The following is a 72089-nucleotide window of genomic DNA, read 5'->3' on the forward strand; positions in this document are numbered from 1 at the left end:
CAATAGATGAGTGATTAAAGAAGATGTGGTAAGTATACACAATGAATATTATTCAGACAAAAAAGAAAACAATCCTGCCATTTTCAACAAGGTGGATGGACTTAAAGAGAATTATGCTAAGTAAAATAAGGCAGATGGAGAAAGACAAATAACATATCATTTCACTTACATGTGTAATCTAAAAACAAAACAAAACAAAATGATCAAAATAGCAGTAGACTCATAGACACTGAGAAGTGACTGGTGGTTACCATGGAGGAGGAGTTGGGATGGGACTGTGAAATAGGTGAAGGGGATAAATGGGCACAAAATCTCAATCATAGTATAAATTAGTCATGGGAATGAAAGTATAGCACAGAGAATATAGTCAGTAGTTCTGTACCATCTTTGTATATTGACAGAGAGTAACTACACCAGTTGGAGTGAGCATTTGATAATGTAGAAAACTGTCAAATCACTGGTTTGTATACTTGAAACCAATATGATATTGTATATCAACTGTACTTCAATTAAAAATATATACAAACTACAACATAAATAAATAAATAAGTAGATAGATAAATGAATGAATATTTTTTTGGTCACAGACCTTGGACCCACAAAATCAAGGCAACCTTTATCCTTACTGGGAAGAGGATGAGAGTTGAGAAATAAGGACTGCTTTCCAGTCAGCATCATTGTGGCCCATAGCAGGGAATAAGGAAGAGTTTGCATTTATTGAAAGTGTGCTGGTGGTGGCCAGAAAAGAAGTTCCTATTAACCACTTCTGTTTGTCTATAAAATGAAAATACTTTCTTAATAGAAATATTTCAAATTATGCCATCTGGCAAGTCATATTGCCTAATTACAAGTCTAAATCATTCCATTCATTTTCTCACAGAAGAACTTGGAGATACTTTTCTACTCCTTCAATCTTATTTGAAAACTAACAAAAAGTGTGAATCACCATGGACTTTTCAGTCTAGTTCTGGATATTTCTTTAGACAGTTCTACTTTTTAAAGCCTTCTGTTCACTAATGTTTTTGTTTATACACTTACAGTACATTTCATGTACAAAAAAAAAACGCTCCCATTTAGCCATTTTGCCAAAAGAAAGGTCATTCTCTGGGTAACATCACTTTTCTTACTGCACAGAGAATACACCAAACTATCATTAATTACATGACTTAGTTATTCTCCTCTGCAGAGCTAGTTGTTTCTTTTTCCATTGTCGCTGGAAACATTGCAAAATAGGTTGCAATTCTCATTATACAGACTACATCAGTTGGGACCCACTTGGTTTTTGAATTGTGAAATTGGATGATTGTGAGGAAGGGGTACACACTACAGACAGGGCTGTCAGCCTGAGCACTTTGAAACATTTATGGATGGCTCTTGCAAAGACTACAGTGAATGGAATTCTGCAGTTCTGTGGAGGTCTTCACCATCTCTATTCTTTGGCCAAATACAGCAAGAGTAAATGCCTAGTAAACTTATATAGATAGCATCCCACTGCTACATTAAATAGGAAGTTGAATTCAAATATTCAGGCTATCCATATTAGTAACATTGATATGCCTATAGGAAAAAATAGAAAAGAATGTTTAAAATTAAAACTTCAGTCCCCTCCCTCACATTCATTGAGCTCAAACATGAACAATTCATTAATCATACAATAGGCACATATTATTTGAAAGTTTTGCTAACATTATGAAAAATGCAATCATGCATAAGACAGTGCCTTAAAAGGAACCCAGGATTCAGCAGAAGAGAGATAAGTACACATTTGATGGAGTGATGAAAGAGAAGAGAACTGTGAATTGACCATAGAGATATCTAGCCTTAGTATTACAAAACAGTCACAGGTTTAATGATGTAGACAACGTATGATTTAGGTCAGCAGCATAATTGATAACAAATATTCTTGTACTCACAGAGCATTCAGATGTCTTTGCATAGATAAGCCTTTATGTCTTTAGATAGGTTATTATGTGGCTTTAGGAAGATAATAGACACCAAAATATATTTAAAAATATGAAAACATATTTAAAAATAAATATGAATGGTAGACACAGTGTGCTATAAGAAATGTGGACAGATTATGATGAAAAATAAATGATAGATACATACATAGATAAGAGGGAGAGAGAGAGAGATGATAGAGAGACAGAAAGATAGTTGGGCTAGATGATAAAGGACCAATTTTAATTTTAGGGTTATATTTACAAATATGAAACAAAATTGACTGATTGACTAAATATAATTGTATTTCAACTTTTACCATCAAGTATAACAATGTTTGTTTAGACCAAAACTCATGTCAATACCTGATCTTATCAGTGATGTGTTTAAATTTCACACGAGTAAATTTGAACTTCCTTGTGCCCAATAAATGTCATGGTGACAATTTTATCAAAGTTGCCATTAAGTGAACTTTTTTCCCAAAATTAAAGAAAAAATGAGAAAATAATATCCTGATTAATTTATGTGTTCATTGTTCTTCCAGTAAATAGAAATTTGCCCTTGTTCTACTTCATAATATATAAAAAACAGAGACTATGTTTTCTTAAATATATTTGTAAAGACATTTGTATATCAGGCAAAGGTAAACATTGGTGTAAATAAATGTACAGGTAACTCTTTAATTGTCATACAACCTTGTTTTCCCCCCATCCTTCAGCCCTTTCTTCAGGAGAGCTCCAGAATTTGATTCAATCTGGAATCATGTTCCGCTACACTAGCTCCCCAAGCTAGCCAATTATCTATGAAGGTTTCTTCTTGGATGCCCTCAGTTAGCTCTGTTCATTCAATGGAAAACTTGTGATACTGAATTCATTCTAAATGACAGGCAGAAAAATCTGTACTATTTGAATGGCAACTTAAATATACAGAGCAAGATATTTGATTTAACTTTAATTAAATAGATTTAATTTAGCTGTCAAAGCCCCAACAAAGATGCTTAGCATTTCATGTGGTTCCTAGTTGATATATAGAGGTGCATGTGTGTGCGTGTGTCCAAATGTGTGTGTATATGAGAGAGACTGTATAATCATCTTATGTCTTTGCAATGAAAATTATTTTTGTTGTTTTCTTCTGTAAAAGTCATAAAAAACAATTTATATTAAATTATATGAGGTTGTAAAATATAATAGGAGCTATTCTCCATATAAATTATATCACATAACTTACAATACTATTTCTTAGTATTCTTTCCCTTTATTCAGAATTCTATAGTAACTGTGCTTAGACCATCTATCTACAAGCAGAGAGCCACAAGTTGAAAAAAAACAATTGTCTCTTGTGTCCTGTCTACCATAGAGATTCTGCCAATCAATAAATCTGTCAATCAAATGTAAAATCAAATCTGATTATCTGTAATATACTCAGTTCAGGGCCAGTTATGGTAGAAGATACAAAAGCATAGGACATAGTTTCTGTCTTCAAGACAGTTTTCCAAGATTGGTATTCTCCTTGGAAAATCCAACAAGTATTTACTTAGACATCTAACTTTGAAATGATAAAGTGAGAATGACCAAGAGTGCTTTAGGGATTTGAAAAAGAGGACATGACTGAGGAGACTACCTAAGGGATGTGAGAAGTGAAATATCTAGCAGTTTAATATGGTTGATTTCTCTCTGGAAGGAAGTGTCCTCACAGCAAAACTGGAAAATGGATGGCAGGCAATGGGTGAGAGATCTGATCGGTAGAAGACAGATGTGGTGATAACTGAGGAAGGGGAGTGCAAATGTGGAGCAGAGGTAGTGACTATGAATGTAGTCAGAAGGTTTACTTCAGACTAGAACACTATTTTCCTCAAAAATAAAAATCCAGAGAATCCCAAGTGCTTTATTTCAATAATATCTCTGTAGTAGTTGAAATGTAATTTTATCTTTCACAGATAATTTATCTGATGATATTTTGGGGAAATTTTCTCCATCCTCATCTTTACCTGCACCTTTTTACCCCACAGGTGCCTACTCAGGGTGGCTGGAGTATGGTGTCAGCCCCTGCTGAGTGTGGGTGACCACTGTGTGTAGCTTGTGGCTGCGTGGAGGAAGAGGGTGTCTGAAAAGCCTTCACAGGGAGAAACCAAACCAATAATTACAATTTTAGAGCAAGTCACTTCTTAATCAGCAGGGTTGAATAAATGAGAAATCAAAAAAAAGCAAAAGGAAGCTTGAAGTAGAAGTGGCAGACAGTGAGGAGATTCTCAGCATTTCCTAAAGAATATTTAGAGGATGTATCTCCTGTGAGTGGGAAGGTTGCCATCGAAACCACCCAGTGATATGGGAAGTTACACTGAACATTACTACAAGATAGGTAAAGACAGGAAAATGAGTTTATAACATTGTTTTCATCATGTACAGTTTGAGTTGGCTTCAGGACTTAACTTGGTTTAGATAAATTAATTTCATTCCAGAATTCTATAGTAACTGTTGGGGTATTCAGATCCTTCAAAATAGCAACATTGGAAACTCTCTTCCTGGTTTTTCATGCATCTGTAGCACCAATGATAGGGACTGGATTATATTGTTTTCTGTCTACTTTGTATTAGTCAGTCAACCATAGTCCATTCTGAGTGTGTATCTGGTGATGTGTGCAAATAGTTAGCAAGAACTGGCTCTTGTCTTTCAGGAACTATTTATCTGGTAGATGAAATGAAAGTTAAAACTATGAGAGAAAAATAAATGTTTATCTCATCACAGTTGTATTCCTAACATGTAAATTTGCAATTGCCTGTCACATAGAATAAATGAATGTCTTAGACCACAAAATACCACTGGCCACAAAGAAGGTATACTTAGCTCTTGGCAAACTGTCTAATTTGCCTACATGGAAGTGACTGTGCAGGTTTCTTGCTTCCTCCAGAATCAGTCTGCTATCAAGAGACATGTACTCTATATATACATGAGCAGGTTTAAAATTTTCAGCTACTTATTTTCCCCAAATCTATGAAAGCTTTCATATAGATAGATGATAGATAAAGGTATATAGATATTTCTATCTATCTATCTATCTATCTATCATCTATCTATATTTTTTTCTGGAATAATTAACTATGTGGTGAAGAACTGAGCAAAGCTACATGGATGTGGACAAGCCAGGCAAGTGGTTGAGTTGTCAGTCATTGCTGAGTGTTTTAGCCTAAATACTAGTTATGTAAGTTCTTCAAAAACAGTCAAAATTTCAAATCTTCAAAGTGCCACTTAAATATATCTGCCACAAAACCTAGTTTAGACCTTTGAGTGCCAGGTGTTTAAAATATATATATTTTTTAGTCAATTCATGGGCCAGTGTACTCAGCCTTCCATATCAGAAAGGATCTGATATGCCACATTCAAACCGATGTTTCTCTGCTGGTTCATATGTTTCCCTTCCCACTCTTCCCCTTCTTTATTCATCTGAACCTCAGTTTTGAAGATCACAGCTGAAATTTTAGGTGAATGCTATTGACTTTCCATTGTTCTTCTGCCAGCTCCCTTCTTGTTCATATGTTTAGTCAATTAAAGACATGTGCTGTTCCTTAGGAGTTGTGATTTTTGACTAATAACAAACACTAGTCCAGATGGGTGTTTCTCACGCCAGATTTCTGACTCTCTCTGCTTTATAGCTAGTAAGAGACTGCGAGATAGAAACTGAGCTATGGACTCCAGGCTGTGCCAGAAGTTCATGCATCTGTGTCCCCTGTGGACAATGCAAAATAGCTAACTCCAAACGAAAAAGCCAGGAAGCCCTCTTGAGGTTTGATCTCAGTGATACCAGCTATTCCGGTATTTTTAATATTTTAATTATTTGTTGAGATTTTCTTTAAATTCCTCTTTCCACTGGCATACCTTCAAACATAATGGGAAGTAACATAATCTACACATGGACTACTGAAAAAATGCATATGGCAGTGAAGATTGCAAACTAGCATTCAAGAAATAAAAAAAAATAGCATATTTTTTGAGTTCCAATTAATATATGAAATATATTTCAAATGATACAGAAAGGTATGTGTGAGACTAAGGGCAACATTGATACTTTGCATAAAAGAAATTGTGTTAATTTGTGTTTTATTCATTTATTCATTCAAAATCTTGTTACTTAGATCCTACTCTATGATGGATACTGTGCATAGGTGTTAACTATTAAGTGTAACTTCTGTTTATATGAAGACTGAATTTTCACTGTAATACACGGCTTCACTGCAAAGTGCAGCAATTCTTTCCAATCATGGATGTAGAACTGGTGATATTTTTAAATAATAAAATACTAAACAGAAGCATAAAGTCTAGAATTCCCACATGGCAATCTGGAATAAATTTCCACATGGTGGCTGGAGAAGGCAATTAAGAGGGTGAAATTGTGGTAGTAGTCAGCACTTGATCACAAAAGTAGTCAACTTCAAGATGGCAGCATAAGTTCCTCTGATTATTAATAAATAAATATTGACATTAATTTACCACTTACCATCTTCAAAGTACTCTACAATTATTAATGAGTCCTCTTAGGACTATTTGAAATATAATTTCTGAAGTTTGCACTTAAAGAGGGTATATATGACGGTGTTTTTTGGCTTCAAGTAGAACAGCTTTTTTTTTTTTCTTCTCAATTCTCATCATTTTTTCTGGGATTAAACAGAGTAGGATGAACATAGTTAAATAGACATTCCAGAAAAGGTTATCTCAGGACCTTGAGTATGGAGTCATGAGGAACTGCATTTGCATATTCCTATTGCAATGGACCAAGGTTCAGTTTCCCTAGAAGCCTCCCACCAAGGAGAGGTTCTTACAGGTCAACAAGTGAACCTGCTTTTGCACTCGAACCTTTGTACAGGGTGTCATCTCTGCCTGAAACTGCCACTCAGAATACTGCCATTTTCCTTTTGCTTTTTTATTTGTATGCATCTCCATTTTATATTTTATGACAGAGAAGCATTTCCTTAACCCTTATTTTTTATTTTTTAGATTATTTTTATCATTCAACAAATGTTTAGCTTATTTTTTATACTTCAACAAATATTGAAATTGTCAGATAGAAAACTAAAAAAATGAAATCATAGATCCTCATCTCTTAGCTCATAGACTTACAAAAGAACCAAGATGATATGAATAACCACTGTGCGGTCTAACAAGTATTTTATTTAAATACCCTTTTTTGGAGCATTTTTATGTTTACAAAAAAATTGAGGTAAAAGTATAGAGAGTTCACAAATAAATACTCCCTTGACACAATCCTCCCCACCCAGCTTTAGTCTCCCTGATTATTAACATCTTGCATTGGTGTGGTGCATTTTTTAGAATTAATGAGCTGATATTGACAAACTATTTGAACTGAAGTCCATAGTTTCCACTGATTAAAGTCTTTACACTGTACATTCTATGTGTAATTCCTGACAGTATCATACAAAATAGTTTCTCTTGTTATACATTCTTTTTTGTCACTTTGTAAGTTTGAAATCCCTGGGACCTCTCTCTCACCTTTGTCCCAGACACACCTGCATTCCAAGGAGGTTGCTGTCCCTTTGCTGACTCCTTGTGCAAACACTGACACATCTGTCTTTTCAGTTCCACTAAGCAGAGAGTCTCTCTGTCCCCAGAAAAAATGCATTTCATTCAACCTGACTTGACAGTAAGACCAAGGTCTAAGGGTTGGTGATCAAAGGAGGACATTTGAAATTTAATTCTGCCTGATTTATAAGAGGCCTTCCCAAATATATGTGGTATCATGCAGCTCATCTGTTTAAGGAGCAGTCTGGAACCTTCTTTTTGTTTGCCACACCTATACCTCCCTCATTTTGGCACTGTGCAGGATCATCACAGGATGTACAGTCATCTACTCTATCTGAGAAGCCACAAATGGTTCTACTAATTCTCAGTGGAGAATCACCTAAACATTTTAGAAAGACAACTTACATCTCTTTTAACCAAAACAGACATAGTGCCTTATGTGTGTGTATGTGTATGTGTTTAAAGATCCAAGAATGTTTGCTGAACCACAATCTCCCACTTAGTATACAGGGAAGATCTTCCCATATCAACATAGGCATCGCATCACTTTGTGACTATTTGTCTGTGTCTGTCTCCCCTTCCAGACTGCAAGTTACATAGTGGAAAGAAACTGTTCTTATTTACTCCTTTATCTTTCAATAATTTGAACTTTGCCTGCCACATGATAGATTCTGAATTTCTCAATGAATTTAAAACACAAAAAATAAAAACAAACTTAAAAAATAGATACGGGGAGAATAGATAAACTAGAAAAATCAACTCTGTAACACTTCAAGGAGATGGCTTGAAAATTTTCCAGCTTTACTATCCAATCCTCACTCCTAATGAATTGGTAATGGCACAGAGAAGATGAAAGGAGACAGAAGGTGCACATATGACTTGCAATATGCACAAAAAAACCTTGATCAGAATATTGTATGTCCCTCAAATTCAGCCCCCTTTTGTTCTTGAAGATCTCTTCTAAATGCCTTATTATATCACCGAGGATAAAGATACTGATGACAATAAGGGTAATTTTCCATTCCCCCATGGAGGAGACCTTTCTGGTGACTAATAGAGGAAATTTCAGACCCCCGTCAAAGAACCTCAGATCTACTCAGAGATTCGTGGTTCCCTGGAGGATAGATGGTAAAGACTTTCTGAGTACCTTTGGGAGTCCTCTGGAAGCTCTCCCTGTTACCCTCCTGCGCTTGGACCATGTTGGGGCTCCATTAGCATGTTGCAGCCTCTTCCGGTTTTCTCTCCCTGTGGGTTGTAATTGTCAGGATACTTCCTATTTTTCCCACCAGGCTTTATGCCATACTGGACAAGAAGCTCGTTGCTGTGCTTGCTATATCATCCCTTATGCCCAGCTCAACATCTAGAACATAATATGGGGGAAGGAAGGAGGGCCAGCAAGAAAGAAGGAAAGACTGCAAGTCTCATCTCTAGAAATAGCACAAACTTTCTCTGAGAAGCACTGGTACTATTAAGATTTAAATGTTTCTCATAGAATCTTGACTCCTGAGACAGCTCTGAGTTTTTTGGGAAAATTAAAACAGCTACTTAGCAAGGGAAAGTACCTGGGCCACAGCTCCTTTGGAACCATCCTTGACCCCATGCTTGCCCTTGGTTTTGCTTTCCCACCTCTCTGACTTAGATGACAGTACATTACTGACCTCATCTATAATTTCCTGCTGCGTTCCATGGGGTATGTAATCAATGGTCCTATGGCATGTACTGTGTTTCTCTTTTCCTTAGTTGACTCTGGACCATATTTGGTTTTGTGTCTTTTCTGTCATCTGAGGTGAATTTAATTGTGCTCTGCAGGCTTTGTTATTCATGCTCGGTGTTACCCTATTTTATATCTATCATGCATGTGTCTCATCGCTCACACTAACTAAAGGCAGGAATCATGCTATACAGTGCTTTCTTATGTCTCTCAATGATTAGCATATTATGTTGAACCCAATAAATGCTTGATATTTTTTAAAATGATGAAATGCATTAACTGTAAAGGGAATTTCCTAATCATGAATAGAAATATTTCTAATTCAATTCATGTATTCCTTCCAAACCTCCAAGATTCTGGGACTTATATTATGATTTTAAGATATTTAATAAATAATTTTCAAAAACCAGTGGCTATATTTGTATGTGTATCATCTGTGTTTTCATTGGGTCAAAAAAGAAACATAAAGTGCTTGTCCAGTTTCTTTTTATTGGATGCCAAACTCTGGACTTAAAAGATATCACTGCAGACCATGTAATCTCCTCTGTCACCACCCACGCAGACCTACTAGGCTCCATCTTCACTGATGTCCCACATGGCATTGTAGCTGTAGAAAGGTCAGAAACAGAAGTTTCATGTTCATAAGATTTAAAGGCAAGTTATCAGGAGTTGGACTGAAGCCCCAAACCATGCAGGCTATAAGGTCAGAGCGTAACTGTTTTTCCATTTTATTGCTCAAGGACAAGAGAACTAGATGCATGAGACTCCAGCCCCATAAACCGTCTACTGAGGGGGCCATTTCATCATGTATGGTTGCAAGTTGAGTACTGAACACACAATTCAAATCGACAGCAGCAGAGCCCTGGTGGAGATGTGAGAAACAATGTCACACACAGCATCCTTTTCCTAATTATTGGGACCTGGACAGGTGGCAGGAAGGGAATGAAGGGTGAGGTGGGGGGAGAGGGAAGGGCGGAGAGGCACAGTGACATTTCCCATCTCAGGAGTACAAGATTCATTACCTCTGATGAAAAGTCACCAGGCTGCGGTGAGGCCTGACATACTCTGTGACAGGAGAAAGTGACACAGCCGTTTGACATTCAGGGCTAGAAGGTTGCCAGTCTGTAATCACTAGTTAAAATTGAATCTTGTACATTGCACCCTGCCAGCACAGCTCAACTCTTGATAATTATTTGGATGCTACTGTATTTGGATTTTATTTCTCCAGCAGAGAGGGGAAGTTGGATTTATAGTTTACTGTTGGGTTAAGATAGGAACAGGCTAGATCTTTTTTATGGTTAATATGGCAGAGCCAAATAAATCTAGATATATTTTTTGTTCCCATTTTAATTATAAACTACCTGGGGGTTGGGGGGGTGCCATAAAGGAATCAGAGGGTTCATCCTCTAATTTTCCATGAACAAGTTACACTTCTCTTTGTGTTATGTTTTCCTCTGTTTTCATTTCACTTCATGATGCTTTAGACCAGCCATCTGGACATGTACAGAGCTGGGAAATACCATTTTGCAACAACTACAGCCTGAGCTATCACATGGATGAGGACATAGGTAGTCAATGCCACTTACCAACCAGTTCTTTTTTACCTGGAGTCAGGATAAAAAACAACCCACTGCTTTATAGTGGGTCACTTTAGTGTAATTACAGAGTGGCCTGGAACTGTGGATTTTCATACAGGCCTGCTGTGATCCCAACACAGATATTCTCTTCTACATTCCTACCCCAAGGCACAGAAGCTTCCAGTCACTGCAGAAATACAACTTGTGTGTTCAGTCCATTACACCCAGAAGGATACCCAATGTCTAACTTGACAGCCTTAATCTAACAGTTTGAGGAGTCACAAGCCACATGTGTATAAAAGTGTGAAGTGATCACCAGACGTAACTTTATGTACAGACAGATATACCTGCACATCAGGGTTTATCTATGTCTTGGGAAGCAGGCAGACTGGCCTGATTAAGATATCTTTACCACTAATCTCCCTCAATGTCTCTAAGTCCATTATTAGAAAAGCATTAACTTAAATAAAAGTTGTGTTTTCAAGGGCTCCAAAATAAGTCACCATTATTTCTCGGAGAAAAAAAAAACTATCTCAGACACAGCCAAAGACAGATAAAATCCAGTGCAAATTTTGTTGGGGATGGACAATAGGCTCTGGTTCAAGAGCCATCAAGGGTTAATGTTCATTGCTATGGGAGATTCACCCGGACCTGGTGCTGACTCTCCCTCAGCCTTGCTGGTGCTGAAACCTGATTTCTACCAGTTCATAATTGTGGTTCCATCACTTACAGAGATGTCCCATCACTTGCACATCCACTAAGTTTGTGGGTTGATGTATGGAACCAATCCAGATTTATGCAAATCATAAATAATAATGAGAAATAATAATGTAACAGGATTTGAAACTTCAAAGATCACATGAAGAGTGTAAACATTACAGTTAAACCAGCCAAATCCTAAACAGAAGGTGTCCTGGTGATCAAGGAATCATCAGGGAAGTAATGATGAAACCTGATACAGTAGGTGTAGCCAAGGCTCTTGTCACCAAGTCACCAAATCCAGGATTGTCATGAAGACTTAAGATAGTCAGAGTCATTAGTGTAAAGCTCCCTTTCTCCTGAATAGTGCTGGGATGGGCACTGCCAACCACTGTATCCTCTCTTCCCCATTTTTCAACCTTCAATAGCACCACCCCCTTTGTCCACCCTCCACCTCATACCATATCAATTGTGTTGATATCAGAGTTCAACGTTCAGAAGGTGGTCTTATTTTCCTGTTTTTCTACTTACTTGCAGACATAAATGACTTAAAGTGAATAAATTCATTATGTTTTCATCCCACTAGAAGATATACTGATAGAACAGGGCACCTTAGAGAGAGAGTTTCTTGTCCAAAGGAAGAATTTCTGAACAGGGAAAAGTCTAGAAAAGTAACTAAGTTTTGAGAAACTTGGCAATAAACTAGAAGAATAAAAATACCTGTGGGAAGGACATAAACAACTAAAGCAGGAGAACCCAGAACACAGAAAAGGGACAAAAACAAAAGCAGATTATCAAAAAAGCTGAAATTGTGCTCATTGTCTACAAGTGGAAATAAGAGTAAGAAGTGGTTTCTGCTGTGATGGATGAAATGATGATCCTATCAATAATGAAGCAGGTATCTGAATTGGTCAGATGGGGTGTGGTTAAAGGAATGAAATAGCATTTTAGTTGTATCACACTTCAACTGTTCCTAATTGTAGAGACTGGATTAAGGGTAGTTTCTCTTCCAATTGGTATCAATTACTTTACTTGGGGCAGTGTAACTAATTATTCATTGTGTAGGGCACAAAACAAAAAGGAAAAGCTGCAACTAAGACAAGATTTTACCAATAGTATTGCTCTTGGCAAACTGAAAGGCAGTGCTCACGGTCCTATGGCTGGGAGAGGACCGCCTCCTTTCTCCCCCCCAAATGAGATCTCATGTATCATGTAAGGTTCATTTCAAGGCACCCTCTTCCATGAAGTCTCCTCTGACTAACCAGCAGAGTTGATCTGATCTTCTGGGAATTTCTGTGGAATTTAACCCTGTATAAATGTATCACCTGTGTTTAATTGTAAAGTCATTTCCATATTTCTTATTTATGTATCTTGCTTGAGTGAGCAACTATAGCCTGGAAGAAAGAAGTTTCTGAGACCTAATGTTAATCTGTTAACCTCCTGGAAACTCAATTTTTTTATCTCTTTAGATGAGGAAATGTGAATATGGACCTCTAAGCTCACTTCCAGTTCTGATATTGTATGAAACTATACTGTGCTTCCCTTGTTGTTCTTCTTGAAGGGAAATCTAGTTTTTCTTTGTTAAATTTTCACAACCCTGTGTGGAATCCAATTTGAACAGAACACCGTCAGAGCAATGCTCAGTACTAGACTCCAGGGACATGATAGGCATGTCCAAGGTCAGTCCTCCAAATACAGTGACACCAGAAAGAGCTCCAGCCAGTGCAGTCACCTCATGGAGTGGCTCTGCTGGTTCTGGAACTAGAACACAGGAACTTGGGGTTTTGTAGAATCAAATTGTATTTTTTTTTAAACATTTTCATTCTAAAATGTAAAGCCAGACTCTTTCCAGCCTCATCTTGAATGTATATGTCTGAGATCAAGCTGTCTGGAGCCTTCTACTCATACAGCTCCCAGTTGTGAGCTTTTCCCACAGCTCTTGATGCAATTAGCATCCTGGAATATTGAAGAGAGGTAATTTTATCATGCAATCAAGAATACTTCAGCTAATGTTAGATGTTAGTTATTGCTGAACACTGAAAGAAAGGAAAAATATAAGAAGTAACACTGCTCACAGGTGAAAAGAACATAAGCTTGCAAACACAGAGGAGAGGGTGGCTTGCATTTTGATATTATTATTATTCCAACATGCATGCTAGTGTTCTTTTTGAAGAATATTGATTGCATTCATCAGCATTGCACAATTGGGGATAAAATCATCAATATCCCATTGAAAAGGGGAGATAGGGAGAGAATTTGTGGCAGCCTCAGGTGAAGCCCAAATATTGAAACACTGCATTTGGACAGATTTTCTTTATTTTCCTCAGAATCTGTATGTCACCCAAGAAGGAAGATTTTTATTGCTGACCTGGGTTGGAGCTTATTACTCATTTTAGGAATGCAAGGAACAGGAGTCTCTTCTTCTCCTAGCATCCCCTGGTAATGCTGTCTTGATAATTTAGCAGCACGCGCTTTCCCTCTGTCTTTCAAATGCGCAGGCTGCTCATTCAAATGCGGAGGCCAACTGTGGGTTTGCCTTTTGTGCCACTCTCTTAATCAAAGTGATTTTCTGAAATGCAACTGTAGAAAATAGACTATTTTATTTTGGGATCAACAACAGTTTTTACAATGTTAGGCAAACCTGAGCCCCTCCTTCAAATGTCAGGAAAACAAAAACCATCCCCACCTGAAAGGCTTCTTCACTTGTCTTGAAAGGATTTTTTTCGGCTGTTTCCCTTAAGCTGCTTTCTCCTTCTGTGCAACTTCCCAAACCCATTCATAAACTGTTGCCATGGTAAATAATTATATCACAGATGAATTGTGTACACTTCCTTTTCATAGCTGGAAGAGAAATTGTAGAGGAAAGGGGAAGAAATCAAAATCCTTTAAAATTACAGGGGAGATAGCTGAGGAAAGATTGCCTCCTCGTTAACATAATTAGCTCCATGAATTATAAATTGATATTAGAACTTGCTCTTCATGACAAAAGGAGTAATTATATTTACTCATGTAAAATTAAACAATACCAAAAAAATTAATGGGACTCACCAGAAGCTCTCTTGACATTATCATAAAATTCAGAGATCTGAATATCCCACAATCCAAAGTGGTTCAAGCACTATAAACCTAGATGCTGCTCAGATTTGCTATGTAGAAATATGTCTCCTGGCCAGTTTAAAATTGAACACTCCACTCAAACACACACACACACACCAGCAAACAACCCTTAAATGTTTTGTTTTGTTTTGTTTCATAGACTAATGCACAGAAGAGGCCAGGTTTTCTGCACCCAAGTGAGATGTGAAAACAATTTCCATAGAAGAATATTTTTCTTATTGGTGGTATTAAAGTCAGAACCTCAGAATGTAGGGTGACCTGTTTATTTAAACAACTCTCAGATGTATCTAAAAGTGGGGCTCACATAAGAAAAGGTTCATTTGACTGTTAGGGTTGAGTTTGTTTTCCTCTCTACTTGTCTTGGCCACAATAAAGAACTGAAAGGCAGAGACACAACTGCGAGAGAAAGTTGTATTTGAGTTCATTCCAAGTGGGGGAGAGAGCCAGAGCCCAGGCAGGGGAAGGCTGCAGTCTGTTGGATGGGAGGCTTATGTATTGCATTATGGTTAGAAGGCACCTCTTTGACTGACAAAGTGGGGCTTATCTGATTTACAGGTCTTTCTACAGAGTCGTCCCTCTCAATGAGCATGTTCTTTACCCACGCCAAGGTGTGATTTGAGCAGTTCTTAGTCCCCTCCACTGGGATCTGGTTGAGGAGGAAGATATTGTCCTGCAAAGCTTTTGTTGTCTTCATATGGTCAGAGTTGCATTACCTGGTTAGAGTTTAGGCAGCTTTTTCTTTGAGCCTTATCTTCCCCTTTTCTGGCTGCTCATGTCTTGTCTTTTTACCTAATATTCCTAATGCAACTAGCTTTGTAAACCCAGAAGATTTCCCATGTGGGGAGTGGTACTGGGTCAGAATGGCAACATGCTGAAGTCTCTGCATGTCTGACCCAGGGACCCAAAAACCAATGGTCACCAGCATTTCAAGCCAGTGGATGCCTAGCCCAGGACTAGGAAGGGAGGAGCCACACTTTGTGCCCAATTCTGTGTGAACCATTACAGATATTCATAGGCAATTTCAATCCCTTACAAAATTGTGGAGAACTGTTTTCTTTTCTTTACATCCTTTAAAAAATATTTTGAAGGAGTAGGAGAGTTCTAGATCTGCTAACCAAAAGCTTAATTATCCTCTAGACATTCTTACTCTCTTTATTGCTCTTATTTTTCTCCACAATTAAATGTAAAAGTTGTATTATCTGTGTTTCCTCTCTCTGGCCAGACTCTGATGAAATAGACTAGAGTTCTATTACATGCTAGGCACAGCTTTAGTGAAGTCAGTCAATTTTTACCTAGAAATAACTTTTCATAGGATCTAACTACCTTTCAAAATGCTGTGAAAGCTTCCAAAATATCTAATCACTTCTGCCTGCAGTTATGTTTGGAACTCTTTACACTGCTCACTTCTGTCAGTGTAGGAGCCTCCTTTAAAATGTTTGACTTAACTAGGAGATTGGCTTTCTCAGGAAGCTATTGGCTGCATTGTATGAAATCAAGCAAAGAGAATATTTACTTGCGTTCTAGGTAAGAGGGCCTAAGGTGAATACAAGTGTTTTGGAGAAAACCTTAATGTATGCATTCAGTCAGCACTTGAGCTCTTTGGGGGGGAACCTAAAACATGTACAATTGCACACTGAATGCAAGGAATGGGAAAGGGAGACCCATAAATAAAATTGAAAGGTGTTTCCTGTACTTCCAGAATTTATGAGTCCTAGAAACCTAGCCTTTCATTTGGAATGAGATGTAGCCAAATGATGTCTACAGTGAAGTCTTGAGAATATGACAAAATGATGAAATCCCATGTTAAGTGAAAAAGCAAGTTATATAACTGTTATTCTGCTGATGCCTGGTATATGCATATGGAATGACCATCTGTTACTTTTCTTCCTCCTGGCCTTCCTTCCTATCCTCGGACTTCCTAGAGCCCAGATTAATTCCCTTTGCTACTGGAGTACCTTCTACTCACTTTACATCTGAGAATTTTAATTTAGGCCAGTCAATAGGACAATTGGCAGGGAGGCTCTACCTCAGGGAAGAACCAAGTTCTCCCACTTCAGGGTCCCATCAGGAAGCAGATGTTGCTCTACTCAAATGGAGTAATTGAGGAAAGATTTAATAAGGGGACTATTTAGAAAAATATTGGTAGCATTAAGAGAAACCACTAGGTTTCCAGGACTGATGCAGTATTCCAGGACTAGTGACAGTGAGAAGCCATCACCACCTGTAAAGGGGCAAGGGGAGTAAGTGGTTACCAGAACTTAGGGAAAGAAGCTATAGTGGGGGAATACCAAGTAGGGGTTGTGGTCTTTGGCAAAGGGACATAGCCAACCTGTGGCCACCTGACTGTACAGGAGTGAGAAGAATGAATACCTCGGTTCAACACTCCTGTCCTTTAGTCTTCTGTAGGTACCTTTTTTTGGTCAAGACCAGTGGGAAGCCAGGAGCAGTTGCTCTTTAGTCATGAAGATCTGTGTCTTGGGGCACAAAACATGATGGCAAGAGGTGAGGAGTAGATTTGCAGAAACAAGACATAGCTAATACAAATGAGTGAATAACAAAGAACAGGAGACAAACTTTTGAAAGATTAGCAAACTTTTAATCTAGAAAATTACATATTTTGACATTAAATTAAATGATTATGGTGTTTAAAATCTGCTGTGAATCTTTACTATGGACTGTCTCTGTGATTTTACTTTGAAGTTAAAGGCATTTTTAAATCATATCAATCATTCAGTTTTGTCAAATATATTTTAACCAATTTTTGAGACCTGAATCATATCACTTAATAAGACATTTCAACAATTTTATATATGAATGTATGGGTGAGAGATTCAATGGGGGAATTCCTTAGGAAAATTCTTCCTATCATTGGTGATATCCTTGATAGGGTTTTGCTTCAGAATCTTGCTTTCCTCACCATGGTAATTTCTACTTTCAACATCCAAGATCAGTCTTGTTTTTCCCTCAAATAATGCACTTTAAGGCTCATACTAAGTTTTACATTAAGGCTATTCAGTAAAAAAAAAAAGACATTTTCTAATGAAGTTGTATGGCTGATTTTTGTTTAGAATCACTATGTTATTGTTTGTAAATAATTCATTAAATACATGTGCCATGGTGATTTACTGTGGAGAAAATTGATGCTCTGGGTATTTCTTTCTTTTTCAGACTAACATACCAATATTAAATATATAATAACAAGAGACTGCTGTGTTTTTGTTTGTTTGTTTTGTAATAGGTCATATTAAATTTTGTTCTTTTAAAAATGACTTCCTCTGCAATTTGTTTCATAGACTACTTATCTAATATATTCTATAAATCTATTTTAATATATGGCTCTGATTTTATTGATACCACATAACCACATGAAAATTCTTAATAATGAAAATTGTCCTTATCACTTATGGAAACTAATGTCTTCTCAATGTAGATATTAAAGGCCACCAGAGGAAAGGAACTAGAGTTAAAGAAAGAATGAATAAAATGAGAAACCATTATTTACTTTTAGGTAAGGTAGCTTGTGTGGTAAAGTCTGAGGATACACAGACAAAACAAGGTCAAGCCAGTAATGGAAAGACATGGCATGACAAAGTGCTGTCACATATGTCCTTCTCCCAATGAAGACACCACATTTAGGTCACACCACCACTTGTCCTCTAGATCTTGATGTTGTTTTACCATCTTACTCACTCTGGTACTATCAGCCTCCCAGCACCTATGGATCAGATCATCAGATCAACCATGACTTCTGGAAATTCCCAAAGTATCAATAACTATTCATTTGATATTTCACTTTCCAATTGAAATAACCTTTGAAGATTATACCTATATACTTTGTAGTAAGTTAATGAACATGCTTTCTTTTCTGTCCTGTTTCCATGAAAAATGTGGTGCATGATATGATTTGTAACTGTAGAATTTCAGCATAGAACTTCAGTGGGTGCTTACTCATATTCTCTGAGAGACATCAGGCCAGAGATTTGGAGCAATACAATACAGCTTTATAATAATAATGAAATCTTTCATGATTAATGCCAGATACTGTGGTAAACACTAGACATTACAAATTTGATCATTTTCAGAACCATAAGGAATCAAATTATTATTACATTTAGTTGAGGAAACTGAGGTTCAGAGGATTATGTAAATTATCCAGGTAGTTCCCAGTATGTACTTTATAGTCATAATGAAGATCCACCATTGAGGATATAATTTCACAATAATTTTAAAATCTGAGTACCATATTAATGAATAAACAGGGTTCAGAGAAGATAAATAACTTTTGGTTAGTCCATGTAGTACTAAAGTTACAGCTGAGAATTGAATCCAAGGCTCCCAGTTTCTCCAGGTAAGGCATGTTGTCTCCCTGCCCCCAACCAAATGACTGCCTAATAAAGTCATGAACTTAACAGTTCATTATCTGCCTAACTCCTAAATGAAAAATAGGGAGTATATGACTATGTACTTCTTTAGATTAGAACCTGCTTCTTCTTCTATAACTTTAAGGTATTTCTTGATTAGGGAAGTAAAAGTAAGTGTTCAATATGCACTGTTATCCATCTGAGGGTCAGGAGGGGAAGCTCTCGGCTCATTCTAAGTCGCATGTGTATCTAGAGATAGTAGAGATCACCAGCAGTTATAGGTAAAAAATAGAGTGAAAACCAGATCACACTATAAACAGGCAAACAATGGAGAGCAATGAAATAATAACCACATTCACATCTCAGCTCTCCATCAGCTGGGTGCTAAGACACCACCTCAGGAACAAATTGTCGTTGGAGGCCTGAACGGCATTCAGAATGGCTCCTTGTCTGCTGGCTGAAATCCCCATCAGGGCAAGCTCCAAAAAGAAGTTATTTCACCTAGCGCCTGTCGACTTCTATTAGATCACCCTGGGCATTAATTTCAATTTTCATGTTTCTGTACCATAAAAAAAAAAAAAAGGTGAAAAAAACTTCATATGTGCCAAAGCTTAGCTGCCAACTGTTGGGAAAAAAAATTTGATTTCTATTGAATACTGCACTTTGGAATGAAAGAAAACATTGTCTAAATGAAGCTGAGGCTCTCAGTCACCTATGCCTGTATGACTGTGAAATCAATTATGTGGGTTCTTTCAAAAGTTACTGATTGTAGCAAATTGAATGGCCTTCATTTCAGCATAATTTGGAGAGGTTGATGTAATCAGAGACCTTACGCCATGGTGAGATACAAGATTCGTGATATTCAGATGGGAAAAAGCTGCAGTGGTTAAGCTTGTTCCATACCTTCCGCTTACCGGCTGTAACGCTTTCATAAGTACAAATGAAATTGTTTTGATGAAGGCGGTGATGGTTCTGAAGGGATATGTGAGGGGGTGAGGGAGTGGAAATAAGGTTGCTGGAAAATGCACTATTGTCCTCATATGCAAGAAGGCTGCAAAATCTAATCCTAGGCCTAATTGGCTGCAAATGAAACACTTTAATATCAAATCTTGAGTTATACCCCAGAGGTAAGGTTCAAGCTTAGATGTGAGGTGAGGTGAAATGCTTGATTTTTCTTGCCGTGAATGTTTGTTCCACATCATTCTTTTGGAAGTCTAGAGGCCCAAATAATTGCTCTTCAAATTATAAATTGATTCTCTCCAACCCCAAGACAATTTTTGGCTTGAGAAAATCCCTGGCAGGTTTGGTTTCATTACATTTGCCTACATGAAAAGTATTGTATGTGTTTATATATGGGAACTAGTGTATTTTCAGTCAAGTACTTCAACTTTGTAATAAGTCAGTCGGTATTGCTCAGCGCTGAAATGATGTTTGTCCCCGATCAGCAGCTAAGGGTTCAGACTCTATCAAGGGTCTACAAGTTACACGTGAGAGTTACTCAGCCTTGGGGTAGTACATGATGTTCAAGAGTAGCATCTTGCTTACATGGTGCTTGGGGCATATTCTAGCTCTGAGAATTGGTGTGGCTTTGACTTGGATAGACAGTGACAAGAGGGCAACTTCCTTAGTATGCCGAAATCTTTACATTTGTTCTTTCTTCACTGATGATTTCAAAAAGTCCAGCTCAAGAACAAAAATTCAGAGACCATTTTCCTTAAAAACTGAAGATAGCTCCCTCATTTTGAGCTGACTCTTGGTCAGAGTTAGGAGACATTGATGTAGTGAGAGGAAAAGGATTTGAGCTCAACCTGACATCTTTTGCCTTGAATCCATGGTTTTTTGACAGGGCTTCAATGCCTTCACATGTATATTGTATCTATGTTGTAGGTTAATTGAGCAACTAAACTACAAAATGTATATGTATCAGTGGGAATGTAATAAGGATGAGAAAATATCAGTTATTATCTACTCAGCTAGATTGTAAGACCCTTAAAGATCAATAGTCACAGTTTTCTCTTTGCATAGAATAACATCTAATACATATTATATGTTCAGTTATTCTTGCTTGAGACAATACAACATTTAAGAAAGGTAATGGATTATAGTTCAAAAAGACTTAGTTCATACCAGATCTAACAATGCAATGTTGGAAAATACAATCATTTTTCTGGGTTTGTCTAATGTAATATATAAATGAAGTGGTATATTTAAAAACATTTATAACACTTCCTTTAAAACTAAATTCTAAAATATGAAACATTGTTTTTTAAAATATAAAGTAAAATTCAACAATGTTTTTAATCTAAGTGTGTGTAAATATGCACTTGTATGTTAATGCATGTGTGTTTTTGGATGCCTGGTCATCAATTGGACCAGCTTCCATGTATGAGGTCTAACACACACACACACACACACACACACACACACACACACACACACACTCTCACATGCAGACTTTCTGTATATACAGACTACTTGATGTAAGACTGATCTAATTTTAAAATGTAATATAATACATTTTATTGAGAAAAAAAATATCACATCAACTAGGGAAACAATGGAAATTAAACACCAGTGAAGAGTTAAGACACAAAGAAGGGGACAAAGGAAATTTACTTAGGATTCTGTATATAAAAATACACTAAAGAGGCAGAAGAGCTTGTTGAGGCATCCTCTCGATTCCACACACTTGCTGGTATGTACCAGTCCATGGGGCAATTAGCCTCTGCCTCCAGGGAAGTTAGGTTGGAGTTATTCATATTTAGCAGGGATCAGTATGTATTAGATATTAGTCTGGATTCTCCCAGAAACAAAACCCAAAGAAAATATATAAATAAATAGATCTGTGTCTGATACCTATTATCTGCCTATCTATCTATCTATGTTTCTATGAGATGTTTTATTATAAGGAGTTAGCACACAGTTATGGAGGTTGAGAAGTTCCAAGATCTGCAGTTAGCAAGGTGCAGACCTAGGAGTGCTAATAGTATAGTTCTAGTCCAAATCCAAAGACAGGAACAGACTATCTCAACTAGAAGTCAGTCACACACATACCCACACACATGCACACACATGTACACACATGCAGAATTCTTCCTTACACAGCCTTTTATTCTATTCAGATCTTTAACATTGAAAGAGGCTCACCCACATTGCAGAGGGAAATCTGTTATATTAAGTCTACTGATTCAAATGTTAATTTCATCCAGAAACCTCCTCTGTGGCAACAATGCCACACTGGGGACCCACTGTCGGTTTTTGCTGCTGGCAAACTGGGCACTCAGAAGTGGTGGAAGCCAGGTTGGCCTTGGTGAGTGGGAGTCCATGTTGCTGAGTCTGTGCATAATCTCCATTCCTGTCACAATGTGCACTTTGTTCATTAGCCCATTGGGCAGTGAGGGTGTAGCTGGGAAAGATGTTGACTGCTATCCACAGAATGGGGCATCTGATCTACTTGATTAAAATCTGCCGAGGTCACCCTCTGAAGAGTATTCACATAGGACACAAATGTCTTTATTTTCTTTTCTTTCCCATTCAGAGATGTCTGTCCATATACCTCTCCTCCACAATTTCTTCACCAATTTTCTAATCACATTTATTCCAAGTTCCTAACCATCCAGCCAAACCATTGGTCAAAACCCATGAGTCAGTTTACAATCATGTGGGGTCATTTCTCCTTTCAAGTAAACAACCAGGTGTACTACCCAGAGATCTTCTCTCTAGAAGATTTTTCTTCATCACCGTCCTTTAGGGATACCCATGGCCTTGTCAAGTTGACACATAAAATTAGCCATCACACAGAATTCCTCTGCATGAAGGAACATGACATTACTACAGAGCTGGAATCACACACTCCTACCACCTCTCCAGATGGTAACTAAACTCAGACTCAATTACAGCCATAAAAGACTACCATAATTCTAAGATTATTTTCATTTGTACACTGCCTGAAATAAATGCTAATGTAATTCATAAAAGAAAAAAAATTTTTTTAAGTTAGCAAACAACATTACAAGGGGCATTTTTAACTACCCCAAGTTAAAATTATGTAAAAATTAAAACTTATCAATATTCACATTCACATTATATCCTAACTACACCAACTCTATCTCTATTGCAATAGGTTCTAGTGAATTTCTAACTTTCCCTGTATTTTTTACTTTATGTACTGAGAAGTTAAATACACACACACACACAATTTCATTCCATCAGTTCTATCATTTAATCAAATATTTACTGAAACACAGTGAAAAAGCATAAGACATAACTTTTGCTTGAGACTACTTTATAATCATCTAGGGAAGAAAATCAAACACATGAATAGTGTGGAAAAAATTAGATCTTATTTAATCCACTACTATATTTCATGGGAGAGACGGTAAGTGTCGTAAAGAGCAGAGTCAGATAAGAGTCCAGAATATTTAACAAAGGAGAGACTGGGACATGATATGAATTTTGAGGGATACCTTAAAGAGGGAAGAAGGCAGAAAAACATCAATGCATGGATAAAATGCATATTTTTAAACTGGATGATGAAAGTGAGCATAGTGTATATTAAAACTATTTTTAAATTCTGTCTGAAACAATTTATATCTTGGATTAAAATACAATCTAACCACATGCTAGCTATTTTATCCCTTGATCTGGACCCCTTTCTTAACATGTACATTCATCTGATTCTAAAAAGTGCCTAATCATATTTCTTCATATAAATCCAAAAGTTAGCATTCTACTTTATTCTCATTTACTTCATATGGGTTGTGTTATGTGATTTTCTTTGAAAATAACTATATTGGCTGCATTTATTCCATCTTATAATACTACACCCAGCATCTGTGTTTGCTCAAAAACAGATGCTCTCTATATTATCAAATCAGTCTATTTCACTTTAAAAAACATCAAAATGTCCTGCTTCACATGAGTCATGCGATGGTTTTTATCAGTCCAGTCACAAAGATTCACCCTGAACTGCCAAGATTTTGCCTAACACAATATTGAAGAGATCAGAGAAAGAAACTAGTTAGAGATACATTATTTCTGAAAATAATATTTTTAAAAACCTGAGCTCTCCAGTGATAGTCCCCATTATCTCATAAGTGTCCTGTTAATAAAGACATCCAAAGAGAGAGGAGGTGACCTGTTTGTTCCTTCCAGGCTGATGAAGGGAAATTGTGCTTTAGACCAGAATCTGGACTCCAAGACTTCTGTTCCCAGTCACACTACTGTCTCCATTCTCATTGAATTGGATGAGGGTTTCAGCTGCCGGCAAGTTACAAGGGGGATTTTTAACTACCCCAAGTTAAAGTAATGTAAAACTTAAACCTAGCAATATTCACAATTTTATATAGTATATACTAACTACACCAACTCTATTTCTATTGCAATCGGTTCTAGTCAATTTCTAACTTTCCCTGTTGTGGAGAAAATGGAAGTTAGGATTCTTACCTGACCCTGGTCAGCTTTCTCACTACACACATGTGGGCAATAAGTTATTACTGATGGGAGAGCAGAGGCCGGAGTGGTGGTAGTGCTGAGGACAGAGATTGAGATGGCTGTGAGGATGGAGAGGGATGGAGACGTGTAGGGGCAGAGACCGGCTTGCTGCATGCAGACTTGCTCTGAGGTAGATGGAATTCTTGTGCTTGTCCTGCCACTGTGGGAATAAAGTTGGATAGAAAGTCTTTCACCCCAGGAATGTTCCACTGCCATTTTTCAGTATCACTGAACTTGTAGTGAACTTGCCTGGGACTGAAACCCATTGGCAAGACATCTGTATTTTTCAAATTTTCAGTTTCCTCATCTTTAATGTGGAGTTAATAAAACATATCTCTTTCTTTTGTGAGTGTTAAACTATGTAATATTTTAACAATGCTTAGTTCAGCATCTGGAATCCATGTAATCTCCACCCCTCATGTTACCCATTGCTATTAGCTTTGCTGAAAAGATAATACCTCCCAAATGCCAAGAAATGGTTAAATGCTTACATCTCCAAGATTCTTTTCCTGATTCTCTGTAGGAAAAAGGGAAGGGCACAGGGCCAGAATCCTCACCTGACCCTAATCTACTTGATAATGTAATTAGGCTACTGCTTACACACCTGTTGGCAATAAGCCAACATTGTCTGGGTTGCTATATGAAGAGCTACGCCCAGTGCTTGAGGCAGAGCAGAAGCTGGAGGCGAAGGCAGAGCCTGGAGCAGGGCCAAATCTGGAGAAGAGAGCAAGGGAGATCTGGAAGCAGAGGCAAGGGCTGTGTGGATGCCAGGTGGTGAAGAGGCCTGCGGACAGGATTCTAGTACCTAAACTGCCACCACGAAAATAAAGCTGGGTGTAAACCCTTTTATGCCAAGAATGTTTCATTGTCATTTTTCAGTTTCACCGAATCCAGAGTGAACTTGCCCAGGGCTGAAACCCTCAGGCAAGACATTCCCCTAGTCAAAAGTACTGCTGCCTAAATCTAGTGCATAATTATATTTGTACATCTTTGTTAATATTTATCACCCTGTAAACACATATTTAATTTCTTCTGCTTCATTATCAGCTTCTTTAGAACAGGAACCACAATGAAATTCACCTGGGTATCCTTAGGAAATGAATAGGGTAACAATAATAAAGCACATTCACTGAGGACTACCACATATCAGGGGCCCTCTCTTTGGCTCTTCCACTCTTCTCAAAAATCCAATGTCAAAAGTAGTCGTAGTTTTCTTAGTTTGTAAAGCAAATTAAAAAATATTGAGGTTTAGGAGGATTCAACAACTTGCTGAAATCACATAGCTGCCACAAGCTTGAGCTAACTTTTGAAACAAGACTGATTCCAGAACTCATCTCTTAACCTCTTTATTATGAATGTAGTGCTCCTAACCTGAATTTAGCCTTTGGCAATGGAGATGCATTTTACTATTTCTGCAGTAATAAACATGTTCATCTTAACTACACAATAGTAAGAGTCTTGTATGGAAGTTGATATAGCGTTTTCATACTGGTTGTTTAGTAACAAAAGTTAACCAAAATAGACCACTGTTACCTGGGAAAGTGTAGATCTAGGCATAACCATTGGGAAGGTCTAGGGATAGAGAGAGAGGCTTTACTGTAGGAGATAGGCATGAAGGAAGACTGGACACTAAGTCCATAAAGAAGACCAAAGGGAATGTGTCAAGCCAAGCAGTTACTATGAGGAAGATCTAAAAAGGAGAAAGGGGAACATCTTGACAGGTAGATGGAATATGAACATGTTACAAGAGTAGAGCCATATGCAGAAATCCAATAAGGTAATATTTGAAGTTCAGTTCTATGACTGATCAGTCTTTCAGAGGAACTTATTAGAAAAAAGGTACATTCTGGTCCTAGAGGAACTATGTATCAGAACAAGGACAGCAGTTGAGAATATCAGGCAGGGATCCAGTAACCATAAAAAAGAAGGAACTTGCCAATTGAGTCTTAGGATAAAGATGGGCATCTTGTATACTTTCTAAAACAAGACACAAAGCCACAGACAAACTAGAACCACTATTGGCATGATGCTGAGCCAACTGAAGTAATTGCATCTTCAACCCAAGCTTTTGGTGGAACTGAAGCTTTTTATTTATGTCTACATAACTGTAGACTTTTGAGAGAAAAGAACTAGGCAAATCGTGACCAGCACATTTAATAGAGATAGCCAAAATGATGTACTGAATTCAATTGAAATTTAAACAATATTAAAATTCAGTGTAAATGCCTAAAAGAGTTTTCTAGCAAACTCATAACCAAGATTCTACCTCTGATAGACAGGAAAAGACAGAGACTATACAGAAATAATTGCAACATTTCTGTTACCGCTCCAATTATAACTTTGTTTTTCACATTTTGATATTTCTCAATATCACCTAGAGAGCCTGTTAAAGCACAAATTTAGGGGCCCCAACTCCAGAGTTTCTGATTCCGTTTTTTATATTTGTGGTGAGGTTTGGTAATGTGTATCTCTAACAAATTTCAAGATAATACTGATGTTGGGCAGAGATCACAATTTGAGGACCCCTGAATGAGAATCAGACTTTTCCTAAGTATCACTCATAAGAATTAATTCAAAGTCACCAACATTAAATATGGAGTAGAAAACACTGCAGAAAAAAAAAAGATCAAACTACTTTAGAAGAGATTCCTTTCATGGAATTTAAGAAGTTTGAAATTCTAATGGATTCATGAATTCTCAGAATTGAATTTTGTCTGTCCATATCTAGAACACCTGCTACATCTCCCAGTCTTAGTGGTCTAGATCTTTGTTTGAAAATATAGTGTCTTCCAAGTACACCTTTAGTTGGACTTCTACTCCAGCACTATTTTGTTTATGTCCACATGTTATCACGACATTATTAAGTTGTCTTTAAATGACATTGGCAGGATGCCCTCCCAAACATCCCCAACTTTCTAATTATGAATCTGAATTTACCTAAAAGTTTGAATTACATCTTTAATATAAGGATAAAATATTGGCAAATAAAGTGGTCTTCAGCAGAGGTATTAAGAAGAGAAGTGAGGCACACTCACTTTCCACAAGGATTAAGATAAGTCAGGACTCATAATTACCAGCAATGGCAAAGTTTAGGAGCAGGCATGCAGCATTAATCCACATAGACTTATGACGTTAATGGGAGTCCTGTGGCTTCATTCCCAAGCACCGTTTTGTACATTTATCCCAAGATATGAATTAATACAATGTAGTTCCTGCACTGCTGGGTCTTATTGCTTAATTAATGTGATCATAATGACAGTGGTGGACTCTAAATTTTCCATGTCACTTCATGTCCTATAAAGTTTCAATAGTGTAATGAGCTTCATAAGAAGATGATACATTTGCATGTGAGAGTTTAAGTGAGAGACTTAGAGACAGTTCCACTATTAAAAAGAGGTTTATATAAAATACTGGCTCAGAAGACATATCTCATACACCAAATTTTAATATTTATTGATATGCATCTCAGAACTAAATTCTAGGAATTATTTTATCATTCATTTATACCAGGTCTCCATAGTATCCCACAGAGAAAAATGTGTTGACTTGATATATCATATCAATTTTTCCCTTCAACAGATGGTTATGAACTCACGATATTTACAAGATAGTGCTCAATAGCATTCTGGGTCTTGTGGAGTGGTGGGGAAATAAGTCAAGGGAATATGCCATATCTTCCCACAGTTTTATACAGAAACAATTTCCTCAAGTTCTTAGGTTTACTGTCTTTTTCCTGTCTTTATCCTACTTATCATATGTAACATTTGACACTATTGACTCTCTCTTCTTCTTCTTTAATTTGTCTTCTCCCCAGTCTGTGATCTCATTAAAGCCTTCTTTTCCTCCATCTATAACCCTCATACTTCTCATCCTTAGACGATCCCTCATTAATATAACCCTTCAATACTAACATCCCTTTGGGTTATGATCTTGACCTTCTTCTCTGCCTCTTCCTTAGTGTTTCTTTGGGCTATCACATTTATTTACACAATTTGAAAATCTACAAGAAGAAGAGATCCAAAAAAGTATATTGGGGAACCAGAGAGTGTAATGTGTTGCTGAAATACACAGGGCATACAATAATAATGCATTGCAGCTGTATGCTAGATTTGAGCAAAACTACCTCTGAATGGTGTTTAATAAGGTAAGCACAGATATTTTTTTAAATAAAATAAAAATAAAATAAAATGATTCCATTATTTCATGATGTCCTACAGCATGCCCACTCACATGTGGAGTTATGAGTTAGAGGAACTTGAAGCTAGTTGGAAGGGTATTCCTTTGGTTTCTGCACTAGGATTATGCATACTTATGGGTATAGGAAATTATTTCTCTGAATTCTTACCTTGTCTGTGGTCTAGAAGGCTAAGTATGTCTTCTATTTCCAAGTTCAGTGTAATTCAAAGAAGGAAACATACCAATTTTCCCCAATGTATAAATTTATACCATAGTGAAAATGGTAGATTGCTTTAATTACATGGGATGACAAGAATTATGGTCTGAGGATCTCAAGGTTTAGAGATTTAAGAGTCACCAGGCAGTATCATAAATAACATTTACTATCTTCCCAATATTCTGAAATAAAATTTTAAAATTCACAAGAATAAGAAAATTGAATTCCTATTCCACTGTGGTTATGATTTTGATGCCATGGGTTTTTGAAAATATGGATCTCATATCTAGACAGTTTTTAATAAGTCAGTTATAAAACACAAAAATGTGCATCATCCTTGAGACCTGTGTGCCAAAAATTATCTAGTCGCTGATATGAATTACATAGCAGGAATGAGTATATAAACATCCGGATGACCAATATGTATACCTGAAAGTCAGAAAGGGCCTTGATTTTACAGTAACATTAGCAACTAGAAAGTAAAACTGAAAGAAATTAGGAAGACACTTTAAAAGATGGCTCAAATGCAAAATCAACCCAAATACTTAAGTAACTTACTGTGGTCAACAAGAATATAGATATGCAACATGAAGGATAAAATCAAGGATATTTGATTGTTCCAGAAAGTTCCTGCTCAGTCTTTTACAGTTTTATGGGGCAGAAGCCAACCCTAGTAGATAGAACTGACTCTTAACCAACACATGGGAATAGACAAAGAGAATCAGAGCACCATGGAATGCTAGAAGATCTCTGAGGTCACCAGGCTCAATAATCTTCATTTTATACATGAAGAACCTGAGGCTCAGAAAAGGAAAACACATGCCTAGAAAAACATAAAATGTTAAAGTCACACACGGAACCAACTCACACCACCTAATTTTCCAGCCCAGTTATTTAAACTGTCATCTGAGGTTAGTGGTGATAAAACCCAAAGAGAATCAGAGCACCATGGAATGCTAGAAGATCTCTGACGTCACCAGGCTCAATAATCTTCATTTTATACATGAAGAACCTGAGGCTCAGAAAAGGAAAACACATGCATGAATGTATCAACCCATCTTAGGAGGTTCAAACAATTTATCCTTCTTGAGACCTTGATTATACAGAGGACATTAAATTATAGACCTTAGATATACAAGAACAGGGACAATATTATGAGGTCACAGACAACATTTGCTTACTCATTTCTTCCTCATGATTCACTTAACCTAACTTCACCCAATACATTATTTATTTCCAAAGGTTCTTTCTGTTTTCTGAGCAAGGATACCACTGAAATCTTGGCCCCCAAATTAAAACAAACGGCTATCTGATGAAGCATTCACCTTCAGAAGAAATTTTACTCTGGACTACAGTGAATAAAGTTCACCACTTATATCACTGACAATCAGAAACACTTCAGTTGCTTAAGTCTCTGTCCACTGTATTTTTTTTTTTGCATGAAAGATCTAACTTAAAGATTGAGTTTATGTTACTTTATGGAGTAATGTACAATTTCAAAAATTGTCATTTCTGTTATTCCTTGCATCTTTCTATAGCCATTTAAAATCTCACGGATTTTTTTGAACTGTTCTCAAACCAAAAGCTAGTCTGTAGACCAGCCTCTGAAACTGTTTTATAATCTCACAAGTAACTTGGAGTGCCCAAAGAGGCCTCACGTGGATTGCTTGTGTTGTAACTGAATTCACATACTAAAGACAATTTAGGAGAATATTTAAATTGGCAAAATATAAGTCCATCAGAATGATATGGCTGGTATGTGTTCATGACTTGTGTCCCCTGTGAGATGCTAAATTGTGTACATTTTCTCGAGCCCAAGTGTTTACCCACTGCTGCAAGGCCTAAGGCTGGACTACAGTGGATCAGTGATCACAGTGGAAGATTCCACAGAAACATATGTCTGTAAAAAATTAAAAATCCATATGGTTAGACCGCATCTGAAGGAAAGACTCCAATCTGATTAGCTGACCCAGTAACAAAGCTTTGACTTAAAAAAGTAACTGATGGCTCACAATACAATAACTTAAAGCCTCAGGACCTTTACGGCAGGAGCCATGAGAAATGCAGAACAGTTTCACTGAAAACTGCTGAGGGATTTGTGTTATGTTATCGAGATTCCTCTAAATGAGTACAGTGCAAAGTGGAGAGGTGGGCCTCACTTAACCATGGATATAGGTGAAGGTCGGACGCCTTAGGCTTCCATGGATTTGGGTTCTCCCCAGCAGGGTACGTGGGAACATTCCAGGAGACGGTGTGTCTGGCAGAGCTGTGGCTACAGTCATGTTGCAGTGAGCGAGCCAAAAATGAGTCTGCAACCTGGTGAGAGAGAAGCAACAACTTTGTTCAAGGGGAGTTCTGTGATATCTGACAGAGTGGTGATTATAAACATAGGTGAGAAGCCACCTACAGATTCTTAGATGCACTCTAGAAAAATTTGCAGGAACTTCAATTTGAATTAGAGGACAGAAACTCATCATATTTGCATTATTGCCATTAACAAGAGACCTTTTTGTATTCACAGGTTGATAAGACTAGAGAAACTTCACTGTATACTTCTCTGATATACTTGTAAACTTTTTCTCCTACTCTTCAGTCACCAGCCATAAGTATTAATACACCCTGTAACATCGGTTTGAGTTCTTTTTATCAAAATCCCAGAAGACTGACTTACACACCTGACAAAGCTAATATTCTGAAGTGTACAATTTCTTGGCTGCCTGAGTCCACTATGATCTGAATTTGCATATCAGTTTTCACCTGTACTGTTCATTTAGTGAACATTATTATAGACTCATTCTTGTGGTTGCTTATATTGTCCTGAATGCCTAAAACTACAGAGATGTTCATATAGGTTTCATAAGGGTGGGCTCTATCTCCCTCACCAGACTACAAGGTTATTGGGACTTGCCCTCCTTTATTTAGCTTAGAGTAGTTTCTACTGTGCTGTAACAATGGTAAATACTCAGAAGCACTGAACAAATGCATGAAAGAAATATTTAATTTTCCATTACTAAGGCTTTGATAGTCTTACAGAAGGACATGCCCAATTGCTGTTACATGGTTTGGTTCATCCATTTACCCAATATTGTAGCTAATAATCAATGGCTGGATTCTTCCTCTCAGTGGGGTATAGTAATTCCCTGGGACAACTTCTCATTTGTCAGAATTGCATTTTGATCAAAGTACACACAGAAAGGTGAAAACAAATGGACAAGAATCTGCTGATAAATTTAAAAATTTTCACTAAAAACATAGCAGTAAAACAGCTGAAGCTCAAATGTAGAGAATCATGTCTCCTGAAAATAAATATCCCCCAAGCTCATAAACACCAAAGCTAGTGGTCAGGAATGAACAGATGTTTATTGCCTCATGCACCCTCTGCTACTCTGGGATAATCTCTTAAATATCCCAAATCCAGTTTGAATTTAAATTAGATTCATATTTTCTTTCACGATTATTCCATTAAAAATATCATATGATTAGCCAATTAAATGGAGAAAAAAAAGTCAGTAGGAGAGCAATCCCCTTTAATATTTTCAATTAAGATGTAGTGTGGCCAATAAAAACGGCTTACATTTTCATTTTATGGGTACCTATGGAGAGCATTATGACACAAATGACTCAGAGGAAGGTAATCGTTTCAAAATATATTGTAGTGGAAGACTGTAAACAGTGCAGTGTGTTAGCTTACAGGGGATGTGATGAAAATATAAAGTTTTTTTCAAAGGGGATTCATGTTTATTTTATAGTCTTTTAGGGTGCTTGTGCCTGCCAATTTGCAGCACATATTTCTAAAATGCCACGGACTGTTCTCTCCTAGGGAAGGGTGGGAAGGTGAGGATATACCCATTAGGGAATAATGTGTTTTTAAGGAGAAGAGAGTCACGTAGCAACTCTATCCTGTCTGCTGACTAGATTTGAAATGGAACTTCACCAGGGCATAGTATAAAACCTTATTTTCTTATAGGACCACAAGGAGAAGGCTGAAAGGCTTGGGCTACATGATATCAAATGCAGCAAGGAATGTGGAAAATCCCTAACTCAAGGACAGCATCAGACATTTTGAAATCTGTGACGATTGAAATTTAGACTGGATTATTTCATTTTCTCTGATTCTTGAGATTGTGTGGCTCCAATTAAAAGTAATCTTAATGGTTCTTAATGTTATTGTATATCATAGCATAATTTTATATAAGCTCTTCTGTACATATGATTTTAGTGAATTAGGTTAGCATTGATAAAATTATCATGGGCTGGGAAGGGTTCTCAAGTTCCCCATATTAAAATTTTTTAACCTAGTTTAATTTAGCATTTGTACACTTGCTTTTGATTGAAAAGAGTTTGCCAAGACCATATTGGCAAAGGATTATTTCTTGCACATAGAGACTTAAATATTTATTTAGTCATCTATGTAAAAGCAGACCAATAGGATTGAGAATGCTTCTTAACAAACTGAAGCAAAAATAAAGGAATTAGTGATTAAAATATATGCAACTAATAATAGAAATTTCAAATAAAAATTATTAAATTAAAAAATGTTTATCAGGTATCAGATCTGATACTAAATCATAAATATACATCTTCAAACTTTTTCACATTCTAGGGGGGTGGGTATTATCACAAGACTCAGCAAAGACCACATAGCTAGCAAGTGGAAGCAAGGTGGAGCATAATCACGATATCTAAGGCTATATTTGTACATTGTGCCCCTCATGGTTTTATCTACTTGACACTGTTCTAAGCACTGGAAATACTGGGAGACATAGAGGTGAACAAACCAATCAAAATCGTTTCCCTCATGGGATTTACATTCTATCTTAATTCATGTACAATTAAAATTTGTTTCCCAAGCTATATGATAAGATTCCTACTGTTTTTAATGAGTGTGATGAGAAATTAAGATTGTGAAGCAGAACATTGAACCAAAGCCTTTCTCCCCCTATAGCTCTTCCTCATATAGAATGGACTTATGTTTTTTACCTATTTTAATGTTTACCCAGTAATTACATAAACTACATCAACAATTAATACAAATCCCAGACCTTTATCCTTTGCAGTACAAGACAGTTCAAAAGAACACTACAATTATTTTTGGCCACAGATAAAATGAAATCTAGAAGTTTATTGTGTTCATTATTCCACACCTACACAAGTAGTTTTGATTTCTTGAACCATTGTGTTATTTTATTTTCAAAGCATGCTTATGTTTATTCACCTTAGAGAGGAAACATCATTCCTTTCAGGAAGGTTTTCATTTTTCTAATGATCAGGTTTTAAGTGGAAGTGTATTGTAATCCACAAGTGAAACTTCAGGCCTCACACTGTGAGTGAAAACATCTACAGGTCTGAAAATCTTCACCGTAATCCGTAACATAATATCACATAAACTGTTAATGACATTATCCACATTCATGGCTTTAATAATTATGAGCTATGCCTATCTCCCTTTACCTTTTCTCAGTTTACTCATCCGTAAATTTGAATAAAAATATCTATTTCTTAGCATTCCAATATTTTAAAAATGATATAGTTTATGTAAAGCATTTAGCAGAAATTCTGGCACAAATAACTTGGTCTAGATTTGATAAATACCAGTATCATTCTCATCATCTAGTTGTCTAACACATTAAAACAAAGCCAACATGATTTCTGTATCCCTACAAAATTACAAAATTAACAATAATGTTGACAGAAGGTGTAGTTGTGTACTCAACATGATACGAAGGCCTTTCAGCTAAAATTGTATCTCTGATACCACACTTGACATTCTTTCTTTCAGATAATTTATTCACATTGTCATCATTCTAGGATGTTAATGGGCCATGGTTTTTGACGTGGGAGTTACTGTGTAGTAAGAATCACACTTTGTATATTAAAAAAATCTTTAGTCTTTGTTCTATTCATGCCCTCAATGCAGGCTGTTTTGCAAATTGAGCCAGGGTCTTCTGTTTTGGGGTATGTTTCTTATATTTTTCTCCTCTGCCAAAGAACAGATTGGCTCAGTTGATAAATTAAATCAGGGTCCAGTCTTAGAGCCAGTCAGTATTATGAGGAAGCAGGGTACAAAAGTCATCATTCCAGTTGATAAACTTTCTAATTAACTTTCCACTTTTGATCCTAAAATCTTACTTTGGCCCAATGTCAGACATCTTGACTCTGAATATGAAGATTCTAGCAAGAAACTCCTACCAGAATTGCTGTTCTTCTACCCCTCTTGTATTACAGACTGCATCTTACTGCATTCCATTAATTAACATTATTCTATAGGCTTACCATCATCAGGTAAGTTACCTTTTAGCTTCTACCTTTTAAAAATATGTTTGATTTTAGTGAGATCTCAAAATGGAGACAAGACAAATAAAAATTCGTAGTCAACTATTTTTTTACTTTAATTTAGGCTCTTTTTTAAAGACTTCTAGGACTACTTGACAAAAGAAGGATCAAAATTGAGTTAGAAATAAGCTTTTGAATGAGAAACCCATTCTTTAAATTCTTAGCACTTGACACATACTTATTTCTTAAACTGTTGTAAAGAAGAGTGATTGAATGACTTCACGAATGTATCAGACATCTTGCATTCTGATTATAGGGTCTATTAATCACTGTGTGAACTTGAACACATCACTAAACTAAAACATCCTGAGCCTCATTTATATATCAGCAAATTGGAAAAAAATAGTGTCTTCTGAACAGCCAATTTGTGAAGATCAAATGAAATAATGTAATGAAATTGTTTCGAAAAGTGTAAAAGTTAAGTACAATACACCTTGAAAATTACTTTTAAAAAAACCACAGCTAATAAAGATGTTCACAGAACAAATAAATAAGAGCGCTAAGGAAGTATCTGTTGTGATGCAGACCTAGTGGAGGAGAATAATAGCAGAACAGGAAGACCAGGAAGTTAGTTAGTCCTGGACCTTTATCCCCTCTCTCCCCAGTAAGACCAAAGCTGTAATCTGTTAACCTATGAATTAACCTAGTGATACTACTAAGTGATTAAAAAAAATCCGCAGACTAGCAGAAAATATTTGCAAATCACATATCTGGTAAAGAATTTACATCCAGAATATGTAAAATAACTCTTAAAGCTCAATAATAAATAACAAACTATTCAATTAAAAATGGGCTAAATATCTGAACAGAATCAAAACTAAGAAAGATTTCGATGGCAACTAAGAATGATTTTTCATCATTTATTTTTCAAAATACTCAGCAATGATTTAGGGAAAAGCAAATGAAAGCCTATTACAATGGCTTAAAAATAATTGCCAAGATTAAATAGTGGACCAAAGACCTCAACAGACTCATCAACAAAGAATATATAAAGATGGCAAAATGTATATCAGAGAAATGCAAAATAAAATGACAGTGATTTACCACTGTATCCCTATTACAATGGCCCAAATCTAGAGCACTGACACCATCACGTGCTGGTGAGGATGTGGAACAGAGGCTCTCACTCACTCTGCTGGGGATGTAAAATAGTGCAGTCACTTTGGAAAACAGGCTGGTAGCTGCTTAAAAAACTCAACATACCCTTACCATACAGTCTAGCAATTGTGCTCCTTGGTGTTTACCCAAATGAGTTGAAAACTCATAGTAAACTATGGGTGATTATGATATGGCAATATGGACTCATTAACTGTAACAAACGTACCATTCTGGTGGAGGTTGTTGCTAATGGGGAAGCCACACATGCTTAGAGGAAGGGGTTATTGGGAAATCTCTGTACCATTCTCTCAATTTTTCCTTGAACCTATAACCACTCTGAAAAATTAAGTCTAAAAAAAGTGATTGTCAATATTAAATGATAGTGAGGATATAGAGCAAATCTAACTATCATATAGTGCTGGTTGGACCCCAAAATTTTACAGTCACATTAGAAATCAACTTAGTAGTTTCATATAATATTAAACATGTATTTATCATAAAATGCAGCAATCCTACTCTTAGGTATTTATCCAAGTGAATTGAAAAAGTATGTACTTTGAAGTTTACAGAAGCTTTATTTAGAATCATCAAGAACTAAAAACAACAACACAAATGTCCTTCAATAGGTGAATGCATAAACGTTTTGTGTACATTCATGCAATGGTATACCACTCAGTTATAAAAAGAAAATGCTTGTAGTCACATAACATGCATGGATCTTAAGCATGTTTTGCTAATTGAAGGAAGTCAAGTGAAAAAAGTTATATGCATATACTTTATGTTATATAAATAAATAAATATATAATACATATTATATATTAAATATAATTTGTATAAATAAATATTAATTATATTAAATATATATACATGTTGTTTTTTGTAAAAGGTGAAACTAGAGGAAATGTATAAAGTAGGCGTCAGGGTTTAGAGTAGGAGATTTGATTGTTTACAAGGGACAGTATGAGGACATTTTGGGGGTAAAGGACCTACACTCTATAGTACTTAGATGTTGTGTACCGTAATGTAGTCATTTGTCCACACTCACAGACTTGTACACCACAAATGATACATTGTGTAGTATGAAATCAAAAGAAACAATCAACCAAGATTTTGGGAAAACCCAACATGAAATGTACATTGTGACAAATAAATAATAGTATTACAACTGTACTGAAGGGAAGTACATTAAGAAGTAGCTGATCTAATAATAAACTTTGGGAAACTGTTTGTTTTCAGTAATTTTTCTAAAAATTAAAATAAAAAGTAAAACAAATGTATTTGTACTATTCATATATTCATAAACAAATGTTTATACTATCTGTAATTTATATACACCATAGACATATTCATTACATATTTTTATATAAATAATATCATATTTTTTCTCTTTTTTGAGTCATAGGCATTTTAGAACTGTGTTGCTAACTTTCTAAAGAGTAAATTAATGCCTAGTTATTTTTTTGTTATTGATTTCTAGCCTAATTGTAGCAGGATACAAATGATGAATAAGCTCAAATTAAATTGAAGACTCAATATATACATACATGTTGAGTCTTGCTTTACAAAACATTCTATGATAAATGTTTCTGAACACTCCATATACACTTAAAGTGAAGACACATCCTGTTATTGGTGAAATAACATGGATTTGTTTCCTTTATTCTTTATTTCTTGTACCTTTTAATTTATTTTCACTTTATATATTTCTCCATATTATTGAGGAAATGGAGATTTAGGATTGTGATATATTCCTAATGGACCAACTCTCTAATCATTATGAATTGACCCTTAAGTATTCCTTTGTCAGCATGTCATAAATATTTATATGTTGTATTTTCACTTTAATTTCAATCTACATACTCTCAATTTTTTTTCTTTAATTTTTTCCTTTATCCAAGGAAAAAGAAGTATGTTATTTATTTTACAAATATTTACAAACTTTCCAGATATATTTCCATTAATTACTAATTTAATTCCATTGTGATCAAATTTCAAGTGACTTCAATTCTTTTAAATCTATTGAAAATTTATTTGTTTATATATTTATTTTTATTTGGAATATACAGTCTATATTGGAAAATGTCCTGCATGTACTTAAAAAGAATGTGCATGTTCTGATGTTGTTGGTTGGCATGTTTATAAATGCAATTAATATTGTTGTTCACATTTCCTTATCTTTATAGATTTTCTATTTATTCTATCAATTATTGAGAGAGGGATATTAAAATACATAAGCTTAATTGTGGATATATCTATTTCTTCTTGATGTTCTTTTAATTTTGCTTTTAATATTTTGAAATTTTGTTGTTAGATGCATAAGTATTTATGATATTTGTGTCCCCCTTTGTCATTATGAAATGGCAAACACCTTGTCTCTGATAACTTTTTGTCTGATGCTAACATAGGCACTGATGTTAACATAATCTAAATAACATAAGGTTGTTTATATTAACCTTAACCTGACACTTTACTTTTATTTTAATTTAATAATGTCTTATTTTTAGAGTGCATTTTCAATAGGCAGCATATAGTTGGGTCTTCAATTGGTAATGCTTGTATTTATAATTAATATAATTCTTTATATGGTTAAGCTTAAGTCTTTCATCTTGTTGGTTATTTACCCTATTATTTGCACACTTTTTCTTGTTCTTCCTTTTTTGAATTATTTTTAAAAACTTTCAGTTATATCTCGTTTCTTGACTTATTAATGATAACTTTTTTGGTTGTTCCTTTAAGAGTTATAGTGTACATGTTTAAGTTATCACAGTCTACCTTCTAGTGGTTACATACCACTTCTCATAAAATGTAAGTACAATATTATACTTTCATTTCTTATTCCCCATCCTTTGTGTTGTCATACATTTTATTTTTCATATCTACAAAGCCCACATTATTAATTTTTAGCATCTTATTATCTTTTCAAGAGGTTATATAAGAAATAATTGCCATTTGATAATCCATATAGTTAACCATTTTTGTTGTCTCGCATTTCTTTTTACAGATCATTTCTCTACCTGGTAAAATTTCACTTTTTCCTGAAGGGCTTCCTTTAACATTTATGTCATTGAGGGTCTGTTATTGATAAGTTGTTTCCATTTTTGTTAATTTGAAAGAGTCTTCATGTGCTTTCATTTTTAAATGAAACTTTTACTAGCTATAGAATTCTAGATTGATAGTTATTTTGTTTTAGTCCTTTCAGTGCTTTAAAACGTTGTTGCATTGTTTTTTGGATTGCATTGTGTTTGAGATATCCTCTAATGTTATATATGTTTCTCTGTGGGTAGTGAGTCTTTTTTTCCTTTCAATTCTTCTAAGATTTTCTCTTTTTTACTTTTTTTTTGAGAAATTTGATTATTGTGTACTTCAGCATATTTTTGTGTCTGTGTGTAATTTTGTGCTTGCACTTGTTGAGTTTCTTTAATATGCAAGTTTACAATTTTCATTACATATGGATAGATTTTGGCCATATTTATTCAAGTATTTTTCTCTCTCCTCTCTCTCTCCTCTGCTTTGTGGACTCCAATTATATAGGAGTACACTTGAAGTTCTCTCACAGCTCACCGATGCACCATTCATTTACTTTTTAAATATGTTTTCTCTATTTAAAAAAAATTTTGATAGCTTCTATTGCAATGTGTTTAAGCTCACTTATCCTTTTATTTACTGTATCTAATCTTCCATTAATCTCTTTCAATATGTATTTTGTGTCATCCATTATAGTTTTGATTTCTAGCCATTTGATCTGTATCTTTAAAAATAAAAAAAAGCTTACCTATCTTTGCTAAACTTTTAAACATTTGTAATACAATTATACCAGCTGTTTCAATATCTTTGCTAATTTTAGTTCAGGTCAATTTTGATTGAAATTTTTCACCATGGGTCATAATTTCCTACTTCTTTGTTGTGTGCCTGGTAATTGTTGGATACTGGCTACTATTGATTTTACCTATTTTGGGTGGTGGATATTTTTGAGCTTTCTTTTAGAACACAGTTATTGTACAAAATTCAGTTATTTCAATCTTTGCTTTTAAACTGTTCAGTGGGACCAAAACTGTGTTTAATTCATGACTAATTACTTCCCTCTAATGAGGCAAGACCATTCTGGTTACTCTAGCATTACATGAGTTCTAATGTTGTCACATGAATTATGAAGTTTTCCAGTCAGACTGGGAAGAACAGGTGCTATGCCCAGCTTAGTGGCACTTATTGGTCCCACAGGGTTTTTTTGGTGATTCTTTCCCTGTACTCAGATAATGGCCTCACATCATACATTGATCTGTACCATGCTGAATAGTCACAGCTGCAGATGTTGGGATTCTCTCACTAGGCAGTTTCAACCCTCAGGGACTCTGTCCTCGAACCCTGCTTTGGTCCTCCTGTACTCTCAACTCAAGATGTCTGTCCAAGTTTGCTGGATTCTACCTCCCTGTGATGAAATCTAGAAATTCTCTCAAGTCAGTAATAATCTGGGGTAATCACAAGGCTGACGTTGTTTTTCTTCTCTCTCAGGAATCACTTTCTTCTATTTCCTCATGTTTAGTATCTTAAAAACTGTTTTTTTCCTGAATTTTGTCTGTCTTTTCTATTTTTGTGGGGGAGGGACACCTACAGCATTTTATAAGCACATAGTATATGTTCTGTAAATAGGTAGTTTTACTGCCAATTAATAATATAGATTGAGACTTCACATTAGACCAAATGACATTAAATTATACCTGACCCTTAATGCTTCAATTTCAAATTCTATGAAATTACAAGATTTACCACTCCGATAAAATATATACAGTACTTTAAAAATTACAACCTTAATAAGAGTTGAGAAATATGTAAATGAAAAATACCTCCTGAGGATTCACATAAGGATGGGAGGCTGTATACCATGCGACAGGCATACTTTATGATCTTGTCTTTCTCAGAGGAGAATGTGAATCTAATTCTGAGCTTCTCAAGAGAAAAAAATATTGGCATTTAATTAACACCATAAGGCAGACAAACATAGCTCAAGTGATCTTTATCTCTGATGTTTGCCTTGGATGCTTTCAGGAACAGAAAGCTTTCAACAATTTCATGCTTTTTGTACTATCCCTTTAAGGTAGCTTCAGGCATCATGCACATAAGCTATATGCATAATATGGCTTTATTTATGGGACACTTGCTGGGGCTTGTAAGAAGCTGTTTTATATTATTATTCAAATATCACAATGATTATACTGTTACTTATGTAAGCACCTCTGGGAAAATACACATTCTTCTATGAAAAATAAGGCTTAAGTCATCCATATGAAAAATACTGTATTAACTTCTGAAAACCTTGATATGATTCTATAGGATTTTCAGAAATTCGTTGAACTGACTCTGCAGGCAATTATTGATGTTTTGACTTTGTTACTTATCATAAAAATAGAATCATTAAGTTACAATCTTCATTACAAAATAAGAAACAGTAATCACTAGTTGGTGAAATATTCTAGGAAACATTTTTGAGTTTTGATCAACTGCTATGTTCCAGCCTAGTAAGAGTACTAAGGATAAAGCAGCAAAACAAAACTTGAGGTCACTTAATTGGAACCAATGGGAGACAGAAAGTTAGCAGAAAAATAAATAAATGGCCCAGAAAAAATATCAGACACGACACATGGAGAATTTTTAAAAGGTCAACATTATATAGAATGCTAGGTAAATTGGTCTGATTTTGATTGTGTTACCATATTAAGTATTTCTGATGAGATGTTATTTAAACTAAAACCAAAATGGTGAGAAGTGTAGTATGGAATGATAACTGGGAAGAATTTTTTAGGCAAAGGTAACGGTTTATTATTCAATGACCCTAAGGTGATCTGTCAGGAAAGTCTAATTTTACTTATTTAACATATAAAAGGTGTTCATCTTCAAGGTACTCATTCAACAGGGGTTGACAAATTTTCTGCTTTATCAAGCCTATTAGGATCTCAAGCTTAGGCTTCACCTAAGATCCCACCATATTTTGGCTGTGTCATGTGCAAGACAAGGCTGTTATGGATGGTAAGGAAAGAAAAGAGAGGCTGAGCATCACATATAGGCGATTCACACTGACTTGGCCAGAAGTGACATATCATTCCTGCTTACTTTTTATTGGTCAGATCTTATCAAACATGCTGCTCAGTTGTACGAGGAATTAGAAATGAAACTTCACATGCCTGAAGTCCGAAAATAACTAGATGGTGAGTCCCGATAATAGGGTAGTTCCCCCTTGTCTGCTGTTTTGCTTCCTGCAGTTTCTGTTACCCTTGGTCTGTGGTGGGAAAGTAGATGATCCTCCTTTGGACAGATTGTCAGAAGTTCAGTAGTAGCCTAATGCTACATCACAATGCCTGGATCATTCATCTCACGTCAACTCATCACATAGGCATTTTATCATCTCCTTATAAGCAGACAGGTAAGTAACAAGTAAAATAAGGCACTTCGAGAAAGAAAGAGACCACATTCATGAAACTTTTATTCCTATGTGTTATAATTGTTCTATTTTATTTTTAGTTATTATTATTATTAACCTCTTACTGGACCTAATTCATAAATTAAACTTTATGATGGGTATGTATGTATAGGAAAAAACATACTATATATAAAGTTCACTACTATCCACAGTTTCAGGCTTCTACTGGAGTGCAGGAACAGCTTGAAGTATATGGAACACAATAAAATGGTGAGTGCTAGAGTACCGAGATGAGGAGAAAGTCCTCTGAGGCCAGGTTTAGAGATAAGTCAGGATTTTTGAAGGATATTGTAAGGCAAGAGTTAGTTGATTAGATTTTATTCTAAGTGCAATGGGAAGCTATTGTATGCTTTTAAATTTATATGATTTAATTTGCATTTCTAAAAAATTCAATCTGGATGATATATGGGAAATGGACATTAGGCACAATAAAGAGGGAGGCCAGTAGGAGGCGATTGAAATCTTTTAAGAAATGGGTTGGTGTGAAAGTTAATGATAAAGACTGAGAGAAGTGGATTCATTTATATGTCTTGGAGATACAAACTGACAGGATCTCCTGATGGATTGGTTGTGGACAGAAGGATAATGTTTAGATTTTTGTCTTGAGCAGAAGCATGGTGCCTGTTTACTGAGATGGGGAAGATGTGTGTGGGGTACAGGTTTACAATATAAATTTAGGGCAGTCTTTTCAGTATATGTGATAGGCATATTAATGATCACTAAGGATATGTTGAATAAATGCTATTCCTAATGCTTGAGAAAGTCATTGAGGATAGAGATATATAGATTTTCAAATCTACAGCATATATAGAGTGTGTTTTTCAGCTACAAGCAGGAATTTACTTAGGGAGACCCGATGGGTGTTATTCAATAGTTTATTTTGTTGATATGAGGCTGTAAAGAAAGCAAGTGCCTGGATTCTTAATCTTAACAGTTCTATTGTTTTATGTATTTTTCTGGAACCAGCTACACATTTTCATGGTGACAAACAACATGGTAAAGTTTCCAGGGAGGGAGCCTTAAAAACGGCCTGCCTTACTCTCTAATCAATAAGAAACTGTTTTTAAGACAGCTGCTATTTTCTGGTGCAGAATGCATCTCAGCATTTCCTGGCTGAGTGGTTCTGGAGGCTGCTTCGTGATTGCATTTTATGTTACTTATTGAAGGGCCACAATTACTATGCCATCTTTTACAGCAAAAGATGATTTTGTTGACTCTCCATGTGTACTAGAGAATGGGTTTTATCTAGGTGTCCACATTTTCTTGCCCAGTTTCTTAAGGAACTAACCAAATACCTGTGTTAGGAAATCTTATAATCACTCCTTATCCAATTCCTGTTTATCAGGGACAAACTTAAGTCTGAAGTTCAACAAGACCTCTTCATGATGTCCTCTACATGTATCATTTTGAAGTAAAAATTTGATATAAAATTCAAATTATTAATCTAATGTTTTCCATAGATATATGCTCATCTTCTCCAGTAAATTATTAGAATGTATGGCTTCCATTTTATGTTCCTCTTTGAATGTCCTAAAAAAATCTAGTGTCAAGCATATACGAGTTGTTGAATAGGCTCTATGTTTTCTGTGTATGTTGCTTGTAAATGCATGTGTGTGTGTGTGTGAGGGAAGAGAGAGACAGAAACAGCAGGTGTCAAAATATTAATGAGTCCATTTTTTAAAAATGGTATATATTTTAAAAGATCTAATATAGAAATAATAAATGCATTTTGTAATAATTTTAAATTTGAAAATCTAGAAATATCCTAAAAATTATATTTTAAAGAATGTAAATATTTTGGAATTTCTGCCTGGATCTCTAAGTCATACTTTCATTAGATTGAATCTTATACTGCCATTTTTAGATCAAAACCAGCCAGACATTGACAGTATCAACTGGTTTAGTATTTTCTATTTAAATTTTCACATATTGATTTCTCATAATGTATTCTGAGCATGTTTTCTGGCTATAAATACTTCTCAAATATATGATTTTAATTGGCTGTTCAGCAATCCCTGATTTAAATATTGATTTATTCAGCCATTTCAATATTGTTCATTATTTGTTTCCCTTTTCAGTTGTTAATAAGTACAAAATTCTTTATTCTTGTACATTAAACCTTGTCAATACATGTTATTTTTATATTTATATAATCCTGATGAGGAATTTCTAGTTGAACAGATATTAACATTTAAAAGTTTCTTCATTCATCTTAACAAATAGATATCTTGAAATAGTGTATTAATTTACTCTTCTATCAGAAGGGGACGAAAAAGCATGAGAAAACATTTTTCATATTTTATTAGCCATTTCCATTTTTTTCCTGAAATAGTTATGCTATTTATCATTTTTTTCTTTTGTAAACTTAAGAGTTGTCTCACTAATTCTTAAAAGCTCTTTTAAGATAAAGATCTCTTTTAAAAATGTTAAGATATTAACCTTTTGTCAAATATATTAAAATCTTTCCTTTTTTCATTTATGCTTTAAATACTTTGTCAAATTTCAATGTACAGAGAAATAAAATTTGGGCTACTTAAGCATATTAATATTTTCTTATAAGTATTTTTATTAATATTTGTTAATCTTAAAACCAATTTTTATTTGTAAATTCTTTGTGTTTTTTTTAGTTATTGTGATTTCACTGATGATGTCAAAAGAAAATTCATAAGACTTTACTTAATTTCAATGTTTTATTGAGCAAGAAAAGCTGTTTGAAACAGGAGTACTTCAAACTTGAAACCATTTAAGAAGCTCAGAGGTATGATGTCACCAGATGGCTTTTAACATGAAAATGTGGTAGTTGTTTAATCTTTACAATGACTGCTTATTGCAATGGCAGTTTCAAGACAGCAGGGCATTGGTTAAAAGTGCTTTTCTTATGACATTTTAGGAAAATAACAAATTTATTTTTTATTATTAGAAGCATTTACAAGAAGTAACCTAAGTTTCATTTACGTTTATGAAATAAACTAGACGAAGTTTTGCTTACATGGCTTAATTGGTTTTGTCTGCTCAGAGGATCTTCAAGCCTGGTCTCCATTTTATATTTTTTTAATAGTCATAACCTATTTAACAGCTCAAATATTGGGAGGCAAGATTTAATCACACTACTAGTTTTTAAAAATAATTATTTGATATTTATTTTTAGAAAATTTAAAGGCAATTCATCAAAGTCAATCCTACATTTTTGACTGCCATTCTAGCTGCATTGCCTTAAAAAATGAAAAGAACAAATCATAATAATACAATAATTATTGTGATTATCTATACACTTATGTGAGATTGACTTTATTACAATATAAATTATATTAAGAATCTTGTTAAACATTGCTTCACAGCATTGTTAAACATTTTAACTGTTTATTTCTGGTACACAGACATGCCCACTGTTTGAGATACTATGCTATTAATTTTAAGCCTATTTCTATATGTTTAATTTTCTACATAAATAATTTCAAATATCATTTTCAGTAATAATTTTTCTCCTTATTTCCACTAATTATACTTTCGTTAGTATTTTATGTCTATTGAATCAAAAAGTTTTTCACAATAAAAGTGGTTATAAATTTTTTGAGAAATCTAGTTTTGCATCATTACTTTAAAGTCTGTAATAATGTATGTCTTTTATTGCATTGAAAAGCACAGCTCTATTTTTAGTTTTTTATAGTTATTTAATACTGTTTTTGAATAAGAGTATATTTTTGAAATCTATCATAATTGTTTTTCTCCTTATTGACCCTTATTGTACAACATGCTTTTAGAATTTCAAATGATTAAAGTATATATCTTCTAATATTAAATCACAACCCTGGGATAAGGGTTTTTTTGTTAGAATGATTCAAGTGATACATTGTTAAAATTATTCAAGAAATATTTTATTTAATATTTTTAATCATACCTACATACACAAAAACTGGAGATAGAAATGATTGTGATTTGTCTAGTGCAATGTAAATTTCAAAATTATTTAGAGAGTCTTGAGATTTTTCTTATCTTCTCAAACTAATTATAGCTGGCAGAAACTGTTTTCTATTGGAGTATTTAAAGTAACTCAATGGTAAAACTACCTTTCCTTATGAGAAATTAAATCACAAATTTATCAACATCTTTCATGAGTTTTGCATTTCATTTTTTGTATTTCTATGGTAATTTATATTTTCCAAGAAATTCATGTGTTTCAAAAAACTTATGAAATGTTTAGTGAATACATTATAAAACATAGTTTTGTAGAACCTTTTAAAGCTCAGTGCCCTGATTATTTTTGTTTTCCTCATTAATTTGTCCTAATTCTGTGTATTTTTATTTTGTTTTAAATAAGAGCTTTTTAAATTTAATTTCCATAATTTCTGTTTCAACTTTACATATTCACTAATTTTTATTTTATTTTTTCCTGTGTATTGGATTGTCCATATTTAGCTATTATTTGCTAAACTGACTGGCCAAAGATTGACTTGGTACTTTTCTGTTGGTTTAATAACTTAAGTGTATGAAGCTATAAATACACTTTGGCAAAACCCTATCCATTTTGGTCAATGCTTATTTTCTGGTTTGTTTAAAAATTAATTTTACAAATTAGTAAAACTTGTTTTCTTTTTGTTTGGACTATGTTCTAGGCATTATTGTCTATGCTTTTTGCATTTTAATCAGTCAATAGTCCCATTTTAGAGATGACAAAATTTAGGTGAAGAAAAATTGACTAACTTGGCCAGTTATAACTCAAAGTGATGGGCCTTGGAATTTTAAGCTAAGCAGTTTATCTGTACTTATGTAAAATGTTTCCTTTTAGATTAGGACAGTCACCCAGGAGTAACTGTTGTTTTGTTTATTTATTTTTCATTTGTTTATCCATTTATTTATTTGTTTATTATAAATTGTACAGAATTTAAAATGAATACATTTTAAGCATGAAGTTTGATGAGTTTTGGCAAATATATAAACAAGTATAACCACCAATTCAACCAACCATGGTGGAAATATGGACATATGGACATTTCCATTTACCCAGATGATCTCTTGAACACCTTTTAGGCAATTCCCATATCCCAGCTACTATGCTGATTTACATCAGCATAGAATTCTATCTGTTCTAAGACTTCCGTAACTAAGTAATTTTTTTCCCTGTCTGGCTCTTTATACATAACATTTGGCATTCCTGCATTAGATTGCATTTATTTGCAGTTCTTTTTTTTTTTTCACTTCTGAGGAATATTCCCTTATGGATGTGTCACAGTTTTGCTTTTTCCATTCTCCTATGGATGGTTATTTAAGTGTTTTCTAGTTCCCACCTATTAGGATAAAGTCTCTTTCAGGACACATATTTTCTTTTCTCTTGGATATGACTACTAAGAGCAGAACTGTTGCATTACAAGTCAGATTGACTTTTAACTTTAGTAAAAAATTACAAACAAATTATTTGTGAAGTGGTTGCTGCATTTGTTAACTCCCACCAGAAAATGACTTTCTAGTTTTTCTGTTTCCTCAAGAACATTTGGTACTGAGATTTCAGTTTTTATCAATACTAGTGGTACGTGATGGTTTCTCATCGCTTGAATTTGCTGTTTTCTGATATCTGATGATAAACCAATCTCTTTTAAATGTGCTTGTGACTATTCTTTTGTCTATTTTTGAAGTTCATAAATGTTTTGCATTGTTGGACATCTATCTTTTCATTGATTTGTAAGAGTTACCAATATGTTCAGAAAAAATTCCATCAGATATATTTATGGGAAATAATTTCTCTTAATCTGTGGTTATAGTTGCATTTTCTTAATGTATATGGAAGAGAAAATATATTTAATTTTGATATAATCCAGTTCATTATTTTTTTTCCATTTGTTCTTAGTGTATTTTGCCTTATGTAAAAAAAATTTATCCCAGGGTTACATAATATTTTCCTACAATTTGTTTGAAAGATTTATACCTTTAGCTTCAATGTTTAGGTATATTATGATTGGTTTCAAGTTAACACTTGTGTACGATGTCAGGTAAAAGATTGAGGTTCTTATTTTTTCTCTTTTGTAGAGATACCTTGTATTGAAGGGTTTTTTTTCCCTCAGTGCCTTGCCTTTATATTTTTGTCAAAAAAAAACAGTTTGGACAAATAAAGATGTGGATTAGATTGCAAATCTTCTGTTGAGACTAATTGTATTCGTAAGATTTTTTGGTCCTAAATATATTTTTCTTATAATAGCCTTGCCAGGTTTTTAGTAATGTTCCTGCTTTCATTTCTAATACCACAACTTTTTATTATCTTTATCATTCTTCCTGGTTTTCTCAATTTTCTTATACATATGAAAAATCATGTTTTTTGTTGATTTTCCCTATTGTTTTTCCATTTTCTATTACAGTGATTCTATTATTCGCCTTCTACTTACTGTGGGTTTATTTGTACAAATTTTTCTAGATTTTCAAGTTCAAAGCTTAGATCATCAATTGTGAAATCTCCTTCTGTTCTAATATAAACATTTTAAAATATAAATTTCTAATAACTGTCTTAGCTACATCCCTCAAAAGATACTTTGCTATGTTTTCTTACCATTTGTAATGAACTGCTTTCTTATTGTCATTGTAATTTCTTTTCTGACCCATTAGTTATTTAAAACAGTGTTGTTATATGTTCAAATATTTGCTGTTAATATAAAGCATATTTCATATTATTTCATTATTTTGAAATTTTTTTGAGATCTCTTTTATGGCCCAGTATGTGGTCTATTTTGGTTACTTTTTCTTGTGCACTTAAAGAGAATGTGTATTTTGCATTGTTGAATTTAGTGTTGGATAAATGTCAGTTGGATAAATTCTTTTCATAATGCTGCTCAAATCTTCTATAACCTTACTGAATGTTTGTTCTATCAATTACTGACAGAAGGGTATTAAAAATGAAATTATAATATGAATATGTCTCCTCATACCTTTAGTTCTGTCAATATTTTCTCTATTATAAAATGTTCTCCTTTATTTCCATTAATATTCATTTCATTATTTTTGTTTTTGCTTTATTGCTCAGAATAGGACTCAAATACAGTGTTGAATAGAAGATCTGTCAGACATTCTCGTGTTGTTCAGTCTTAAAAGGAAAGCATTTATTGTTTTATGTATTTTGCTGATAAATGAATTGGTACATAAAGTTGTGTGACTTATGTATGAAAGCTGTATATATATACTAAACAGACATTTTCATTGTACTTTGATGGAAGTTGCCTTACATTTTACTTTGTCTAAAACAATAATAACATTCCCACTTTATTCTACTTTAATATTGCCCAATGAATATTACTCATTTTCTTTGTTTTTATCTGTTCTGTTATATCTTTAAAGAATACTTCCTCTTAGCCTACTTTCTCCCCCAATTTGAGAGTTGGTATTTTTATAATTAGATCTTAATTAATTTACATTTATTTTGGCATTTAGTATATTCAATTCTATTTGTGACTATATTGTTAAATATTCTGTTTATGTATGTTTATATATATATGTCTTAAATATTTTGTTTATGATTTATGATAGACACTATTTACTGAATTATTAAAATAATAATTTGCTGAAGCTTTGAGTTAAAAAACACAAAAACCTGGAAGTGAAGTGTAGTTTATTAAAACCCAAAGCCCATTCTCTTAAATTGTATTTTAAACTTCATATGTCAGTGATCTTTTTCACTTATACTTTTCATCTTTGAATTCATTCCATTTTCTTTCCCTCAGATTACTGTATCTTAATCCATTCTATCCATGAATTTTTTTCTCTAATTTAATATCCTCACATAGTATATTCTGTTCTATTATGACATATAGATCTATAAAAATTTTCTTTGATAATTTTAAGCAAACCAGAGATATGCTCTTATTTTGATATTTCAGAATGGATATATTTCTCCTAAACAGAGAGTTTACAGGGTATTTTAAGGAAATATAAGTCACTGTAAGTTATCCATGAATTTACATATAGTCTAATAACTGGTTTTTTACTGTTTTATCACCTTCTTATACCCAACACCTAAAAACAGAGGATGACACAATAAATACTTTTTTGCATGAATATATGAAATCAGTGAAAATGTACAGATTTTGTGCCTGTGAATATAATGTGTGAACTTTTTTTTAAATCTCAGATTGCCCATTTTGGTTCTGGTTTAAACTTTTGCTTCGAGTAATCGCAGGTCTGATTGCTAGTATCAAATGCCATTTAAGTAGCGAATCTGATGGTTTGAGGTACTTAAGCACGTGGTCTAGTGTTTCAGTCCTTTGTATAGCAAGTAAAGATGCTGGAACACCACAACTCTTCTTTTCCTTTCCACAGCAAATGAAGTAGACATGTTTTATATCTGCTCCACTTCTCCTTGATCTGCCATTCTTCCATAAATCTTTAATAGGTGTTTTTATTACATAGAGTCTGGGTGAGCCTCTCTTTGCCCGTGTCACTACCAGAGAATATGTGACACGGGCTTTTCCAGTCTCACTACGTCAGCTCATTGGCTTCTGTGAGTAGTTTTAAGGGTGAGTACATTAGCTGTGTCAGGCCACAAGCCTCCACCTATTTAAAAAAATGTTTTGCTTTCTCAAGTGTTGCTAACATGACAGCATAAATATGAAACTCCCAGTGACATTCTTTGTAACCATGTAGAGAAAGCCTGCATGGGAATGAACCTAGCATATGTCATATAGTTCTGAGAGATGGAGGTGGGAGAGAGAGAGAGAGAGAGAGACCCTAAGAAATTAACATCCTGAATCTAAAATCATAGCCACTTCTGAATAACTTAATTATGTGAGGGGTGATGATGGTAAGCTTTTTCTATAAATTACTGGATAATAAATATTCTAGGTTTTGAGGGCCAGATGGTCTCTGTCTCAATTACTCAACTCCACTGTTACAATGTGTGTAAGTCAGGGTAGAGGAAATCCTGGGGCAAAATACCTCTAAAAACCGAAATCAGTCAAAGGGAGAAATAAAGTTTAAAACCTGTTTATTGCTCACAAACTTCAGTCCAGGGCTGTCTCTCTCTTCTGCTCCAGAAGAAGCAAACAAGCCAGCCAGCCCCTTCCCTTAATCTCTCAGGTTCAGACATGCCCTCGGTTGCCCAGGTAATTACCCATTGACATGGAGATGAACTTCTCTCCACCCCTGAGGATATGCAAATGCACCAAAGCCTGTCAATAGATACAGACAATAGACAATACAAAAAGAAATAATTGCAACTCTGTTCCAATAAAACCTTATTTGCAAAAATAGACAGTGACTGCTGGCCATAGTTTGCTGACCCCTGATATAAAATAAGAAATAATTTTGTCTCTCTCTCTCTCTCTTTTTTTTTTTCAGTTTAAATTGGATATCTTTATTGCCATTTGTTGTCATAAGGTACTTGACTTAGAGAAAAACTTCTAGCATCTTGTTTGTGGAAAGGGTACCTTCCATGGCTTATCCTCCACGATCACTTAACCCTACCTGTCCTGCACTACTTCCTACTCTTTTTGAAATAAATGCAGTTTTATAACAGGCACAAGATAAAAGTGGTGTTAAGGTTTGGGGAGGGGACAGTAAACTGTCTATTTAGAAAAGCCTTGCCCTTGCAGTGGACAAAGAGTTGCTTGGGTCCCTGAGTGTTAGTTACATCTGTGGATCTCTGCAGGGGGGGTGCTTTCTCCCCATTTTATTTCCAGAAGAATAGACTGCCCTACTTATGAAAGTGAACAACAGGAGAGCCACCTATTATTTCTCAACCCTGCTCAATTGTCTTTATACTTAATGATAAATCTTTTAAGATAACAGCAAAAGATTTTCTGACATTTGAATTTTTCAGGGTGGTGAGTTTTCAATGCTTTTCTGTTTTCTTTCTTCAAAAGTGTGTTTCAGTAGATAATGTAAAGTATTTGTATTTAGAGCTACTGGCCCAATGCTTTTTTGGTTTGGGACATTGTTTAATATAATGAAATAAACACACTACACAGCTGTAGGACTTTTTTTTTTTAAGCCAGAAGTTATGGAAAATAAAAGAGAGATGAGAGGGCAGACTCTGGAACTAATTAAATTTTCTCACAAGCCTATGGTTTCCCCAGTTCTCAGCAAACATTAGTGGAAAGGGTCTGATTCAGAAACACGTGCCAGGCCCAGTAATGCAGGAGCATGTGCATTATCTCAACCTAGGGAATGGCAATAAAAGAAGCAGCATTCATTAGAACTCTAATCAGTGAGTGATACAATAAGGTTACTCTCACCTTATTTAGTTAGGAAAACTCACATTGAGGCAATATCTAGGTAGTCACCATTTTCATACTGATTATTTCAGGAAAAATGAGGGTAATGTTTTGGATTTGGCAGCTATGGTGTTCTCTTGTAAGAGAAACTAATAAAGGGACATTATATCTTGATATACTTATCACATTTGGGCTCTCAGGAGTAAATAATCTTCTCCAAAGTTTCTTGGATTTGTTCAGTGCAGTGTACTTCACCAGGAGGGCCCCCTCATGCCACCTTTGAGAGCATTGCCTAAGGGAACAAACCTGCATCTTCCAAGAGAAGCAACAAGTCATGGCTTTGTATACGGTACATTTATTAAATGGTTTTCAAGATCAGTCATACACACATACACATCACGTACACACTTTGGGATGAAGTAGTTTCATGTTTGTGGAAATGTTTGCAGTACCTATGTTCATATTTGAAAGTATGTATTTTTAACCTTTTACCCATTGTCACTTATATTGTGAGATGAGATTGAGAGAGTAAGACAAATAATTTTATCGATAGCAAAGAATCCTTCACATCTAAAGTTCAGCACAGAATAAACATGTCCCATGTGAGTTTGCGTATCCACATACATGTGTGTTCAGAAACTTCATACCTAAAGCTGAAGTTGATGCAGACAAATACGATCAGTTTGACATTTTGCTATGAGTTAGCTCAGATTGCCAAGAATTAGGAATGGCCGACCATATTATGAGGAAGTACAGATGCTCCTGTCTCTGCTGATGTACTTGCAGAGTGATTAATTGGGCTGCTAATGGTCAACCTTCCTAACAACAGAAATAGATGGAGCAACTAATGGTACTTTTAATTTCATTGCTTTTTCCTGTGATTCAGGACATCTTCAGGGTGCAGAGCCTTTCACTGTGTAAGAATTGTTATATCACAACAGGTAGTCTTTCCAGGGTAAGCAGTTTCACTGAAGCCCTGGATATTTTGTGATTCACTCTCTCCAAGGTCTCTAGTGGTCCTCAGCTCTCCTCCCAACCAAACTCCCTCTGGGGGACCCTTCGTTTTATATCATTTGAAGTGAGAAATAATATGAAGGCACCTTTTACCTAAAAATTATATGTTGCTTTCATTAGGATGTATGCTGTCCTTGAGCTCTTTCCAATCCATATTTCTATTCTTTCTCCCCATTTTATTTCCAGAAGAATAGACTGCCCTACTTTTGAGTATTAAATGTCTAAGAATTTTTTCTGTCTGTGTGTCTATGTTAATGTTGACCATTTGCATGAACATATATATACTTTATATAGACTGTTTGAGAACAAATACTTAAAAATTTTTGAAGTATTTCAAATACTTCAAAATTCCAAATATTTCAAAATTCCAGATTTTGAAGAAATCTACCAAGTATTAGTATGACCTTCAGATAGAAAGTGTGTGGAGTATTAGAAAAAACAGTAAGTCAGTAAACAGCTTTGAGCTTTACCATCCTCCCATTAATAGCTTAGACAGCATAACTAAGTACCTGAATCCAGGTTTTTCCATATGAAAATGGAGGACAATATCTGTGATATGCACTGCACTAGATTATTGTAATCATAAATCAAATGATGAGATAAAAATTCTTCATAATATGTAATGGGCTACAAGAATTTGCACTGGAATAGTGAAGTTTACTGAGTTCACTTCATAGGCCATCTACCTATTTCACATCTATGTCCCAAGAACACTTTTAGAGCTCTAAAAAATGTATTCTTTTTTTTTTTTTTTTTTTTTAATGAAACACTCTTCTCAGAAACATCTCACTTCCTCCAGGTCTCTACACAAAGACATCCCTGATGAAATTTAAAATTGCTTCCTTTTTCCTATCTTTATTACACTCCATTCTTTTGTCATCCTTTATTTTCTTTCCTAAAACATATCATTACCTGATGCACGACATATTAGTATTTCTGCATTTATTTTGTGTCCCCAAACTCAAGTTTTATTGTTTACTGATGTAACTTCTATTCGAAAGTAATGAATTCCATTAGTAGGCATGTAATAAATGCTAGTCAGTCAAATGAAATATATAATGATAGGTACATAATATAAGTAATCAAGTCCAAAAAGGTGACTCAAGTACAAAGAATTAAAATTCAATTTTTATTACTGTGGGAAAAAATTGTTTTATGCCCAGTGGTCCCTACAAAGATTCTTTACATCAAAGTGGTTGCTCCAGCAGCATGTAAGGTTAACCTTAAATTCATAAATATTTGACCTCTTTCCATTGGCAATGATACATCCTTATGTCCTTATAAGAACTTGTAGTTTAAGAAAGATCTGCCAAATGTCCAAGGAAATAGATACCATATATAGTCTTGCTTTCAACAGATTTTTCCAGATTTTATGATTATGTAAAATGTTTATTAGTTTTAACCAGAAATATGTCATAAGCATCAGTAGAGATGTATCTGAGTTTATAGTGCTTTCAGTATGTAAGCTATTCTCATGGCATCAGTCTTTATCTATGGTTGCCTGTAGCATGGTAACCATCTCACCAGTGCCTAGGCAACAAAGATAACGCAGCCCACCGCTTCTGTGATGAAATGATATATGTATCATTACTCTCTATGCTTTCTTTGTCTAGTTTAACATTATAGTGCCTGTAATACTGGGAACTTCTGTGTAAAAACACCGCTGTATACTTTCTTCATTAGTTAAATAATTTTATCGAGTTTCTTCATTGATAGTTTGCCAGTTTGGGAAAAAAAACAGAGAACTCAACTATTGATTGAAATTTAGGCAAGAAGGAAATACTGCGATGACTATCTTCATTGCTGAATTGAATGGCATAACAAAGTAGGTGAATAGATTTTACCTGAAAGCAAATAATTTAGTAATATCCAAGGAACACAGTGAAATGAGGGGAACAATACATCTCTATCTATCCATTGTTCTTGTTATCATCACTGGTATTGTTTGGTATCATGGCTAATTGGTCTGATTTTTATTGAATTATTCCCCCAACATCATTTGCAATGATGTTCTCTCTTTTCAAGGAGATGAGAATAAGGACATGGCATCCATAGCAATCAGAATGGCAGATGTGTGTGCATGTTTGTGTACATGAATTCTGCTAAGTGTGCTTGAAACAGACTATGTGAATACTATAATAAAGAATATTCTTCTAGAGTTTAACTTGGAAATTAAAGCTTTAAATGAAATAAAACTGTTGTCTTCATTGGGAGACAAATTCATTTTATAGTGTTGTGTTTACTGGTCTAGGTAAAAAAGTGGCTGTTCAGACAGATGGATGGCCACAGCTTTTGAAGTCTTAACACAGAATTGGTGTGATTCAGTCTCTGCTGTTTCAAAGGGCTTTAGAAATGTGCCTGGGAAAGTTGGGAATATATCATGGAAAACTGAATCGTTTTACCTCTGACACTATCATCAGCTATAAGGATTAATGAAATAATAAAGGTTTTATATAGTATTTCTGTATTTATAATATTTAACATTTATAACCACAAAACTTATCTCTAAAAATAGAGATTCTATTATCAGAATAAGAATACAGTCAGGGACAAAACATTCTAAAATTGTTAGAATGATATGTATGTTAGAAACAACTAATATTTGTATTGACCCATTTCTTAAGTCATCTGAAATTTCTTATTTCAGTTTGCTCACAAAATCTGTAGGAAACAATACTTTTCTGTGATGAGCAGTATCCTTCCCATTTGACAGCTAAAGAAACAGGCACACAGAGAGGTAAGAAAATGATGGTGAGACTACCCAAAAACTGAGTCAAACAATAATATGAAAGTTTTACTTAATTGTATAGTCAAGGTTGTTGTACATGGCTGTGACTCACCCAAATTGTCCTGCATTCTAAGCTGTCCTGCTTTATTTTAAGGGATAGATTTGAGGAGCCTGTTGCTTTTAATGCAATTTTGTTTTGTTTGATACTTATGTGTTTAATCATTATTGCTGCTGGCTATTGTTCCTTTTCATGTATTTTAATACTTTAATCAATGGGAATTTTATTGGTACTTGTATCCTGAGGCTATTGAAATAGGAGGGTGCAATTTTATAAATATACAATTGAAATAAGGAAAAATAAAACAGATGGGCATAGAGACCATGTGGGTAATAAAATGATAAAGTCCTTCAGGAGCTAGATAAAGTGGTGGGATTCTTCCCAGATGAGTGTTTTCACTAGACACCTTGAGTTAAAGAAGTTGTTCAGCTTTTGTGCATTGTATTTTCTCACCTAAAATATATATCTCTCTCCTCCTTCAAAAATCATTTCAAGTCCATAATTATATAGAGAGCATTATTGTGAATAACAGTAATCTCTTGAATATCTTGATAGTGCAAATATAACCATTATACTTTATTTTTGTACCTGATTATATTAAATGCAGTACCTACTTTTATGCTGGCTTATAATTCCCTCCATTTGTTTCATATCTTATTGTAAATATTACTCTTTATGTATACTTGCCTCCTCTTACTCAAATAGATTTCAAAATCCTGATGACAGATATCGTATCAGATGCTTCTTTGATATATCCCATTGGAAGTGATATAGCTCAATTCCTATAATTTCTTGACAAGTACCTGTGTAACTAACTGGAAACCAGCATATAAACCTAAGTTTTTATTTAAATAATGCTTAAATTACTTATTCACCATTGAATTTATTTACTTTTCTTCACAAATCTTTTCAGTGAGCACAGAAAATGGTCAGTCTTCTATCCTCACTTCAATCTTTTTTGTCATATTTTGTTCATTTCATTTCTTATATTATTTTTCTAATAGAAAAGCGCAAGCTGATCATTTATCAATATTCACTCTATTACCACAGGACAGAGGGGACAGGGTATACTGAGGAAGCAGAATCCCTACATTTAATTATGTTAAATGGCAGAATATATTCTGGGAAATACTGTAATCTTATTACCTATATCTAAAAAAAATAGGAACAACCTTTAATTTTCTAAATTTTAGTTTATTCTTCCCTTCTCCCCTAACTAATGGGAGGGAAAAAAATATGTAATAATCTCTTAGGACTCCTTAGCAATAAGAGATTGTATGATTTCTTCATAATAATTAAAGTGATAAAAGTGTACAGGTAAAAAGTTTGACAGAACTGACCTTCAGATGAAGAAGGAAGTTTCCACCCTTTCCCAGTCATACTGAAAGTTGCATTTCTTTTAATGACTCCACTTAAGAGCAGCAGGAAGCAAAGTGATCATCAACAGCAGGTACTTAGACAAGAGTGAGAGGTTGGATGTGGACTGCTCTATTAAAGCATCGCCATCTAAACAGGGCTTCCTGGAGCTTAAGTGCCCATTGCTGCAGAAGCCAGGATACCATCTGTGAGGGCACAGCAAAGCTCACAGCCCTGTCTAATGAGAGGAACTGCATCAAGGAGACATCCTTAAATAGATGAAAGATCCATGGTATCTAATGGACAATTAGTTAACTTCATTCTTCAGAGTTTTTAACCATCTGATAAATGGAGAAATAAAGAAAAATGCTCCCAGTGAAACACTGATTGGAATTAACAGCAGTCTAAAAGGAAATGACATTTAGGTTTTGTATATTTTAGTATCTTTCTATGTTTGAATTCTGCATCTATTGACCTAGTGGCCATATGCCATTTGCTATTTTGTTTTCTTTGTTTCAAACTGTTAGGACTATGGTCAATGTCATTATATGTAGTTAGGACATATGCACTGAAATTTGTGAGTGCCTTCCAAACACTGTCAAATTTAATAAAATAATAATCAATTATACTTAATGTAAAATGGATCTTACTATGGTCACCTGTCCAATTTTGTTATTCAATAGATGATGAAACTGAGGATCGGAGAGGATAAGAGGCTTTTGTAGAAAAGTCAGTTCTAAAATGTGGGTTTAAAGATTTTTTGAGCTTAGTGTTTTGTCTCTCTATCACGCTGTTCAACTTACAGTGTACGGAAGTGTGCATGGAAGATAACTAGAATGATGGTAGTGTAAATTAAGACTATGTAAATTAATTTATATTATTTTAAGGTAAAATATCATCAATGAGTTCTAATTTCTTACTTCACAGTAGACTAGGTTGCTTCAGAAGCCTATGAAAAAAATATGTAGCATATTCTCTTTCTCAAGGAATTTATGTTTAGTTGGGAGAGAAAGATTTAGATACAAAATATTAGAATGCAGTGTATTAAGAAGGACCAAAACATGTGGCATGGATAATAAATACTCTCAGTGGCCCAGAAAGGGAAAGGTGACCATGAGCCGTGAAGAGGCCCAAATGTGAAGTCTGAGCCAGAAGTAAGGAAAGTTCTCTCTAAATGATCAGCACATGATGATACAGTTGGACAGATGGATGCCTGCTATTGTTGCAGAACTGGGGTTTATGGGTGTGTGGTATTTGACTGATTTAAATATAGAATATTTAAGAATTTTTTCCACTGGTTTGGAAGACGGTTAGTAGAGCTGCTTCCTTATTTAAAGAGTTGAGACATGATTAACTAAACACAGCATCAAATACAGTGGGTATCATTTGTTTGTTAGTACTAACAGGAATAACAACACTACTATTCTATTGCTTAACACAGCCCCGTGAGTTGGGAACACTGCTTTTTCCCACACTATAGAAAAAAGAATTGAGAAAAAGAGAAAAGCAGTTGATACTAAGAGTGTATGGCTCAAAACTATAGCTCTTAGATGTTAAATTTTATTCAGAAAATTCACAAATTCTATTGAAAAATGCCTTGCTAAAAAAACTAACATTAAAATATTAAAACACAAATTTGTCATCATTATTCACTCTTTCTCATTATGAACAGGACAGATTCCAAAGGAAATAAAATTTTCCACAAGATTTCAAGATTTTAAAACTAATATAGAATCTACTTTATTAATGTCTCCTTTCAGCTCAGCCCCAGAGGTTGGAATTGATGGCGGCAGCTCCTGAATCTGGAGACATGAATATGCCCTGGAGAACAGAGCTTGTCATTAAAAAGTTGCCATCTGTCTTTTTTTGATATCTACTGTGCTACAGTAAGTCACAGCATTTCCCTATCCTTTCAATGACAGCTCATGGTAAGATAAACTCACCATGATAAGATAAATGGCGACTTTTTAAATGAAAACCACAATGTGTGAGCTGCTTGGTTAGGTTACAGTTTCTCAAAGTGCATCTCATACCTTATTTTCTAATATCAAAACCAATGACCTATTCTTCAAAGGATTTTCTTTTCAGTTCTATAACCTACATGATTTACAAAGTCTCCCTCCCCTTTTTTTTATATCCTTGAGAATGAGACCTTGAGTGACCCTGTAACATTTTCTTGTACCAATTTTTTTAGAAGTGTTTATTTAGAAGAAGAAGATACATTATTTCACTATTTTGAAAAGTCTGTCTGAATAAGGCTGGCAAAGTGAATGGAATGAAGAATTTTTATTATTTGAATTACTTCCCTACTCATAAAAATAAACGTATTGTAAATACTGGTAAGGGTTGGATCTAGGACCAGTCCTAATACTTCATAGTTATCCTATATGTGACTGGATCATGATTTCCTCAAGAATCCAACCATCTACCTGTCAGATGGGGAGGATCAACATGACTTGGCCTATACCTGATACTGAAGCCATCTTAGTGTGAGATGTGGTTTCGTACCTACCTCAGGTCCATTCTTAAGGCTGCTGGGGTCCCTGCATATTGCACAGGTTAAAAGGCTAAAAAAATGACCTCATATGATATTTATAAGACCTGATACAACTGTTAAGATAATTTAGAGAAGAGTTAATAGTTTACAAGCTTATTATAGTAAAATCATAACAAGACTGCAAATGCATTTGCTTTACGTCTGATCAACAAAAACTATTTCCAAATTCCCACATACTCCTGTTTACCTCAAACAGACCAGTCAAGAGATCATAACAAAATATTTCCTCACTCAGAATTTCACAAAGCCTCAGGGTCATCATTGTGAATATAAATTTCTAGAATTTTACAGGCATACAGAGATGAAGAAGGTATATAGATGAGCCAGCTCAATTTGAGCTGAACCAAGCACATGGAATTGAATTTATATTCTTAATATTTAATTAAGTTACTGTATAGATGTATGGTGTTATTCACCACTTTTTTCCCCTAAACTTCAGATGCTTTGCTTAAGTCAGGAGTTTATTATATCTACATTTTTATTTAATTTAGAGTTTTGATTAAGCCAAGTTTTGCTGTACTTGGTTTACTAAGAAATTTCTTTATGTAGTGAGTGACTGAATGATGGATATATAAACATAAATATCATATTCAGACACTAATCTAAGTGTTGAATAAAAGGATTTTCTTCTCCCGTGGTGATCACATTATGGTTTGAGGCTTGTGGGGGTTGATCAATAATAAATACTGGGGATTTGGAGGGCAATGAAGTCAGGAAATAATAAAGGAGAATATAATAGCAAGTGGTATGGAATGGTAATGGATCATTTACCTTTATGATAAGTGAAGGTATCATTTGTATTAATATATAATGATAGAGTGATATCTAGGGAGGGTAATTCAGGCAGAGGGCCCAGAAAATGCAAATGGTAATGAATATCACATGTATAAAGGTAGGAAGAAACATCTTTGATCTAGAACATTGCCAATAAGAAGCAAAGTCTTAGGAAACTGTATTGGAGAAATAGGTGAGGATAAAATGATGATACATGGCCACCAAGGCCAAGGAGAGAAGTTTGGATTTATTCTAAACATGGTCAGAAGCCATAGAAGAAGTTCAAGCATGAGGATGGCATGATCTTAAGTAAAAAGAAATCACTCTGAATATTGTGTAGATAATGGGCCACACAGGTGCAAGAGTAGACACAATAAACACAGAGAAGGCTATTACAGTCATCTCTGAGCAATGATAGTGATTTATTCAGAGGTGGCAATGGAAGAAATTTATTAATATGGTAAGTATTCTGAAGCCAACATTGACCAGATTTTCTGAGTGTAAGATGATGAGGGAAGTGGTATGGAGAAAGAAAAGAACCCGGATAACACAGAGGTTTTTGGCCTTAGCAACTACTTGAGATGGAAAAGTCTGGAGAATAGAGGATGCATTTGGAGAAAGTATCTTTTTTGCTTGCTTGTTTATTATTGATTTTATATATGAACTTTGAGATGCTTGAGCAGATAGCCAAGTCGAAATGGTAATTAGGTAATCTGCATTATGAGTTTGGAGTTCAGGGTAGAGCAAAAGTAAGCAATAGAAATTTGTATATCAGAAGCATGTTTGGGTATTTAAATGACATGGGATTGAATGAGTTCACCTAGGAGATGGTTGTAGATAAAGGGCATGCAGAAGTCAGAATAAGAAAGTGGGGCAAGCAAAGTTGACAAAGTTAGAAAAGCCAATGAAGTAGGAAGAGAAGCACATGAGTGTGCTTTCAAAGGGCATCAAAAAATATTTCGTACATGAAGAGTAGTTCATTATATAAAATTAACTACTTTATTTGACATTAACTACTTTATTTGACATTAAAAAGTCAAATAAAAGGAAGACTGAAAATTGATGTGGGATTTGGCAAGCAGATACTTACACAAGGTGCACATGCATGAACACATACACATATACACACATGAAACAAAAATATATTTATAATTCTAGCATAGATTGTAGTGCTTATTGCATGACTCTAGGCATGATGTAGTCAAATGCTAGTTCCTTATATGGTATATAAATGGAATCATCTGACATGTATTATTTTTTGCTATATCCTTGCCTATGGTGATAATTGTACATACTTTTACAGAGACTGCCCACCCTTTAGAGTTGTTTAAAACAGATGATAAGTTATGTTTCATGTGGTTAGACCAACTGGGATGACCTTATACATTTTTCCAAGCAGCTGTATTTTAAGTGATGGAAGAAATAAACAGTGAAACTCACCCTTATAAATGCTAGATGAAACAGGGAAAGTAACAATTTTTTACTTTTTCTCCAAATAGTGTAAAAAAATTTATGTCCTATTTAATACTAGAGATGAGAAGGTAAGCCAAATTTCAGGAATTTTGATTTGTTATTTAAATTCTTGTTCAACATTAAGTCTCCTAATTCTTTGCAAATTATGTTTCATTTGACAGTGATGGGTTCTTCAGGTTAAAAGGTGAAATTAAAAAAGACCATCTTATATTTCTCTATAGTTGACTAGTGTATATTGACTGATGTATTTTATCATTAGCTTTTCTATTTCATAGAGTTAGAATTTTAGTATATAATTTAATTTTGGAGAAGATATAGAACTACCTTCAAAAAAGCCAATTCTTAATAGTTGCCTTTATAAAGAAAGGAGAGTTTTAGTTTAAATCATAATCTTGAATACACGATTTGCAAATGATAACAATTGTGTAATAATAGAACATACAGGCTTTTGAACATTTGGAAACATTGTATTTCACTCTAGGGCTTTCTCTCCTTTTCTTTTTTCTTCCTCTTACCTTTCCCTCTTTTTATTTTTTGGGGGGATGCTACTGGTACAATACTTAGAAGTCAGTTTTCCTGTAGAATTAGCAGCTACACATATGAGTGACCAAGGACTTGGGTTACAGTTCAGCCTCTGTTTGCAATCAGTAGTGGACATTTACTTTATCAGTTGAGACCTGTCTCCTTCTTCTGTGTTACAATAGTTTTTCTTAACTTCTGGGAGGATTATGAGAATGCAGTGAAATCTATGGATCCTTTCCACAAGAAAATAAATGCATAATTCACAATTATTTTGTATGTGATAAGTTAGATGAGAACTTCTGGACTGGAAAACAGCCAGCTCTAATATCTGTGACTTCAGAGCCATGGAGAGGAATGCAGGTGGACGGGCAAGAAAGAGGTGCTTATGATCTCATGAAGTTAGTGAAAATCTGTTTTCTTCTACCAATAAGTAGAGCAAAAAGATGGCTTCCACAAACTAATAAGAGTTGCCCACAATCTGTGCTCATAAGCTGGAAGAACAGAGACCCAACTCATATTGATTCATACATCTCGACATGCCTTTGTTTGGTCAAGTGTGCATTTTTGTTCTTCCTGCAGTAATACAATACATACTTCTGACTGCATTTGGTAGTCATTCCCAGAGCATGAAGGGATTAGTTTCAATCAATAGAGAATATGCTCCCCTTTGGCCATCACAGGCTGTGTGGCATTTGGGTCATTTCTGTCTGAAAGCAAGTTCTTAGGAGGTCTTTTAACCTTTGCCTAACTAAGCCTGATTCAACACCACGGCCAAAAGTCTGATCATCTTATATATCAGTATTTAAAATCTCATCGTGAGCATTGAGCTTTACCTTTGCATTTAGAGTTCACCAAATGATATAAATTCTTAATCCTTAGAACACAATCATGGCACAATATTAGTTTATTACCTGATAATTAATTCATCTTTTTAATTTTTTTTGATAACCACTAGACAAAAGTCAAAGAGAAAATTAGCTGTTTTACCGTAAATTATTTAAATTACCCTAAAGCAAAAGCTGATGTAAATCACATGTTTAAAACATTTATGACTAATTTACATTGTTTATCCCATAGCAGGAGTGACAAATATCTGAGATTTTGGACTGTCTTGAATAGAACAGTGATGTGCTTCTGTTTTATGACAAATAACTGTCTTGAATAAGAGACTTTAACTTGCAAATGAAATCTGAGATGCTAGTTTTTGGTTAAGAACAATAGGAACATAATCTTTCAAATTCCAGTTATATTTTTCAAGCTTTGATAATTATGGGTGCAATTAATGGGTGGATAGCTCTTTGGGATGACTGGATATTAGTTTGTTAAAACTACATGAAGTAAAGGTTAGTTTACTTTGCCAAGAGTTACAAGGGCATTTTTAATTCAAAAAATGTTTTGAGAATACACTTTCTTAGTTCAAAGGAGGATTGGAAAAGTGGCTATGAGAGACAGAGAAAATCATTTTCTCATTAGCACAGCAGTAGTAATAATGACCCCTGAAAAAAATAAAACAAAATAGAATAGAAACATTGAAGGTATTTTCTCCATGAAGGTGATACTTTTAAGGAAAGATAGATACATTAATACTTAGTCCTTCTGAAACTGGTATTTAGAAAGAAATGTGAAGCCTGGATGCCCAGTCCTCACGGGTGGCAGCTCTTTTCTCTCAGTCACAGAGTTGTGCCCACAGCCTCCTCATTCATGACTCTTCTTTCTGTTACCAAATAAATACAGCATCATTTCAGAGAGAACTGATGTTAATAAAATTAGTCGGTCACACATTGGAGCGTTTATTGAGATCCTCTGGTTGTACATTTCCAGATCGCAGCTGAGAAAGAAAACAACCTGTAGACCAATGAGAAAGTGCATCAAAAGCTGCAAAGGCAGCACATTTTTTTCTAATATCATCTCTTCTGGGAAACATTACCCTCCTGTGCTCTTCCAGACCATTGATTCCATTCTGAAACCATAAAAAAGAGATTATAAATCAAGAGAAGGAGGTACTGGTAGAATACTATGAATGGCTTATAAGTTATTTTGTGAACAAAATTGAGACCATTAGAGCTGCTGAACAGTCTTCTACCTCTAATCATTTTTTCCATTAACTAAGATTTTGCCCACTCTAGAGAGAGTGGAATGATTTTTATAGCAGTGTCATATAGTAGAATTCTAAAGCATCAAACAGGCAGTGTTTACCAATTGCTAACCACTTCATATATCTTGTAAAGGTGTCAATACCTAACGTGGGTACCTCTTCCTCCTGACATTTTCCAAGAATGTGAACCGCTGGTTAGATCTCTCTAATATAATAAAGTGATCTATTCAAAGTGATACAGGATTAAAAGTCAGTAGGCATTAATTTTCTATCTTAATCCTTCAAGCTATTTGTATAGACTTAGGAAAAATGCTTAACAAACTAAGCCTTAGTTTCCTTCTAAGTACAGAGCTGAAGATGGAACCATGGGTATTTCACTGGATGCTACACAGAAAATAATGAAATTACATATGCGAAATTCTTCCAAAACTGAAAATGCTTTTGAATGTAAAAGAAAAATACAGTATTCATTATAATTTATTATCTTATTATTATCATCAACATTCCAATAGTGTTCTAAACTTCCATTATCTTGTTCCAGTGAATTCCATGCATATATTGAGATTATAATTTTTATTTCTAGGTTGTTATGATCTTATTTCTATGATGTCATGGAATCAGCCATTTCCGCAGCCTTACAGCCCTTCATCCTCTTCTGGGTAATAGTTCCCCCATTTCTGTCTAGGACCATGCATTTCTCACCATGCATCCATATCAGTTAATGTTTCCAAAGGTCTTCACTCTACCTGAGGGGCAGATAACATGAATTAGGTATACATCAAAGAGCATTGCATTTATTTGGCTTCAAATACTGGTTTGCCTACAATAAAACTTTAACTGGAAATGCAGGAACAAGTTTCTTACTCTTTTCCACTTGATATCACCTGAAAAGATACAGCCCTGAGAACTACTGGCAACCATCTTGTGACTATATTCAACACGTATCTGAGAATAAAATCTTCACAGATTACAGACCTAAGATATGAAAGACAAAAACAGATTTTGATGAAATTGTTTAACACCCTATGTCAAACTATGATTGAAACCATATCGGCCCTGTATTAGTTATCTAACCCAGTAAATACATTTCTTTTCCCTAAGTCAGATTTGATTATGCTTTCTGGCATTTGCAATAAATAACTCGAAAATGTAAATTAAATATTTTAACTATATTTTTTGAAATCTAATTTTATTAGTGTTTTCGTGTATTTTCGGGCATTCTCATAGACCTTTCGACAGTTACATACTTAATCCTCTTGTTGCCAGCCATCCCATTGGAAGAGATTTCTCCCTGTGTGCTAGGTGGAACCTCAACCCAGATGGGGTAGGAAGGGCTTTTAACTCTGATTGGGAAAGACTTAATGATCAGGTCAAACAAGTGCAAGAAAGGAACTGCTTACTATATCCAGTTAATTCATTAAAGTGAAATAGCAGCCAGTGTCAGAGTTGTGTAGTGCCAGGAAGAATGGCCCTTTCAATTGTGCAGCCAGGCAGGTGGTGAAAATCAAGGAAGAACAGAGGGAGAAAAGGAAAGTTCACTGAGCTGCTTGGTTCAGGGCGAATCCCTTGCCAGCTCCTAAAGCCAAGGTCACCTGGTGTCCAGTGTCTGCTTGGATCTGCACGTTGTGGGAACTGTGTCCCTACCACCCTGGGACTGGGGGAGTCATGGAACACTGGACGGAGTGAGTTTATTTTCTGAGAACTTCCCAAAGTAAAGGAAAAGAGACACTCAGGCAGGCTGCTAAAAGACATGATCTTACCGTGGTGTTTAAGACTAGAAAGTTGAATGAAATAGCAAAGTGAAAGAACTATCACCAGTGGTGGATGTTGGTGGATTCTTCTCTTTGTTGCAAAAGAGAGACAAAGTGCAATAGCTTTAGCAGCAAAAAAATTTTATTTAATCCAAAGTGTGTACTCAGAGGGGAAGTGAGAGTTTGAGCAACCTCAAAGAGAGGGGCCAAGCAGGTTTTATTTAAAGGGATAGTACACACTCAGACAAGAGTGTAGGTGACCTCAGGAGGCATGCTTACTGGTTTAATGTTTGGGGTTTTATAAGGGCCTTTTGGGTAAGAGTTGGTATAAGGCATGATGCATACAGATGGGTAGTGGTTCTTTTGAAATTTTCCCTTAAGAGTAGGGTTATTTAGCTGACTGTGTTAATCTGGATCTCGGCTTTCTTTATCCACACAGGTTCATTTATATAGGAGTTTTCTGTCCTGGTTACAATGTTACTTAATTGATTAAGGTGACTGGAAGAAGGGAGGACAGCATAATGTTTAGGTTAAAGGTAAACTAGTCCTTCACAGGCTAAGCAGATTTTATAATGGCTTGGCACCTGTCCCATGTCCCTGCTCTACCTTACTCTCATACAGCTCTCTGAGGTAGCTATTACCTTTATTCCCAGATTACAGATAAAGAAATGGACATGGAATTTCTTGAGGTCACCCAACTGGTAAGGGGAGGAGCCACTGTTCAATTACAGTCTTGCCAATAGAAACTGTCTTGGTTATTATGCAATAAGGGTTCTATTTTTTATGGAAAAATTCTTAGCAACACATAATCAAGGGGCAAAATTATTATATGGGCAATTGAAATTCTTTGGAGTTCTTAACAGTGCCCAGCTCTGCCCCGGATCCTACCTCCTTCATGAGAATCTGTGGCAACCAGGGAAAGAGAGACTCAGTGTAAAAAGAGAAATTGACCTTAGGACAGACTTAGGCTAGCGGAAACTAATGTGAAATTGAAGATGTCCATGGTGGGGAGAAGAGAGAGAAATTTTCTTCTGATTATACTCAGAGATTCCACTATAACAGAGTTTGCCTCTGAATGGCATATGAAACTTTGGAACTTAAAAATTTGAGTCTGCTGCCAGAGCTTCAACCCAAACATTCTGACTCTGAGCAATTTTTGGCTCACACCTGACACAGGAGACACTGTGATGGAGAACCCAGAAAGGGGTCTAAAAGGGGAGCTGCATGCGGAGTGGCCTTCACACTTGTACCTGTTAGAAATGTACAAATCCAGAAGAGAATTACTTGTAATTGAAAAGTATTATTTTCTATTTTTCTAACTCTTAGGGGAGTTTAAATTAGTTTTGTTACGGCATCATTTCACTTTCAGGAAACTCTGGGGACTTATTTTATGCAATGCACACAATTTGCAATCATGGCTCAGTTCTCCCAATAGTTATAAGCGAGCAGCATCGTCGGATAGGGTTTGCTTCTTTGTTCCCAGGTGGTTACACATCACAACTCAAAGGGATCACTTAAGATAACACTGACATATAAATTATTTTCCCTGACCAAAAGGAAGCTCTTTCCAGTCAATTGACAAGCAGTCTTGAGTGTCTGAGTGTCTTACAGTTAAATTATCAGAAAATGACATTGAAAGTAGTGAAGTTTTTTTTTAATTCTTTTCCTTTACCCATTTCTGAGTGACTTCAGTACACAGATGAATGTATTTTCAGCCACTCACAAATTGGAAATAAATACTTAAAAAGAAGTTTCATTAAAAATTCAGAATAATATTGAATGTCAAATTCTAATTCCAATAGTCACTGTTACTCCATTTTAAATAACAATAGTAACTCTCACCGCCTTCATCTCTAGAGCACAAAACAAGTGCTGCCTTCAAGGGGAGATGGTGGCACTAATTCATGTGCCCATTATGTCTTGGCTGGATTGCTGCTGACTGTTTACTTAGGCAATAAATCTTGTCATTATATATACTACATCTGTCAGGTTCAAGACAACTGCACAAAGGCCCTATTGCTATTATAAACCTTTAATTTAAAAATCCATAATTAAAGAAGGGCAAATATGTTATTTGAGGCTTGAAGCATTGGTGATCTGGAGACACTCCAGCCTTTAGCTGTACTTGCTCAAAGTAGTAATTCAGAGGTGAGATTAGTAGAATGATGAGGCAAATACATCCAAATCCCCTGAGATACAATGACTCACATAAATGGTCTTATACCTCTGCTTCCTCCTCGACACACTGTAGGGTTCTTATCTCTAAGATAAGAACAAAGGCTACAAGAATATAGTAGAGATAGCTTAGGAGATAGGAGGTACGCAATCAGGAATATATTTTAATGACCTTTGAATGCTGATCCTAGTTCCTTCCCTTGGTAGTCTCCAAATGACCTTCCCAATTTTGATTTTCTAAATTAATTAAGGACAGTTATTAAGAGAATCTAACTCTAACATCTTTCACTTTCTCTAGACTTCTTTCAAAACAAAGATTAAAAGTAGCTATCTTTTTTTAGTGACTATTATGTGCTAGGCACTCTACTAAACTCTTTGCTCACAACATCCTTAGCAAGAGTCCTTTCATATAGGAAAATAACCACTTTATTTTAAATATAAGTGAAGTTAGTAGGAGAGTTTAAGTTATTCTCTGGATCTGAAATTGAGATCAAATTTAGATAAGGTATCTGCAAGCTTTAAAAGTGCATGATGGCCATGATGTTCTTACAGACACACAGAGGGTTTTGAATTTCCATTTGCTAAAATGCTGCATGGTCCTGATTGTTCCAGAAGAGTAGGCCTTCAGCTCTCTTTTCTCCAAACCACCCATATGATCTAATTTATCCTCTTCAGCTGCAACTTCCAGATTTATATCTCTTGCTCTGATCTTTCTTCTGTCTTCCAGAATTACATTGCCAACTTTATTTATTTTTTGTTTACCTAAAACTTTTTTCATTTTGAAATGATTTTAAACTTACAGAACATTTCAAAGATAGTACAGAGAAGCCTGGGTTCCCTTCACCCAGCTTTCCCTAATGTTGCCATCTTACATAACTGTAGCTGGATTATCACAACTACGAAGTCAGCATTGGTGCAATGATAGTAACTGAACTACAGATTTTATGTGGACTTCACCAGTTCTCTACTGATGTCCTTTCTCTCATTAAGAATTGAATCTAGGGCACAACATTGCATTAGTCATCATGTCTCAGTCTCTTCTGGTATATGATGGTTTCTTGATTTTTACTTGTTTCTCATGTCCACACTTTTGATTAGGTACTTTGTAGAATGCCTCTCAGTTTTTATCTGATGTTTTCTCATGGTTAGACTGAGTTTATGGATATTTGGAAAGAATAACACACACAGAAATGAGGTGACTTTCTCATTATATCTTACTTGATGTCTTATTAATTCATGAGGTTTACATTAGTTACTTGGTGAATGGGATGACTTTCATTGTCTCCACAAGAAGTTACTATTTTTCCTTTTTTCATGCTCCATTTTTCAGAAATGAGTTCCAAAGACCAGTCCACCTTCACATGGAGGTGAGCTGAGTTTCAATTCCTGAAGAGAGCACTGGAAAGAAGTTTTGAATGTATGCTAAAATCACCATAGCGATTACACATATTTTGGGGGGATACTTTGAGCTTATGAGAATATCCTATTTCTCTTTAAAGTTTTACCCATTAATTTTAGCACTCATACTGTATTTTGCTGCAAAAATTATTACTTATGGCATTTTAATAGTGATTTTTTTAAATTTCATACATCCTTTTCACACTTATACCTGGAATTGTTATTTAAAGCAGAGACACCATTCTTTCCTTATTTATTTATATATGATAGACTCATGTGTATATATTTGGGGTATAATTTAATACTATCATTATTTTATTGTTTAAACTGTTTCAGCTTTGACCATTGAGTACTCTTTCAGGTAGGTTCCTGTATCATTTTGACAGGCTCCCATCCTTTCTTTTTCTTTATTGAACTTCTCTGCCTTCTAGCCCCACAGGATTCTCCAGAGCCTTCTGGTGTTTCCCTACCCCAGTTCAAGATTCAAACCTTTCTCCAAGGAGTGCTAGATCCTCTTTGGAAAATGGTAGTAGAAACCAAGAGATATGTTCATTGTGCTGCGGTTTCACTGATTTTAGGCTCTTTCAAACAAACATGCCAGGAAATACATATATTTATATTAACCATGTACACACATATAGTTGTATATACTTTATCATCTCAGATTGTCAAACAACATAAAAATGAGTTCATTTTTATCTATCACTCTGACATACCACCTTGGGATTCATTCTAGTCTTTCCTACTTTGTTACTTTGTTTATTTTTAACTTTTTATTTTTTTAAAAAGGAGAATCCTCTCATTATCTATAATATATTTTCTTGTCCAAACCTTGTGTCTGTGTAAAGTAGTCAGAATTGCTAACCTGGACTCCTGTGAAAAATAAACCTACCAATCACAGTAATTTTTGTATGTACAGATTGTTTTTCTTTATAGACTTACAGTATTTAGTGAAAATACTGTTTTGCACAGTTTAGATTAGCTCTTCAAGTAACATGAATCAGTTCTTTCTGTCCCCATCCTCTTCAGTGTGCATGTATCTTCTGTCTATGATGTGGGTGTTCTGTCTCTCTCATCTTGGGCTCTCTTACCACCCTTTTTGCTTATTCCTTTCTATTTCTTTAAACTATATTGCAGACATATAAAATGAATAAGTTATGACCATATCTCAATGACTTTCTTACAGTGTACACATGGATATAATTTCCACTCAATTCAAGTATAAAATATCATTGGCATACATGCAGCCTCTTTTAGGACATTTCCAAGTTATTA

The sequence above is a fragment of the Manis pentadactyla genome, chromosome 6 (assembly GCF_030020395.1).
Source record: "Manis pentadactyla isolate mManPen7 chromosome 6, mManPen7.hap1, whole genome shotgun sequence".
NCBI lineage: Eukaryota > Metazoa > Chordata > Mammalia > Pholidota > Manidae > Manis > Manis pentadactyla.